Source organism: Volvox carteri (genome assembly GCF_000143455.1).
Source record: "Volvox carteri f. nagariensis unplaced genomic scaffold VOLCAscaffold_60, whole genome shotgun sequence".
Taxonomy (NCBI): Eukaryota; Viridiplantae; Chlorophyta; class Chlorophyceae; order Chlamydomonadales; family Volvocaceae; genus Volvox; species Volvox carteri.
Window position 1 is genome coordinate 482622 of NW_003307603.1, and position 65641 is coordinate 548262.

The following is a 65641-nucleotide window of genomic DNA, read 5'->3' on the forward strand; positions in this document are numbered from 1 at the left end:
TTCACCATGTAATATTGTAAGGGGAGTTCAGCCAGCTCCGCATACAACAGCCTGTGGGATGGCCGTGCCGTCCCCACTACCTGCCGCATGAATAAAATCTGCAGCTGGACTGCGCTATCCTTCAAACAGGCTTCGAACATGCCCTCCGCAAGGTTGGCTTTATCCCGCCGCCTTCCCACCCTGTCCACGACCTCTGCCAGCGCAAAAGGGCCCCACGCCTGGCAGTCATACAACAGAATTGCTCGGACTTGGGTTGCAAAGCACTGCATTCGCACGTCGGGGGCAAACAGCTTCATTTTGTCCAACTTTGCGCTTAAGGAAAACATAGCGGACCGACCTGTATCACATAACTGCCGACGACACGCACTAAACAAGAAGTGCTTGTGGCGCTGTGACCCCGCCTAAGGTACGCATGAACCCCACTGCTGCAGCTTAACCAATTTGTCCTTCACTGCTGCATCAAAATGGTTATACCCTAAGATCTACTCGCATCCTTGAGGGTTATCCCTTTTCCAAGACTGCCGGGGTGCAATCCGGGCCCCAAACCTGCGCTCCATAATTAAGGTTAGAGCGATCCTGTGGTGCATTTAAACACTTCAGAGCTACATCCGACCGCAGAGTTTAAACCCTTTTATGCAATTTAGTGCGAGGGGCATACATAACTCGCCTACCAGCCACAACCAGTTCATCCGTGCACGACATAGAAGGCGCGTCCGGCCCATAGTAAAGCCCCAAACAACGAGCACGGGTCTTACATGGCATCCGCATGGAGAAAAAACGTATGCGCATTGAGGGCATAAACCTGTTGCCGTATCTGCGAATTGGGCTCAATGAACAACAACAACAACTCACTTGATAATAACGGACATTGACGGTTAAGCCAAAAGCTTCTGACCACTCAAAGCAGTTAGTTAATTAGCACCAAAGTGATTTCGCGAGCAGACTGAGGTAGCCTGCATAAAGCTTCGGCAAGCGGCGGTGTCTATATCCCCAGTAGCCATATCGTCAGCAGGGCCACGTTTAGAGCGTCAAATAGTACCCAAAACCGAAGAGAACAGAACCGAAAAGCGTGTGCTCGTCGTTCAATCCTGCTTCACGCCCTCTGCTGTCGGAAAAAGGTCCACTATCACCAAGCGACGGCTGGGAGCACTGCATGTAGTTTCTAGCAGCTTATGAAACTTATTGCATATATTATCGCCTTTAATGTAAGAATTTATTGCAGTCCGTGCCGAAGTCCGTTTCCGGCTGACCTCGAAGCCTACTGAAGGTAAGCTCCGCATCTACCTCCTTTTGCTGCCGCTGCCTTGTCCAAACTGCGATCGAGTAGCAAAATATATATATTTGTTCCTGTTATATTAATTTACCAATTTTCAAGCCGGTGTTTCATCACCATGTTCCATGTCCGTCCCTGGCAGCTTGGGCTTCTGCACACTCAATGGGCTGCGCAGCCAGCTTTCCGGCGAGCGGGCCGTCGCATAAAATTGCCACGTCTTCGAAACAAAAGCGCCAAACGTTCTTTCTCTGCCGATGCTACGGTCCCGCAAGGACAATCGCGTCCTCGCGTTCACCCCGGAGCGCATCAGCCGGTGGCAGAAGCTTGACTGGCGGGGGCTCAGCAGCAGATGCAGCAGCTGATGTTGTTTCGTCGACGTCCGCGCCGCCTTCCCCGTCCCCCGACCCCTCTCGTGTCTGGCTGACTGACCTAGTGTATCGGATTGCCGAGTACCTACCCCACAACGAGATAGCCTGCACCCTCCGACTCGTTAACAAAGCCACGGCGATTCAGTTCCGCGGGCCTCAATACACCACAGTACGGCCACAAGAGCCCGTACCACACCATTTTTTCGTGCGTTGCTGGGGACAGAAGAGGGCAGTCGACATGGCAGCGGCCAGCGACAGCGCTGGGGCCGGCAATGCCGGTGCCGACGCCACCGATTTGCGGTGCAATGGCGATGTACGGCAGCTTACGTGGCTACAGCGCATGACTCTGCTCCTGCGTACGGCGTCCAGTGGCAGCATCCCCAACATGCAGGTCAGGTTTTCGGGGTCAATATGATATGGACGGATAAGCAGCAAGTGCACATGATGGATTGTAATGAGGGACGCGGTGCGGCGGTGAGGCGGTGCGGCGGCCTATTGGGCCTACAACAACAATGCATTGACCTTTCATCGGCCGACTGTAGCAGTTGCTGCTCCTCGTCCGCCTGACAAGTGGAAAAACCCCAAAACCCTAAAACCCTGGAAACCAACCACAGGTCCTGCTGTCCCAGAAGGCGCGCTTCCCTGCCCACTCCGCCACGCTCACCTTCGCAGCGGACGCGAGCCATTTGGAGATGTGCATGTGGCTGCGGCAGCAGGGGTTGCCCTGGCCGCACAACATTGCCTGCGCGGCCGCACAGCGAGGCGACTTGCGGCTGGTGCAGTGGGTGGTAGGCAGCGGCGGAAGCTGGGGACTGGGCACATTGTGCGGAGCGGCGGAAGCAGGGCACCTGGACCTGTACCGCTGGCTGCTAGAGGTGGGCGGATGAAATGGTGACCTGAGACATGAGGACGGAGATGGCGTGTGATGCAATATGTGGTGCATCATGTTTCATATGAAAGATGAGATACGCTGTACAGTGTGTATTTCCGATCCATACCAGCCGTCCGCATCCAATCTCTGATGAAATAGTGCCGTACCTTAATAACCATACCGTGCCGTACTCCTTTCCGTACTTCCTTGCCTGTGTACAGAAACTCCGCAAGCGGCGCGGGCCCAAGCCCAAGATCATCATGGGCGTTTTGGAGGCGGTTGCGGAGGGGTGCGACCTGGCCACCTTGCAGGTGGGTAAGGCGCGAGGAGAAGGGGTAGCTGGAGAAGTGAGGGGAAGGGGTAGCTGCCGCGAGCGGCGAATGGGTGCAACAAGAGGGGTTGGTGGGTAAGGCTTCATGGTTGAAGGGTGCACTGCAGTTGCGCAGCTGCGGTTGCGCAACTGCGGTGGGTATACAAGGAGCGATGTCGACAGGTAGCGGTAGCGAACTGCGAAATGGCCAGACCTGCCAAGATGTTGTTCAGGGTAATAAAGGCAGGAAGAGTAGCGGCTGGCGACTAAGCTCAAGTTATACGATTTCCCAAACTCGAGGAGGGGAAGCACCGCCATCTCCCCGTCCTGGGTGATGCAGTCGTGTTCAGAGGAGGTTCACCGCAGTCGCCCCGGAGTGCCCCGGAGTGCTAAACAACATCGATGGGAGGTAGAGAGAAGGCGACAGCACGGGGTGGACCGCCGTTGCAGCACGCCTGGCGTGGTATTCTGTGTGTGTGTATGTGTGTGTGTTACATGTTTGGGGTTGCGTGACCCCATACCTATAGAACTCTACCCATACGAGCCGAAGGCCCAAGGGCAAAATACCTAAACGCCTAAAAGCCACGGAGAAAAGGAAACACCGCACTATCAGCCCAGTCTAGCGCCCAACGGGGATAACTGATTTGCGGTGAACCCACATATGCTCCAACATCCTCACCAGACGTGCTGGCTCCCATTTCATGAACTCCAAAATGCTCTGTTGATAATCGAATCTTTCTTCTGCACGAATATCATTATAGGCTGGGCATTCCAATAACACGTGTTATCATCATCGACTTGGCAATTGGTGCCACAACAGCGGCAAAACCGCTGCGCCCTGGGGACATGGTACTTGTGCTCTATTTGCCTCAAATGCCCAACAACATAAACGAAACTGCATTAGCTTACGATGTGCTAAACGAGGAATGAAAACCGTAGCATGTGTTGGCCACATAACGGCTGCGGCTCCCGAAAAGGGCAGCCCCTCCATACTTCATCATCTGTACTCCCATCTGATGGGTATTCCTCTAGCAAGACAGTCAGATGCGCATGGTCCCAGCCGCTCATCAAACGCTGTCTTAGTGCCGTTATCATCGCTCCTTCGGGTAGAGGTCTACTCAACAACCAGTCAACACGCTCCTTTACCCCCACGACTTCTTGCGGTATTCCGCTCCAAATATTGCACTCCAAGAAGGAAAACAGCGATAGCATCGAGGTTCCCCAACCCTCTGGGTTGGTCAGAGCATCGGTCCCGTAAAACTGCATGAGCAATGGACCTTACTTGCTTTGGAAGGCGGTTCCAGAAACGGAGGATTTGTTTCGCCACGTAATACTGTAAGGGGAGCTCAGCCAGCTCCACATACAACAACCGGTGGGATGGCCGTGCCGCCCCCACTACCTGCCTCATGAACATAATCTGCAGCTGGACTGCGCTATCCTTTAAACAAGCTTTGAACATGCCCTCCGCAAGGTTGGCTTTATCCCGCCGCCTTCTCGCCCTGTCCACGGCCTCCCCACAGCCTCTGCCAGCCCATGCCCGGCAGCCATACAACAGAACTGCTCGGACTCGGGTTGAAGGACACCGCATTCGCACGTCAGGGCCAAACAGCTTCAACTTGTCCAGCTTTGCACTCAAGTAAAAACATAGCGGTCCGTCCTGTGTCACATAACTGCTGACGGCACCGCTAAAAGGCCGTCCTGGCCCGTATACCAAGCCCAGATAGCGAGCGCTATCTTTGGCAGGTATTACCTGGCCTGATAGCCGTAACTGTTGACACCTCTCGCTACGTTCCGACTGCTGGTGCCATCATATGCGAAAACAAACCTTGAGACATTTGGTCGTATCCCAAAGGCTTCGCAAAACAAGTCTACGAGATGTAGCAACTCAGACATTCGCTCTAGTGACGTCGCTAGCAGACCAACATCGTCTGCGTACAGCAGTATGGAGACGCGCATGCTGTCCACAAGGGGTGTGTCACGCTTACGTACTCCAGCTTCTACAAGGTCATGCGTATCAATCCGATCAGGTAGGAGTGTCCAAACAGCTCTGTAGATAGAGGACACCCTTGCTTCACTCCTTGCTTAGACTCACACTCTCCTCCCGCTTCCTCATTCACCTTTATCACCATGGGCACTATCCCAGAGCATCTGGCATGGAACCGCCAACCCCCCTCTCCTGCAACCAAAGTCACATATGCTTTCGGGACACCCTACCAAGAAGAGGCCTTCTCAAAGTTAATCTGTACTATTCAACAATGGCTGCCCCGCGCTCCGATGTCCTTGACCAGGTGTTGCGTGACAAAGAGGTGAGGAGCGGTACCGAAACCCCGCCCGAAACCCGCTTGGCATGGGTGCCGTAGGTCCAGTATTTCCCCGGCATGTACCAGATCGTGGAGAATCACTGCCACTGCCCCATAGCACCTTGCAAATGCTCCTCCCACTGCAATGCCCTGCCACCAACGGGTCACCCTTCTTCAAAATTGGCGATACCAACGTTTTGGTAAACTGGTGTGGAAAGTCACCAGTCACCATTATATATGTATCAGAGTTTTGGAAAATACTTCTAATCGCTCGATGACGGGATCGAACCGTCGACCTTACGGTTAACAGCCGTGCGCTCTACCGACTGAGCTAACCGAGCAGAATCCATATTTGGCTCACTTGTAGATCTAAATCCTATTATATACTTATCTTTGCCGCGGCAGAACCTGGTGGCCAACCTGCTCCCCGCGGGCGAGTGGCTATGGCAAGATGTAACCGCACATGCCGCCGCCAGCCCCACGCCCGACTGGCGCCGCAAGGTGATGTGGTTGGAGGCGCAGGGCCACAATCGCAGCAATAAGGCAGCGGAGCGGGTGGTGGAGAGGTGGGGCGGGGTGCTGGCCTGTGGGGTTTGGGGGTGAGGCCGGGGGAGGCTGGAGGGAGAGAAGTGGCGGGAGAAGGGGGCCAAGATCCATGGGCTGATTTAGAACAACCTTCACACGATCCATCATCAATTCGCATTTGAGAACATGCCACATCTGTTCCATGCAGCGCTCCGCCTAAGGATTTCTTGTCGTTCATGTCGTGTTCATTCATCTCACATTTGCGTGTCGTGCGCTCATCACCAATCCCCATAACGCGTAACCTGCAGGGTGATGGATGCTGCAGACGTACTGGAGCCGGGGGAAGGCGGCGGCGCGGCCGACGAAGCACACGCAGGTGGCGGCGCCGGTGGCGGCGGGTTCAACGATAGCAGCAACAACGGCATCCCCGGTGGCGGCGGAGTAGTCGCCATCGGTGACCGCCGACCTGCCGGGGAGGGCGATGACGACGGCGACGGCTCGGAGGACGGCAGTAGCAGTAGCAGCAACAACACCTGCCTGGGTCGGCTAATGTGGCTGCGGCGGCGAAGATATCCCATGACAGTTAAGGCTGTTCAGGCGGCGGCACGCGTCGGTAACCTGACTGCGTTACGGTACCTGCTCGGCCCCGGCGGCGGTGTACGACTGGACGTGCATGTACGGGAGGGCGAGCTCGTGGACCTGGCGTGTGCGGCGGCGCTGGGCGGCAGCTTGGTTGCCCTTGAGGTAGGTAGGGTGTGTGGGCGGGGGAGATCTGCAGGCTTCGGTGTATTGATTGACGGGTTAAAGCTGCCGGTAGTTGAACCTCGTTTCTTTTCCGGCGAGCGCTCAGCTGGAGCCGCACATTGCTCACTGTCCCAAGAGCGTTTCCCGCCCGGCCTGCATCGCATCGTTCCGCTTGCCTCACTCGGCACACGTACACACATACACAGATACGTACACCGTCCTTCAGCTGGCTTTATTCCGTCCATTATCGTTACATCGTCACTTTTCCCGTACGACGGAATGTCGTCTCCTTCCTAGCGCTAAACCTAGCTGCCCAGAACCGCTTTTACATTTACAGAAAAGTCCGCAAGAGAGAGAGAGAGAGAGAGAGAGAGAGAGAAAGAGAGAGAGAGAGAGAGAGAAAGAGAGAGAGCGCTGAAACGACCGTTTCGGCAGTTCAGAGCCTTCCGTTTGGCGAGCTTTTGTTTTCCTATGTAAATACGCCTGTATGCATCTGGACCTCGTAATTGATGTATGTACGTGTGTATGTATGTGGGGGCACGGGACGTTCTACAGCTGCTGCAGTCCCACGGCGTCCCCGTCACGAAAACCCGGGTGCTGAAGATGGCTGTGCTGGGGGTTAAGCTGCCGGTCATTAAGTGGCTGGTGGACAAAATCAAAGCGTTGGGGGCCCCAGCCGCCGCAGCCGCCGCCGCTCACGACGGCGGCCCAGCGGCAGCGGCCGCCGCGGCGGCTGCAGGCCCGGCGCCGGACCTTCCAACCCAGACCGGCGACGTCCCTGTCACCACCGCGGACGCAGTACGACAGCAGCGGCCGCAGCTATGTCCGGCACTGGCGGCAGCGTTCGTCAGCGGTGGCGTGGTGTTTCCGGAGCTGGCCAAGGAACTTGCCGTACTGGCCGTCATGGGCTGCTGCCCGCTGAACCTGCCGCGGCTACCGCCACTGGCGGGAAATCCGCTGCAACAGCCGCAGAGACCGCGGCAGTTGCCGCCAGCAGTTAATGACCCATGGGTCCCCCGGCTGGAGCTGCTGACGTGGCTGTACGAGCAGGGACTCTTGGAGCTGCACGCGGGGGTTTTCAAGCTAGCGGCGCAATACGGCGATTTGCGGGTGATGACGTGGCTGTACGAGCGATCATGCCCATGGGACGCCCGCACCTTTGCGGCGGCTGCGTACGCGGGCGGGGAGGTACAGCTGGAATGGCTGGCACGACACGGATGTCCCATGGGGGTGAGCCACGTCTGTCCGGTGTTGTGCCGTACATTGCCGTACCATTTACTGCGTCGTGCCAGAGGCCATCCATGTTGGTGCTCCGATGCATTGAATGGTGATAGATGGTGGCTCGTCCACTACTTGTTTGTGTGCCGTACCGTGCCGCCGTAACGTGTTGTGCCGCACCGCACCGTATTTTGTGTTCGGCACGTCCCCCTCCGCTTAACTCCTCTTTCCGTACCCCGTACCGCATCCCGCTCCTCTCCCTTGTCCGCTCTCCATGCAAACTTCCAGGAGGATGGTGAGCCGTACATCCGGGCAGCGGCCATGACCGACCTCGCCACCTTGCGCCACCTGCGCCGCCTGGGGTGCCCCTGGAGTCCTTGCGGCCGTACATTCACACAGGCTGCTCTGGCCAGCGGCCCCGGCAACGCGCACATGTGTGTCGCGTCGCTTCAAGTGCTACTGGCGGTGGGTTGCCCCGTAGACTGGGCGGCTCTGCGGGCGGCGGTTCAGGACAAGGCCGGCGTCAGCAAGCAGCGGCGGCGGGTGCTTCAGGAGCTGCTGGCGCAGGAGCAGCGGCGGCGGTGGCGAGGGGGCTTGTGGCCGTGGCGGCAGCGGCGGCAGGGGGGGGAGGGGGGACAGAATGGAGGAAGTGGAGCAGATGAGGGTGGCAATGTGGATGGGGGTGCGGATGGCGCCGCTGAATGGGGAGGAAGAGGAGGCTGTGGGGAGGACGTTGTGGTGGGGGCGGCTGTGATGGCGGGGCTGCGAGCCGCTGCTGCGCAATTTTAGCTAATAGAGACGTATGCGGTTATGTGGCGTCTGCGCGCGCGCGTGCGTGTGTGTGTATGTGTATATATATGTGCGTGCGTGCGTGCGTGCGTGTGTGTGTGTGTGCGTGCGTGCGTGTGTGTGTGTGTGCGTGTGTGTGTGTGTGTGTGTGTGTGTGTGTGTGTGAACGTTACAAGTATCTGATCGGGCCTGACACTGGCCAGGGACTGCTGCCCAGCTCCAACGGAGAGGCCGCCTAACTCTCTCCCGCGGACAGGAGAGGGGCCTCTGTCCCCTCCTTAGCAGCCGAGAGCCGCAGGTCCACTGGTTCCGCTCTCCTTCCCCGGGGTTGGGAGGCGTCGCACGCGCGCACGCTCCCACGAGTCAAGGCGAGCGAGTCACGCAAGTTTGCGCACTAAGTTTGCGCACTGAGCCTGAAACACGAAACAAGATTCCTCTCCCTCCCCGGCCTAATCTGTTTCTTGGGATGAGGGTTCACTAAGAGGAAACCCGGAAACCCTGTACATACCCTAAACCCCTCCCTATTAAAGCACGAGGCCGTAGTATAAAGCTCGGTCTCTCACCCAATTCTCCCTTGCAGGGAAGCGGGCTGGGTTCAAGATACTCGCGCTAACCACCTATCGAGTGCACACGACGGGGGCCAGACACGGACTAGGCTAGCATCCATCAGTTCACCGACGGGGCTAGGGATGCCTCGAGGCAGCACCAAACCACACCACTCGAGGCACAACTCACACAGCGTCACCCAGTCTGCTCTACAGCCACCCCTGCGCCTGCGACTTCTCCCAAGCCTTACAGCAACGACCCCTCAAAAAAAACCCCACTTTCCCTGCCTGGTGCAATCTGTGGCGAGGCGAGTCCTCTCCCTCGAAGAGCCCTCTACCCAGACCCAACAAAGAAGAACCCTGCGGGGCTATCCCCTCCCCGCCCAGCGGGATACCTCATCTACCGGGGTCCTCCCAGCACCCCTTCTATTCCCCCTCCCCTTCCTCTTCCAGCCCAACTGGCTGTACGCAACACAGCCGCCCGTCCACCACCGATAAAATCCGATGGTCGGGGCCCACGCTGTCCCAGCCGCGCTGGGGCACGCCTAGCTCTACAAAGCCCTGAACCCGCTGTGTTGTGTGTGCGTGTGTTTGTGTGTGTGTGTATGCAAAACCCGAAGTTACCGACCAGTAAGGTGTGGGTCATATCTAACCGGTCGGTTATCGACCCTTAGATGCCATAGGGAGAGATGTATGCAGGGAAATGGGGGGAGGGATGGGTGTATGGCGGGGTGTATGGCGGGCGGAATGTTGGGAGGGAGGGCCGTAATTCGCGACTTAGTCCAGAAGTGTCGAGTCGACCCAAGGAAGAAGCTGCATGGACCCAGCTGTGAGGATCCCGGGAGGCTCGCTGCCCTGTTGAAGCCGGTGGGTTGAAGAGTGCATTTTGAGCGGTTAGATACGATGGGTCAGGCCGGTCAAGCCGATCTAGTCGCTGCTTAGAGGATTCTTAGCTGCACATCAACGGCTGTGATGTGACTGGTGATGGTCACAGTCTACATTCAGATGTCAGAATCTGGAGGGCCAGGGAGGAGGAGCTTGCCGCTGAAGTGGTCAGTGCCCCTTTCACCCTGTACAAGGTTAGGCAGGCAGCGAAGAACCTCCCAAACGGGAAGAGGTCTTGAGATGTGTTCTTCTGGCAATTCTGGGCAATTACCGCAGCACAACGTAAGAGTAACACACACACACACACACACACACGCACACACACACACTGTGGCAATTTAGGTTTGGCCTTCATCGTGAAATCGGATGGTGGGTACGTCAAAATCCAATGAGGGCGTATGGGAGGTTTGAACGGGTAATGAAAAGAGAGACTCATAATTCTAAATTTCGTCGTCGCCACTGAAATCATGCCCGATATCCCACCAGCATGGCGTCGACGCCACCTACCCACTAAACCCCAGGGGTTAAAATTACAGGACTGCACGAATTATTCTCCGCTGCTCCTGCGTCCGGTAATGGCACCGCTCAGTAGAGCTTACAGCCCCTTCCCCCCACCCACACCCAAGATGGCGACATCCGTATGCATGTGCGTTACGCAACAACACTCCTTCTTCTCCTCCTCCCCTCCCGCCTCGCAACCATGCGAGTATTGCTACTCGCAGAGCCCTAGCACGGGAGCTGCTTGTTTTCTCTCTAAATATCTTCATCACGGTCGGTCATAATCAAAGGTCGTATCAGTCTCGTCGGAGCCTTCCCACGCCTCGACAATGCCTCCCTCAGCCTTGGACTGGGGTAAGACCTAAGCCCCGTACGCTATATGGATGTTTCCCACGAGGCGGGTCCCCTTCCGCTGCCCTTCTTTGTCTGGATGGGCCAGCAGATTGACCTCAGGTATCAGGCTTCCTAGCGACCTAGCAGTCGAAGCCCCCTTTCACAGCCTAAGATAGTTAAGTAACTAGCTATACATGACTGATGTCAGGGCGGACTGGTGGTTGTACTGCTCCAGGGAGCGCACCCCGAACTCAATAGCGCCTACAAGCACCTCTGCTACGCGCCGCTGCACGCCCCCCGCCTCGCGCGTGCATACGACGCTGCTGTCGTACTCGGCCAACGACGTGGCCGCGCCTACAGCCGCAGCCGCGCCACCTCCGTTGCCAGGGTGGTAGTGGATGTGGCTCCCCTGCTGCTGATAAGGGTACGGCTGCTGACGGAGGTTTCGGAGCGCTCCGACATCGACTACAGCATCCGCTACCAGCGCCAGCGGAATTACTGGCGGCAGCAAGTAGTCTGGGGAGAGCGGCCCCGCCGGAGGCGATGCCGCCGCCGCCGCTGCCGGTGTCGTCAGCCCCGCCTCCGTCCGCAGCGCGGCGCATTCTTCTGCCAAGCGCGTCAGATCGCTGAGTGCGGCCCAGCGGCGTGGCGCGTCCTCCTCCCTGGAGCTCCACAACAGGGCAGCACAGCTCCGAAGCCGCGCCTCACAGCGACCCACGTGACCCGCCATACGGTCGATCACCGCCAGCTGCGACCTCACTCGCTCCAGCTGGGCCGCCAGGCGGCGGCTGCGGCCTTCCGCCGCCTCAACAGTGGCAGCATGTGCGGCCGCCGCCGCAGCAGCAGACGCAGCTGCTGCAGCACCACCGTTATCGGCTTCAGAGCCCTCTTCTGATGCAATGCTAGGAGCGTACGGCGAGGGAGAAGGCGACGCCGCCGCTGCTCCGGCGCCAGTGGTCGTGGCGACGGTGCCGTACCAGCCGCTGCCGCCGCTGCCGAGCCATGAGGTCCAGAGGCTCCTGGCGGAGGACTGGTGACCGCCCCCGGCGACCGCGGAGGGTGCTGAGTTGGCCGGATGGAGGTTCAGAGATACACCTGTTGTGTTTTCGTGGTATTTTGGTTGGGGGAGTGTAGGGTTTGGAGCATCTATTCGCGCCTCAGAGTACTGTTATGTACACATGTACACATACATGTATACAGACATACTACGACCCTAATCTAACTTGTGGCTCAAAGGCTCTTGGGCCTCTGGCTTTTAAGGGCTCTGGTTGAGGTGTAATAAACGAATACTCATAAATCGTGCACGGTATCAGCTTGCGTTAGCCTTCAACTCCTCACCCGGGCTGTGACTGAGATCTCGACTGTTGCGCTCCGAAACCATAGAGCCCTGTCGTTGAGCTACCGCCGCCGGCCCTGAGGGAGCCGGTAGCCCGGGGTAACCCGTACCATCCCCCGCCGCCGCCACGGACTGTGCCAGCTGCGCCGCCTTCAGAAGCGCCTCCACTTTTTCCTGGGTGGCCTGGGCCAGCTTGATCTTGAAGTCGTGTGCCATAGTGCGGAGAACCTGAAGGGTTCCCGGGGCCGAGCGGGGCATGAAAAACGTGGCGTGGTGTGGCGCGTAGGGTAGGGTTAGGGAAAACCCACGCGGACCCTCAGCGGTCAGGACATTGGGATTCTGAGGAGGGAACAAAAAGAGAGAAAGAGAAAGGGGGGGCTGAAAAGTGTGGAGGTTGAGGCTACCAAGGCGTCTTCTCTCCTACCCAGCCCACAGACCTCGTGTGCCTCGTTCAGCGTCGCCTTCTTGATTGCAAGGTAACGAGAAGTTCCCGCTATGGATGCCGCTCTCCGACCCCATCTGCATTCCGAGACCATTTCCGGCCCGTCCCCCCCACTGACACAGCGTGGACCAGACGACTCCACGCACAAAACCGACCTGCAGTTGCTCGTGCTCGTCCTCGTGTACGGCACGTTCCCGCGTTAGATCCTCCCGGGCCTGAGCCAGCGCTGCCTCTAGCTCCTGAATCCGGGCTTGGGCATCCATGACGGACCCGTGGGTCGTTATCGGCGCCGCCGCCTCCGCCGCCGCCGGGCCCCCTGGCGGCAAAGCCTCAACCGCTTCTGGCGCGGGTGGCTCCGCTTCCGGTAACGATAGCGCCGGCTGCTGCTGCTCCTCCGCAGCTGCCTCCGCGGCAGAGACAGTGATGGCCGTTGCGCTGGAGACGCTGAGGATCCGGCGGCCGGCAAGCGGCGCAGGCGATCGCGGCGCCGCCGCAGCAGCGGCGGTGGCTCTCATAGCCCTGGATGCTGGCGGCGTAGGTGAACACGCCGGTGGGGAGGTGGGTGAGGAAGCCGAGGCAGAGGAGGGGGATTGCGGCAGGGTGCATAGCGTGGGGCCCGTTGGCCGCGCCCCAGGCGAACGACCGCCCGCCGCGGCGGCAGCGGTGTTGGTGGTGGACATTGACGAGCCGGGGTCGGCCTCGGCACCAGTGGCAGCTCCGCCGGCAGAAGCGGCCCGGCTTGGCCCCGTGGGGCTTACGGGGACGGCCTGGGGGGACTGTGAGAACAAAGCGGCAGGGCGGATGGGGAAAGACGAACCACACACGATTGAAGCTGCTGCCAGGGCAAGAGAGTAACAAACGTAGAACTGACCGAAAGGCGTCCGGATGGGGAACATACCGGTGAGACAAACCCCGTCCTGCTCGGAAACAAGGAGGGTAAGGAAGTGGATTTAAAGGGACCAAATAGAACCCAGTCCAACTTATACATCCCGGTAAGATTTTCAGGTAAGCCTCCTTCGAGTTCGATCCACTGAAAGTTTTAATCTTCAATCCCAGTCGACTTTTCTCCTAGGAAGGAAATGCGAACCCCGGTTGTTGGGAGAGAGTTACAGTGAGTGACCGTGTCAGTGGTGCAAGACAGCATATGCGGCCGGATGGGTGTGTGGTAAGGGCGGAGGGACAACGGCGACAGGGGCGGGGAAAGGGAGGGAGCGCGGTTGGAGAACTGGCTGGTTAGCTGTGGCTGACTCGATTGACATGACATTGCATAAGCATGACGAAAGTGGTGACGGGAAGAAAGAGCAAGCATCACGGCACGAGTTTACGGGACACTTTTCGCGTTGCGATTATATACGGCATCCCGCCGTACCTGGCTCCCGCTCGACCGCGGGCGCCTAGTTGCCGCAAGCTCCGCCTGCAGCCGGTCAACCCCGGGGGGGGGGGAAAAAGAAACTCCGCGTCAGACCGGCCTTGCATGCCTTACGTGCGCCGGGACAGGGACGGGCTATTATGACCACACAAACCCATAGGCACAAATACAGTCGCCCACATCTCCGGTTACCGCTGGACTACCGAGCTCGATCCTGTAAAGTTATTCGGTGTAGCATCGTCGGTATTTCCCTCGTGACGGTTCAGACCATTAAAACATACGTACATACAGACCTGCGGCCAGTCTTTCCAACACACACCTGCAGCTCCCGCACTTGGCATGTGAGCTGGTCTTCAATCTTATGCGCCTGCTTGAGTAGCTTGTGCGTGTGGGACGCCTCGCTCTGGACCTCCACCAATTGGGTCTGTGTGCAGTGCGGCACGGACCAAACGTGTAACATGGGACGGCACGGCAGTGCGGCAACGACACAGCGACGGGAGCAGCAATGCTTTAACTGGTGGCAATGCGACGATGGTGTTTTCCCGGTTAAACCACTTGCACGCAGAGAAATATAAATGGTGATGCGGCTGGGTGAGCAGCTCACACCCTTGCCCGCAGCCAGGCGCACTTCAAGCAATCTAGACACCGGCAGCAGTCTGCTGATCTTTTCCGCAGCCACCGAAGAGTCAGTGGTGTCCTTTTCCCCAAAACTTCGCTAGCCACAGGGCTGCGTGAAGCCGACACTATGCGTTCCTAGTATCGTCATCGCATGGCTCAGTTTCCGTACACGAAGGGAAGAGGAGCGGACGTGTAGGATGGAGGCGGGTAGGCTCCGAATTGAGTGAGGGGAGAATGGGAATGCCACGACATGCATGCGCGGATTGGAAGACGGGCAAAGGAAAAATGTAAATGGGAAAAGGACGTAAAAGCCTTGTGATAACGTTATGGGTCATGCGGCAAACTGCTCGAGTGGGCACACAATCCGAATGAAGGGGGCTTTACTCGCCTTGAGCTTTTGGGTACCGTCCTCTAGGTGTTGGACAGCGTCGCGCAATTGCCGAAGCTCCGCCTCCAGCTCCGCGCTAGCTGCTTGCTGTTTATAAGCAACCTGCTGCCGCAATTGCTCCACCTCAGCCTGCAGGCAGCTGAGTCGCTCCTCAAGCTGCTCGTTAGAAGTCTCTGCGAGTTGCAATGACTCCAACAGTTCGCCCAGCTCCGCGTGCGCCCGCAAAGCCTCCGCCCGCACATTTTCAATTTCCTGATCTCGTTCAGCCATGGCTTTGACCGCACGCTCCTTGTAGAAAGTGACGTCACGCTCCAGGGACTTACATCGTTCCGACAGCTCGGCTGCACACCGCTCAGTGGAGATTTTTGCAGCGCGTGCCTGCTGAAGCTCCTCAAGAATGCTTTCTCGGTCCACTTTAACGTCACACAGCTGCTGGCGAAGCTGCCTCCCTTCTGATATCGCACTGTCTAACCTTTCCTTCAAAAGGTAATTAGGATTAAACATACCCGACCCGCCTTGCGAACAGAGATTTGCGATATCGGCAAGCAGGTCATCGCATTGCTTTTCACTAGCACGCAATGCCGATTCAAGTTCGGCATTTCTTACTTCCAAACTTGCCATCCTAGGCCAACGTCGTCCTATGGTCCTCGATAGCGACTTATTTCAGGAGTGCCAAGCAGGTGTTGACATTTACGTTTGCTGCCCGACAGCATTACGTGGTCTTGCACAGCTGCCGTACATACTGCGTCTGGTTGGACTGGTGATGGGCGAATCTCCCATCATACTGTACCATTTACACATACAGCAGTCGCATGCATATCTGTGCTCCGGTTCCGCGCGCAGTACTTTCCACCCAGCAACTTGTATAAAACACAGGCCTTGAGACCATGTGTGTGCCAGATGAAAAAGGCACGACGGCACGCTTGTTCGGAGCAAGTAAACCATATTCAAACCGCGTTCTGGGCCACAGGAGGAATATCCCCTGTGCACTACGCCCTAGGCAGCAACCGTTGCGGGGTCGGTGCGCCAACATGCCCTGGTGGCGTCTTGCATGACAATCTAGGCCAAAACGAAGGCTAACAGCCAGGTCTACTGCCATGCCCATCGCCGGGGCTCGAACAACTCCCCGCCTCGATCCGCCGACATGCACTTTGCCGATTTGCCAGTGTCCATTCGCAGCTCGACTCTTAGCACCGGGCATTAACACCGACACGATGGCCCTTCTATTGACCGATCACATCCACGCGTGGACCGCTTTAGAGACCGTCGTCTCAGCGATTAGTGCGGGGAGGACCACTGGCCGAAACCAGGAAAACCCGAACCACGCATATCCACATGTCGCGTGCGCTGCACACGTCCATGCGTTAAGAGAGGGCCCTCACCAGCACCTATCTTCTACGCCTTAGTGGTTGCGCGCCGTGCATCCATCCACGCGACCTCAATGAGCGCCACTCAGAAAACTCCAACTGGGGTAACGCCGGCAAGTGGCAGAACGCCACTGTCCCATTAACCACAGGCCGCCGTCCCAGTTGACCTGTACTAGGCAAATTGGCCCGAAGGACTCGAGGCCAGGACGTAGCCCACCTTTTGCCTCCCGGCGGGTGTCGGGGCAAAGCCGCATGGAAGTCGCGTGCATCCTAACTCGTAGTGTATCCGCGCCACCAACCCTTAGGATGGCGTGTCTACGCACCCATCTCCTATCGTACTGTTGGCGGGCCATGCCTCCTTTATACTTCCCTTATCGCTCATGTCAGCTGCTGTGCGAAGCTCTCTGAGTGGCCCCCTCACATCATCAGGAGCCACTTCCTTCCATTTCACTCAAAGGCACGCGTGCCCAGGTGTTGCGAGCTTATACGACTCGGACCTGCCTTATCTCGCTGGGTAGTACAGCGTAGATATAACTAGGGGCGCCAGTAGAACAACCGCATTGCTTGCTTGCTGCCACATCATACCTTAAATCGAAAACCTCGTCGATCTCCCGCGTCGTCGCACATTCTCAAAGCCAATCGTGGATATTACGGCCAACACCCTACCGGCCTAAAGCTAGCCACTCCTGCTCGACATGCACCGATCCTCTGCAGTCTCAAGCACTGCATGTAATAGACAAATCCCTCTACGCTACCCGAAATAGCCATATCGGATATGCTGAGATTGTGGATGGTATCCTCTCGTGTATCCGTTGCCAAAACACCCTGACGGAGGATATACGAAGCTGAGGACCGAATGCCACCATTCATACTTTTTACGGCATAACGCAGGCGGTGACGAAGGTTCCTACCACTCGGATTTGGCAGCTCGAAGCTGCATCTCCGAAAACTTCGTCGTAAACGCACTATCCGAATTGCGCCGTATATAAGCCGTCAACTCCTGTCACCTTCAGGGCCCCCACCACCGCCATGACCTCCCTTACCGCCGCGCCCGGGGTGGGGCCCACCCCGCCCACCTCCCGGCGGGACGCCCTCTCCACGACCTCCTCGTCCACGTCCTCCACCGCCCCGGCCCCGCCCACCCCGCCCACCCTCTCCCCTGCCTGCTGCTCCTCCCTGATGCTGCACCGGTCCAACCCCGCTCGGTTGCCCTGGCCCCGACGCCTGGCCGGGCGGCCCCGTTGCTACTGCCGTGCCCACTCCGCCGGCGAGTTGAGAAACCGCTCCTTGAGCGTTGCCCGTCGACACCGCTGCCACGCCCGGTGTCGAGCTACCTCCCACGTCGCCATCGGACTTCGCGCCACCCCGGCCCCCGCGTCCTGCGAAGCCACGACCACGGGCCCCTTCTATAATCGTCGCGCGAGCGCCTCCGCGTCCTTCCCCGCGTCCACGCCCACCACTACGCCCACCGCCCATCGATCCAACCACAGGCGGTGGAGCTGCCTGCTGCGATGAAGGTACAGCGGGACCCTGCGCATGGACTGGCTTCACCGCGCTAACGGCCGAACCCGATGGACCGCCTGGAGCCACGCTTACTGTTGGACCCATGGGCATCGCCGAAACCGGCAGTCCTGCCGCAGCTCCATGGCCAAGGCGCGCCGGGCCAGATGCAGGCGGCACCGGGGGCGGCATCGATGCACTTGGAGGACGTCCCCCAGGCTGGTGGTGCTGGGGAAGCACCTGTTGCTGCTGCTGTTGCGGCGCCTGCAGTTGACCTGGCGGCTTGACGTCGAAGATGTCATCAGGCAAGTTCGGCTTCACAATTTCTTTGCTTCCCGCACCTACAGGTGGCTGCTGCGTCTGCTGAGCTGGTCCTTGCTGGACAGCACCATATCCACCCTGCACGGCAGGCTTCAGGGCAGGGTGGCTGAGAGTCTCTGACTGCTTGGTGCTGGAAGTGAAGCCCGAAGGTGACAGCGAGGGAAGACCAGCACCAAGCAAGGGATTCTGCAACGCGCCAAACGTGGCCGTTGCAGTAGCGTTACCGTCCGAGCCTCCAGTGGCATTGCTGCTAGCTGTTGAGCCCACCTGACCACCCGATCCCGAAGGCTGCACCACGAACGGTGGTGGCGGGATGCTCAGATCAACCGGACGAGGAAGCGCTGATGGTGTCAGGTTGGTGTTTTGTCCACCCAGCCCAATGGACCAGTCCGGCTGCTTGTTGGTCGGCACGAAGGGCGGCTGAATCAGGAAGTTTGTGCCAAGGCCACCGAACTGGCCACCGTGCGCCATTGGGGGAAATGGTCGCACTGGAGGGGTAAATGGGCCCCCAAAAGGACCTGGCGCAAAGGGGCCCTGTCCAATATTCAACACCAGCTGCGGCCCAGGCTGCCCAGCGCCCGTGCTGTTGCCATTATTTCCTGCTGCACTCGTGCTCATCGCGCCTGTGTTTGTAAACGACGGATTTCCAGCATTGTAGAATGGTAGTCCCGCGCTGAATGCCGCCGAGCCCGGCTGGTGCGGCTGCAGCGTGCTGTTGGCCTGACCAAAGCTCAAGGCGTTTGGCGGGCTCCAAACCGAAATGCCCGCTGGCGCCTGTCCCTGACCGGTGCTAGCTCCACCAGCTCCATGCTCAGCAGCTCCGGTGCCGAACGCACCATAGCCACCGCCGAGAGGCCCACGTCCATCCTGATTCTGTATGCCGCCAGTTGCACCAGCAGTGAAGGCCCCCAGCCCTGAGCCCATGCCCGCGGGCTTGGCAGGCAGGATCTCCAGGTTTAAATCCGCTGGCAACGCCGGCATGCCGCTATCCAGCATCTCGACACTCTTGCTTGTAATGTCTTGCTGATGCTGCACATGCGGCGAATGCTGCGCCTGCTGGTGCACATGTTGAGTGGCCGCTGCGGCAGCATACGGCTGTTGAGCCTGACTACCGTTTGATCCTGGCTTGCCCATGACGGAACGTGCCGTCTGCTGTTGCGTGGGTTGCGACGGCTTTGGGCCTATCGAGCGATCAAACACTTGGGAACCAAGACCAACAAGCGATCCGGGCGGCTTAATAGCCGGGGTTGGATCCAGGCTCACCGGCAGGTTCAGGTCAGGGACAACAGGGTCTTCCAGTGTCCGGACCGCCACGTCCGTGGCGATGTTGCTCCCCCAAGCTAGCGAGCTGTTGTTCGGGTCCGAGGCGTTTGATACTGCCGCTGCAGCAGCGGCTACAGCTGCTGCTGCTGCAGCAGCAGCCAGGCCTGTCGAGGCCCCTGTTAAAGGAACCTGTTGCTGGATATGGGGTGGCTGCTGCAGCTGCGGCGGCATTGTTGGTGCCGTTGCCCTTCCTACCTGTGACGCCGTTGCCTGAGATGCTGTCCGACCAACCGTCGGGGCAGCCCTATCCTGCACCGCAGTACGCGCGTCACCGGATGCAAAGACCCCAAGCATCTGCGTACTAGACGCAGGCGCGGGCTGCTGGCTGCCATCAGTAGCCGTTGCCCCTGCTGGGCCGCCTGAACCGCGGCCGCCACGGCCCTCTCGCCGTTGCCCCTGGCCCCGCCCTGATGCCCTCTCAGTACTGTTAGAATCCATTTGGCGACCTGAAAATGCTGAGCCGCTGCGCCTGCCATTCTGCTCGTTTTCCCCAGCTTCCACACCAAGACCGCCAAGGTCCTCCTCCGTGCCCGAGTCGTCACCACGGCCGCGACCGCGTCCTCCGCGGCCGCCACGACCACCGCGGCCCCGTTCGCCAGCGGGACCCCTGCCACGTCCTCTACCCCTGCCTCCGTCAATGGCCACATCCGATCCAGATGCTTCGCCACCCTCAGCAGGGCTATCATAACCGCTTCCGCCGCCGCGTCCTCTACCACGACCAGACTCCCCGCGGCCCCGGCCTCGGGTACTCGGTGGCAGCGCCCGCCGGTCATAGCTGCACGAGCGATCCCATAAGCAAAGTGTTAGACGAGTGATTACCACCCATTGACATCGCGTCTCTTGGGGCGCAAAAACATGTTCCAACGACGCCCATACGTCATCCTGAGTGCGCACCTGTTCGGGTCGTAGATAGGAGCTGATGCTGCGTCCTTGTGCGTGGGACCTCCGTGCTGTCCCCCAAGACTCTGGGCGTTTGCATGGGTTAGCAGCACCGGCGTGGTGCCTTCCACTGCAAACGGCACGAGCAAGAATTCAATTATTGACCAGTACGAAACCTTGACACAATCGGTCTCCACACCCAAGCGCACCTGGCCGCCAAGGCTTCGGGCGGGACAGCTCATCCGAAGGCGCCGGTTGTTGCTGCGTCGGAGGCAACGATGGTGACGGTTGCTGCCCAGTGCCATGTTGCTGAAGGTTGACATGCGTTGGGTGCTGGCTGTACGCGTGCTGTGCTTGCGTTGGAGGTGCTTGCGCTGCATAGAGCGGCGGGTATGGCTGGAACTGAGACTGGCTATGCAGTCCAGGATTTTGCTGCTGCTGCGATTGAGGAGGGCCAACGGCCGCTTGATGCTGCGTATGTGTCTGCGCACCCTGCGCAAGCTGTGGCTGTGGAGCGGGTGTCCGATGAAGCTCCTCTAGGAGATGGTCATCGAAAGAGCCAAACATGGCTGTTGTTGGATTCGGAACGGAACCCCAGGCACTTGGCCGTGGCGGTTCAGCAATATCGATTGCCTTGGTTGCTGGGCGCACAGCGTCTGATGGGAGCGGGGGAACGAAAAAGGCATGCTCGTGGTGACGGGACCCTAAGGCTTCCGTGTAGTTCGAAGTGCCTCTCCTAGCATGCCATGAGAAACTGCCCAGGTAGCGGCCCAACGCACCATAACGGCATTGCCCTATGAAACGTACCTGGAGGGGCATCTGTCCGAACCGGCGGCTTAACCTCTGCTTCGATCTGCAGCACATGAAAAAGGTCAATCTCCATGCGCTCATCGTGCCAGTTCAACCCCCCACCGCTGTATCCAACCCACCTCCACCGGCTTCGCAGCCGCCGCATTCCGAGCAGCTATGCTCTCCTCCAAAGCCCTCAGCTTTTCCGCTGCTGCCTGCTTGCGTCGCCTTTCCTCCTCCTCCGTATCCCGGGTAACCAGCTTTGTGGCAACAGTCGAAGCCTTCGACGTAACCGCGACCTGAACACAGAAGTGTTATACACAATTATAATCCCGCCCAAGTTTTGCTTTTGCTTAACTATCCGTCCCGAATTGATCGGCCCTTCCCAGACATTTTCCAAGACGAAGACTTCCCTGCTTACGTTTTCTGGCTGATTTGGAGACGCATCATCGGCGGTCCCGACTTGCTCCTGTGGCGGCTGCGGTGATTCCGGCGCAGGCTGCGATGCGCGAGAGGAACTGCCATCTTTCTGCTCCGTCTTTTTCTGAAGAAACGAGACACAAATTGCAAACATTATTAATATAGAATGTTTTGGAACAAAACGCATAAACGCGGCTTAATAGACTCGTCGCACCTTGCCGATCTCCGCCTGCAAGTTGCGTAGTTCAGCTTCAAACGCAGCCCGCTCTGGATCGTCTTCCTCCTCCTCCGGAGGGGGTGGCGGAGGCGATGGCTGCGGAACGTCCCGTGCTGGGGCCCGCGGAGGCGGTGGTGGCGGAATGAGGCCATCATCGTAATCTGCGAACCTGCTTGGGTAACTGGGCCGCTCGTACCGCTCCGCAGGCCGCTCATACCGCTCCGCAGGGCGGTCATACCGCTCAGCTGGCCGATCGTAACGTTCATACGTATCGCGCTCGTAAGCTGGGCGACGAGGAGGCGGAGGAGGAGGATAGTCGTACAAAGCGCGGCTAGGCGGCCCGTAAGCGTCATATGCCCGGCCACCCCGAGGATGCTCGTCGTAATCATCGAAGTGGCCAGGGCGCGGCGGGCCGTACGGCTCAAACCGTGCATCGCGACTGCTGCGGTCCCAGTCGCGACTCCGCTCGTCGTCCCTGCGAAACGTTCGAGGACAGTCAGACCGCTCCCAACACAACGCGCAGCTAAACCCCGTTCCCGAAAGCCTACCAATCGCCGTGGCGAAAACCTCCTGCAGGCGCACGTTCGTCGTCAGCCCAGCCCCTCGGGTCCTGCAGTGTTCGAGAGTGTTGCTCCCATTCGATTTCCGCTGCTTGTTTTGAAAAGCTAACAAGTGCATTATATACCTGTGGCAGCTCGTAAGGAACAGGCCGCTGCTTTTGAGGTTGTGAATTACTCCGCGCTGTGGCTGCAAGGCTGGGATACTCGTCGGGATTCAGATGACGGTCGACAGGGAACGATGAACCCCGCCCGTGCGCTGGCGAAGAAGTACCAGCCGATGCCCAAGCTCCAGAGCCAGCCCTTGGCTGCGAAGCCCAGTTACTTCCGGCTGTAAGCGCGGACCTGACTTCTTGAGGTTGTGCCGGAGGAGCCTGCTCCTCCGGCTTTGCCCAGCCAGCACCGGCACCAGCGGGAACTAGCTGAGTTGTGGGGTCGTTACCAGCATGTTCCTATGGAAAGAAGTTAGGCAAGCACCTTAAGAGTGCATTTTTTGTCAAACGGAAGGCCGCAGTTTGAAGCGGCTCCACACCTTCTTCAGCGACGGCAAGTTGACGGGCTTTGGCACCACGACTTTGGCTCCAGAGACCGCACGGGTTGTGCGCTGCACCAGCACCAATCACGACAAAAAAGAGGCGGCGTCAACGTGGCCAGGATGTGATCTGAACCCTGTTTGCTTCTATAAGCTGGCAGGGGAATCAGCCGTAATACTATGCATGTAAATGTTCTCATTCCTCGGCCCGGCTTAAGCTTACTCGGTTTCAGTAAGTACGCGGACTTACCTTTGAGAGCACAAGCATGCCATTCCTGTTAATAGTGCCACTGGTTGACGACTGGGCTGCAGCAGAAGCCGAGGGCTTTGCAAACACGGCATTGAGGTTGCTGTTGGCGTACTTGGCCTGTGCTTGGTTCTTGTTGCTAGAGGATGAAGACATTGTTCGCGAAAGTCATCGGTGGCTTATAATCAGTCTAGCGGAGGCCTATCAATTCTGTTCTAGCATAAGTCACTCCCTCTTTTGGGTCCTCAAGCCGGCCCTCGATTTTGCACAAATGTTTGAGTGTACGATACCGCCGGAAAAAGTACTGCGCACAAAAGCATTGTTCCACCCTGGAAACTTAACTAACCCTGTGTCTTTCACATAGCTGCCAGCCACGCCGTGCGTATTCGGTCAATGGGACGGTTATGTGGAGAAGCGATATAACACGCAGTTTTCAAGAAGCTTTTTGTTGCCTATCCTTACTCGTTAGCCTGTAAGGGGTTAGTTAGGGAGTCCGAAAACGCCACTGGTCATGCTCAGAACATGTAGTCGGCATGCCAGTACGCCTGTCTCCACACCTTGCCAGAGGGGAACGGCGCACAGGTCAGATAAGGGGAACTGCGCACAGGACAGGTTGCGTATTGACAGCCTGATATAGGCAACAAAATCTACGCTGGGGTTAGGGATGAGGCCGTGCATAATGACACGTCACACAGCAGGTATCGGGTTTCGCTCGGGTGTCCTAGCTAGGAGCCATCCAACTCGTGTGGTGAATCGCCCCCTGTACCTGGCAGCTCTTTTAAGGCATAGCGGATATAACTGCTAAAGTATTATATGAGGTTACATCAACTGGTGTCTTCTTAAGTGAACAGCCGTGAACGCTTTCACGAAAAATCATAAGTGGGCGTCGCTCCGCCCCTCGCTGGCGGCACGCCGCGACACAGGGTGTACAACAAAACTGAGACAAGACAGCATTCTCCATGTATTCAAATGCTCTTCAAAGCTGAGATATCACCAAACCTGAGCTTAGCGTAGGATATGCGCATAAACGGGACGTGACTGACGTAACATGAAAGGCTGTACGACCGCGGTCTCAGGAAGTTCAGGTTGATCATAACGCTTGAGCGGCTTTTCCTTAAGGCCGGGAAGGACTAATCTTGGCCCCACAACGGCAAGCACGTGATGGTGACATGCCTATGATTGAGGAACGTCGCTTTTACCTATGTTCCGTTTGTTCGGTACGATACAGGTGTGCGCTGCAACCATACATCTACAAGCATGGCGAGCATGGGAATAAAAGACATCTATTCAAGGCCTTAACATCCCCGGTACAGGTCCGCTGCGAAGTCAAACACACTGGATAACTGCCGTTGCTTCAGTTGACCAGCAAACTATCGAGATGGATGATTTGGCATTATTCCAGAGAAGTCAGCTTGCAATAGGTACTGCTTGACGCTATAATGGCATAAGAACCTGTATTGACTGGAGCAAGGATGGCGACAGGGAAAATGGAGCCGCCTGAGGACAAGGACAGCTCTTCAGAAGATGAAATTATGCAAATCAATGGCGGTAATGATAGCAGCAGTGACTCAAGTCGCAATCCTCTGAGGTCGTCGAGCTCGCCGAGCGGCATGTCCTCGGAGGCCTCGGGCTCAGCACCACAGCAAAGCGACGAAGCGTCTCAGCCCTCTGATACCGAGGATGACGAACCAGCGCAGCCGCAAACTGAGGAAGATGCAACGGAGGAGGTGCGGAGCTGCTGGCAGTTTGCGAGCGTTGTGCAGTTCGCACGGCTGTTCGCAAAGCAGCTACAGCTGAGGCCGTTATCCGCCGACCAAGTGGAGAAGTCAGTCCTGAAGCCCGCGGAGAATCAGGGCTTTCTAGCAGAGCTAGTTTACAAGGTAACGACGTAACCCTGGGACCGGTAGTCCCTTTCCAGCGCGTTCCAGGGCTGCCATCGAGCAGCACAGGAGAAGGGGGCACCGGTTAGAAACCCAATGTCCCAGTCAGTGCCAGCCAAGGCCCTGGCCGGCTCGGGCAGAACCACACCAGGACGTACCAAAGCTGCCCCGAAAACACCTAGAAATATACACAGACGCAGACGCACATAGTTGCACAACAGCCATCTTCGGCCCTACCGGTTTCAGTTCGGCGGTATTGGGCAAGTGTCCAACAGCGGCTCCCCCCGCGTGTCACAGCAGACTGTCGTCTAGCCCAACACCCACATCTCCCAGCCTGACCCAGATCGGCCCACATCGCCATTATCAGCTCGCAGATCTCAGCAAGTGGCACAGCTACCGCAGCCACCCACCTCTTGGGGCCACTTCCTCAGAGCAACACGAACAGGACCTTCGACGGCCATTGATTTTCCCTCGGGCTGTCGCGCACCACCCGCCGAGGCCCCATTTCTGAACCTTATGCCGGCGCCCCCGGAAGCCTTCAGGTCTCCCAGGATCGCTCCGGCTTAGCACGTACCTACATCAATAGTAAGCCCGACAACGGCGTTCTTCCCCTTCACCACCCCGAGCTACCGTTCCCTCGTCCCCTAAAGCCCGGGCTACCATCCTCGGTCTGTACCTTCCTGATTCCTAGCCTGGCCCGGGGCAGTGCCGGCGGCATCCATCGCTTGCTTGCTCCCGTTGGCCGTCTGACTCTCCTTCACAGCACCATTGCTTGTTGCCGCCCGTCTGCTATTCATGCGGTGGCCTCACCTGGCCTAGAACCCCGTGAGTGGGTCAAACTGATTTTCTCGTGCACCGTGCGCTCTGCAGCTCCTGCGCCCTGACCCCAGCGCGGCTTACCTGGAGGGCGAGGCGGAGGGCCGATGGGAGGCGCTGCTGCATGAAAAGCTGCACCGACAGTGGCGGGACGCCTTCCCCCGGAATCCGATGTCCAAAAAAGGCTTCCAGGAGCTGAGGGCGCTACAGCGGGTGGGTGGCACGTACATATATGCACGCGTGTTCTCCTTCTTTTGGGGGATTCATTTTCCGGTTTGCAAGAAGTGTGTACGTGTTTGTATAACGTCTCCATAGTGATCTGGCCCCAGGGGGGGAAATTGCCATCGATTTCCCATCCCGTGTCTCCTCTATTTCTCTCCATCCAGTCCCTTCTCGCCCGTCGGGGACTTTATTTCTTGCTTCGCCCTTCCCGCCCTTCCCTGTCTCCATCCATCCCTTGCCTACCTGCCTACCTACCCCTGCCCTTTCTACCTGCAGCATACCTACCTGCCTATCGCTGCTTACCTGCCTGCATCCACCCCACCTATCTACTGCACCCACCCTACCTGCCCAGGTGCAAGTGTTGTACGCGCTGTGCGAGTGGCGGGCGCACGAATGTCCGGTGATCAGAGAGGCCATACGTGACATGGTGCGGGGGTGGAAGCGGAGCTGGCGTGCGGGCAGGGCTTGCCAGAAGGGGAAATTGGAATGGGAACAGGGAACTGGAATGGGAGGGGAACAGGGAATGGGCCCCGGACTGAAGCGTCGGGTTAAGGGGGCAGCGATAGGGCAACGTATGCATGATGGGGAGGAGTCCCTGGTTGGGCGTGTTGCTGACGTAATGGCTGCAGGCGTATCCAACAAGGTGGGTAGAACTGGAAACATGTTGGTGGAAAGAGGTTTGTCCTGGGCAACATCCCAACGGATGCGCGCATGAAGGCCGGCTGGGGTTGAGAGCAGCGGGGCGTGAGCTGCCGCCGCCAGGGGGACTGCGCTTGGCTGGCAGGCGTGGTTGTTTGTGTGTGCCCCGTGAAACGTAGAGTTGCGCAGTGGCCGCATTCCCTGACGGCCTTGGATGCCTTATGCTCCTTATGGTGCTGCTGATGCTGATGCTTCCCGGGGCCCCAGGCAGACGATTCGGAGGAGGCGACGGCGCTGCGGCAGCAGCCCCTCGGCGAGGACGCCCGCGGCCGCCGATATTTCTTCTTCAGCGCCAACGGATTTGAGGACTGCTTCCTCTTCAGGTGGGAGGGACCTTTCCATCCAGGCGCCTACGGCATGGGGCCTAGGGCCTGGCATGATGGTGGGCTGGGGCATGAAACTCGGTGCAGTGACGGTGCCCTGCTTGGTGGCTTGGGTTCATGCCCAGGGTGGCTAGGAATCCAGGTAAGATGTCCTGGCAAAACGCAGATGTCGCAGCTGGAGAGGAAGGTAGAACTTGGTTAAGTTTGAACGAGGATGGCAGATCATTTGTGATAGGGGGGTATAGCTTCACCCGTAGCCACTAGCCTGGCAGCCCCTACGTTCCCCTGTGTAGCCTGGCAGCCCCTACGTTCCCCTGTGTAGCCTGGCAGCCCCTACGTTCCCCTGTGTAGCCTGGCAGCCCCTACGTTGCCGCTTTTAGAAGAGACGTAATGCCGTGCCTTAGCATACCTGTCGCGTCAGAGCTGTATATAGATGTCTGGGTATTCATTAAGCTCAGCCGTGAGAATTAAAGGATTGATGGAGTGAGGGTACATGTAGTGGGTAGAATACCTCTGTATGAGACCGCGGTGAGGTGAAAAGAGGTTGATAGGCAAAGTGACGATGAAAAACACCGGGGGCCCAGGTGTATGCGCAATGTTGTGTGTTAGCAGCAGCCGTAACATCACTGCGCTCTTACCCGGGGGATGTTTTATGTGCAGGGAGGGGCCGCCGAGGGGTGCTGTGGCGGTGGCTGCCACCGCCAAGGCCGGTCGCGCCGGCCGCGATACGTCAGCCTCCTCAGATGCGGATGCGGAGTGGTGTACGGAGTGTACGACTCTGGAAGAGGTTCAGGAACTGTCTCGCCGCATGGGTAACTCTCGTTACAGGAACGAGCGCGCTCTGCACCAGGTGCTGGAGGAAGAGGTAAGACCGGACTCTTGGAGGGTGTGCGTGTGTGTGTGTGTGTATTACGGCAAGGGGCAATATCTGTCTCCAGTCCGGGAACTCTGATGACAAGGCAGAGATGGAATTAAGGATGGGGCCAGAGTGCTCCAAGATCATAAAGATAGTAAAGCTGAACACTGCCGGGGTCAGACACGGCCCATCCCAGGCCCCACACACACACAACTCAACCCCCCTCCCTCCGCTTGGCACCGCCCACTGGATCGCGCTTTGCAAGCGCCAGGTGATGGATAATTCGTAGTGGAATAGCCTGCGCTGAGGCTTAGGTGCCGCCCGTGTTGCTGACAACGTAACCATGCGGCAGCCCATTACCTTACTAATTTGTTTCCATCGTATGTTCGTCTGTCTGCCTGTTGTTCGCATACACGCCCGTATAAGGCCTGTGTGGGCGCATTCATGGACCGAGTCGTGTACGTGTGTGTTTGCTCACCATTTCCTGTACCTCTCATCGTGTTGTGTTGTGTCGTGTCGTGTTGCATCCTCTTCCAGGTTTTGCCCAAGTTGGCCGCCAGCGTGGAGGCCAGGGAGCGGGCGGCGCTGTATGAGGCGATGCCCAAGAAGCGTTCCGACCGGCTGCACACATTACAGAAGAAGAAGGAGGAGGAGGACGCGGCGAGGAAGGTGCGAGCTAAAGGAGGGCCGGTGTCGTGTGTGGGCCATGCTGGAGTGGGAGTTGGCCAGTTGGCCAGTTGAACGAAGGAGAAATGAGCCACTCACACCGGTTTCGCGCTCCACAGTGGGCAGTTCCTTGGCATCGCCGGCTCCGTAACTCCCATACCGCGCCACCCCAGGGCGCAACTCGAACTGAGAAGGCCTAGACATCTCCGGAAGTCTCACATTCTCGCTGGGGCCTTCCGCCCTATTTATTGATATCTCACGTCCTCAAAAGACGCTCCTCTGCTAGTGTTAGTGCCTGTGTGTGCGACGGTGCCTGTGTGTTGGGCATCGTTATCGTCGTTTTTGTCCTATGTCTGGGCCAAACGCCTCCTCCCGGCAGTCATTCGCGTCTCTCTTGTCTGCCGCACACCTGTGTCTGCCTGCGTATCTGTCTGTCTGCCTCTCTGCCTTGCTCTGCTTCACCTTTTTAGGCACGTGCTGAAGAGGAGCGATGCAAGCGAGAGGAGGAGGCCAGGGAGCGGGAGCGCAAGCGCAAGGAGATGGAGAAGGAGCAGCGGGTAGGAACAGGAACAGGAGGGACGGGGTGCAGGCGTGTCGGCAGATGTCCAGGCGGTGTCAGTCGCTACTTCACCCCGATTGGGTACTGGGTCGAGTGCTGGTGATTAACCTCTAGAGAGGAAAAGGAAAAGATAGAAATGGTGATCGGTAGATCGGTGATAGAAATGGTGATTAAAGAGGCCTTTAAACTAAACCTCTTTACATCCCCTTCTTCCCCTTCTTCCTTCATCTTCTCTGCACATTTTTGGTCCTCTTTTGACGTTCCCACTTCCCTTCACTCGGGCTCCGCTGTGACTTCCCTCGCGTCCTTTCCTCTTTCCCCCGCTCCCCACATTTTTAAGACGTCCACGCCGGTCCTTTCCTCTCCCGCCCCGCCTTTTTAAGCACCCGGCGACCCACACATGAGAGCACCTTATTGAACCTAAGTCCTTTGATTTTTATTCGCGTTATGCCGTTGCTCAACTAGGCTACGCACTTCCTGGCCCGCGCAGCTTGCCCAATCACAAACGCGACCATTCCCCGCGGCCCCAGCTCCTGAATCGCGCACATCTGGGTATCCTAAAGGGCCGCGTTACCACATCCTGTCACAGCACTGTTAAAACTATCTACCCAACTACTTTTCTTTCTTTAAATTTTGACATTAATTACATCTTAAGTCCTTGTGTTGCCAAGAGGCAATTGCATCTGGGTCCCGTCCTGAACGCGCAGCACTGAGACCTCCTCACTTCCCATACCGCCGCCACCGCGACACCGTCGCACTGCCGGGCTCGCCTGTCGCTTTGGCTTTGCAGCTGAAGGAGATGGAGGCCGCGCGACGAAAGTTCCTCGGTCTGCCGGCGTCCTCGCCCCCTGGCCCCTCGCGGGAGGAGCGCATGCGGATGCGGGAGGAGCGGCGAGGATCGGAGGAGCCGCTAAGGGTGGGTGTGGGTGGGTTGCTTAGAGGATGCGGTCACTTCACCCGCCCTTGGCTTGCGTGTCCCTTCCCATCTTACCCTCATGGCTGATTGCCGTACTCCCCGTCCGGGGTTAACTCTCTCCCTTATTCCCTCGCGCCACTGCCTCGTGACGCCCAGGTCGCCTTCTTGCCCTCTAGGGCCCTCCCGCGCCCCGCATTGCGTTCCCCAACTCGCAACAACTGTCACAAATCCCTTGGCTGCTCGCGTTCCGATATTGCCCTAGTACCTGTCTGATCCGGTTGTATCCCGCCTCACCCTGCCTGCTGCTTACCATGTGCTGTCCATTGATGCTCCCAGTGCTCACTGCTTGCGTGCTGTTCGCAGTCAGCATCTAGGGAGCCCGGCGGCAGGGTAACAGGGCCGGCGGCGGCGGCCGCTGCAGCCACCGGCGAGACGCCGACCTGCCGGGAGCGGCAACTCGGTAGCCGGGAAACCAGCGCGGCTCCCGGCAGTGGGCCGCCGGGCAGCGGCGGTAGCGGCAGCGGCGGCGACGCGAGCCGGCGGCCGCAGCAGCGCAAGGACGGCAAGGAACATGAAGTGGGAAAGGAAACGACAGGGCCTGGCGGCAGCGGCGGCGGGGAAGCGCCACCCGACGCCGTACGGGTATCCCGCAGTGGACGGCCGCTGCGGAGGCCCCGCGGCATGGACTCAGACGACGACGATGGGGGTCCCCCTGGGCCCAGCCGCGCAACTACCTCTGCGCAGGAGCCGCGCAAGGCCCCACGCCGGTTGAAGGTGGAGGCAGAGGCAACGGCGGCGGCGACGGCGCCCGATCCAGAGGCGACGGTTCCCGCTTCCGTGACAACACAGTTCGCTTACGTTACAGCAGCGCCGGAGGTGCCTGCTGAGCCCCCGCCTCCGCCACCGCAGGACCCCACACAGCCGCAGCAGCCGTCGCCATCTCCGTCACCGCGGCCACGGAAACGGTGTCGGTACGAGCACGGGATGGATTGGTCGCCGCTGGGGGTACCTGTGGTGCGTGGCGAGCGGACGACGGAGCTGTACCGGCCTAGGGCGAGGGTGGACCTGCTGAACCAGGTGAGGCCTGAGCTGTCGTCCAGAGCCCCGACTCGTTACCACAGAACGCACGCACCGCAAGTCACACCCTTCGACAGGAATCTCGATAGGCCTAGGGCAGAATCCCCTTAGGCCGGTACGAAATGTAGAAGCCACTCCGACACTCGGGCTGACGAGACGAGGCACGCATGCGTATGCAGGTGGTCGTGGCTCGTGGCTTGAGCAACCTAGCACTTAGCATGCATGCGCGGATGGCCCGGATCCGTCTGTCCGCCTTACGAGGCTCCGGCGCTCTTTCGTTGCAGGTGGCGTGCGGTAACACATGTGACCTGCCGTACCACGTCGCGGGGGCGGCAAAAAAAATGGCGGAACAGGATCGTCGAGCTGCGGCGCGGATGCGGATGCGTGTGCAGCCGCAGGCGCAGGTGCTACTGTCGGGAGAGGAGCTGCCGCCGTCACCGACGTACGACTCGGTGCTGCCGCCAGCAGCGGCGCTGCTGCAGCAGCAAGAGCCGCAGCAGCAGCTGCAGCTGCCGCCGCCGCTGTCCCCGACGCGCTTGCACGAGCTCGCATTGGCAGCGGCCGGGGTCCGGCTGGTGCCGCCGACCTTGGACCCTGCTCTCGCCGCCACCACCGCCGACGGAGGCGACAGAAACGTCGTAAGCTTAGGGCCGCATGAGGAGGAGATCTCTGGAGGCGGGCAGCAGCAGGCGATTTCTGCGACACGGATGCGGCGGCCCCGCAAGCCGTCTCGAAGAGCCTTGTCAGCCGATGATGATGACGATGATGATGATTACGATGGTGGTGGCAGAAGCAGCAGTAGCCGCCGCCGCGGCGGCGGCAGCGGCGGCGGCCGGCCGGTCGGCCGGCGGTCGGCCGTTTCGACAGGGGGAGCACTGTCAGCGGCGCCACCGGCGGCAGACGCCGCAGCCGCCGATACCTTCCAGATGCGGCGGGATCATCTTGCACTTCAACAACAGCAACAAACACACTTTCATCCACAGCAGCAGCAGCAATTGTCATCAACATTGGTGTCTGCGGCTGGTGCGAGCGCCGCGAGCACAGCAACGGCTCCTTCAGCGGCCGCGGCGGCCCCGCCGCAGCCGCCTCCAGTTCCGCCACCTCCTGCAGCAGCACCAGCAGCCCAGAGCAACCTGCAGGCGACGGCTGCTGCGGCCACGGCGGTGCCGGGGGCCCCTCCACATTCCGCGCTGGCGGCCGCTCCAGTCCCTCAGCAAGCACCCACAGCAGCTGTGACACCATCCGCCGCGATGTTCCAACTGGTGCGTTGGGGGGATTGCGAGTGGGACACATGCAAGGTGTTCTCCTTGGGTTCCAAGGCCAAGAGAAAGAGGGAGAAAGGTGTGGGTCGGCAGGGAATTGGTGAGACAGGTGGGGATGTGGCTAGAGGGACGGTGTGGCAGGTTGTAAATGGTCACCTGATGGCGAGCGGGCGGGCGGGCGTGCTGCAGGTCGGCCGGTTCCGCGGGCAAGATGGAGTACACGTGGTGGAATATAATGAATAGTGGTGGGCCTTAACGAAAGGCGAAGTGGACCGAAGGGATCTGTTTTTTTCTGCAGCAATTTGAGCCCCGTCGCAGTCCAATGCTGCATCTGCGGTCTGAGAATCCCAGCCAGATGCTGAATGATGTGGATGGTGCTGCTTCCTGTTGCTGGTTTTCTTTCGGTTTTTCGGTTTTCGTTTGCAGATGCTTGAGCGGATGCCCGCGGCGCAGCGGCAGCAGGTCCTCAGCCTTCCGCCGCCGCAGCAGGTGCAGGTCTTGGTGGGGCTAATGCAGCATGCCCTGTGGCAACAGCAGCAACTCCTGCTGCTACAACAGCAACATGTACTACAGCAGCAGCAACAACAGCAGCAGCGACAAGAGCAGCCGGGGCAGCACCCGCAGCAGCAAGCGCTGGCCTCTTCACACGAAGCAGCAAACGAAGCCCCAGCCGCCCCAGCCAGCGACCCGCAGGCACTGGCCTCAGCCACAGCGCGCGCGACCTTGTTGCCGCCCCAACAGCTACTATCGCAGCAACAGCAGTTGTCCCAACAGCCGCAAGCAAGACAACAGCCGGGGGCGCCGGAGTGTCAATCCCTGCAGCAACGCCAGGCGACGGCTCCAGCAACGGACAACCAAGCCGTTGGACACCAAGATGCAGAGGAGCTTCAAATTCCGACAATGGAGGACGAGCTGCAGCCGCTGGCTCTTCCTCTTCCTCCGCAGACCCTGCAGCACGAGCAGCAGCAGGAGGTGGGCCAGGAGCTGGAAACGAAGGAAGAGGAGCCTTCAGAGCCAGGTGCTTCAATGCTGCCGGCGTCGGCACCGCTGCTGAAAGAAGCGCCAGCAGAAGCTGCGGCAGCAGCAGCGCTACAGTACCAGGAGTCTCAGCCGGTGTTGGTGGAGCTTGAGGAGCAAACGGCTGCGGCCACGGTCTCGGCAGCAGCAGCAGCAGTAGCAGTGCAGGTGCAGGCTGGCAGCGAGAAAACTGCGGCTGAACAGGTGCTAGTGGTGGTGGCGGCTGAAAGCGCGCATGCGGAAGAGCAGACGGGCACTGTACCCGGCAGCATCATACAGGAACGTGATGGCCACGATGTGGTGGTAGAAGCACATGCAACGCCGGCTGTGGAGGCTTCAATGCCCTCCGAGCTGCACACGCGTGCAGGAGCATTGCAGCCGCAACTCGTGCCGGCACCCGCGCCAGTGCCGGTGCCGGCGGGAGAGGAGCTGGACCAGATGGCATTGCCGGCGCCGCAGCCACAGCTGCAGCCTGTGCTGCCAACGGTGAAAGGCGATTGGGAGCCGACGCAGGATTTGGGGCCGGGGTTGGGGCCCCATACGGCCAATAAGGAGATCCCGGACATGGCGGACATGCCACGGGTTCCCACATCCCCATCAGAGACGCCGCAACCGGCAGTGCAGGAGGGCCCGGAGCCGGCACCACCGGAGGAGGCGCTACAGCCGCTAGTCATAAGCGATGCAGTAGAAACACGTCACGAATTGCAACAACAGCAGCAGCAGGAACACGAACAGCAGCAGGAACAGCAGCCGACAGCAGAGGCTGTGGCAGGGCCAGAGGAGGCCCTGCAGACAGCAGCTGCGCCAGGATCGGGAGGGTTTCTACAGCCGCAGGCGGTCGAGGGCCAGGCAGCGCAGCAGCTGCAGCAGCAGCAGCATGGGACGGAGATCGAGGCTCTGATGTCGACCTCCGGGCCGCAGGTCTCGCAGGTTTCGGAGTCGGTGCCGGTCCTGGCGATATGCACGCTGGCGCAGGCGCAAGAGCAGGTTGAGCCGCTGCTCATCCAAGTCGGGAGCGGCCAGGAACAAGTGCCTATGTCGGCTGTCGAGGCGCAGACGGAAGGGCAGGTGTCTGTGCCGGCGGCAGCGCCGGAGCTGGGCCAGGTGCTACCGACCCTGGTGGAGCAAGCGCCGATGCCAACGGACATGCCCACGCCTGGAAACGCGACGGCTCCAGTCCCGATGCCGGTGCAGGCGCAGGCCGCCGTGGTGGAGCAGGGGCAGGTGCCGGTATGGGCAAAGACAGCAGCTCAGGAACAACAGCCCGTGGCAGCTGTGGAGATGAAGGCAGCGGCAGCAACCCGACTACCGTTACAGGAAGCGCAAACTCTGGCTCAGTTGCAGGCGGCGCAGGCGCAGGCCGCGGCCCATGCCCAGGCAACAGCACAGGCGCAGGCGGCGGCCCAGCTGCAGGCGGCGCAAGCTGCAGCCCAGCTGCTGGCCGCGCAGGCGCAGGCAGCAGCGCAGGCGCATGCACAGGCGCAGGCGTCGGCACATTTGGCGGCGCACGCGCAGATGACTGCGCAGGCCCAGGTGGCTCAGATGCAGGCCGCGCAGTTGCAGGCAGCAGCCCAGGCACAAGCGGCGATGCAGGTGCAGCTGCTGGCGCAGTTCCAGGCCGCAGCGCAGGCGCAGATGGCGGCGGCGGCGGTGGCGGCGGCGCAGATGCAGGCGCAGGCCACGGGCGCGGTTGTCCCAGCTGTTATACCTGGCGTCATGCCGGTTCCTGGCGGCTTTGCGCCTGCTCCGGGCCTGGCGGCGGCGCAGCTCTGCGGCGGAGTACCTGGCGGGCAAGCAGCAGCAGTAACGCCTGCGGCAGCCCTTAGCACGATGTTTGCGCACCAGCAGCAGCAGCAGCAGCAGCAACAACAACAACAACAGCTGCTACTACAGCAGCAACAACAACAGATGCTGTTGCAGCAGCAGCTGCAGCAACAGCAGCTACAGCAGCAGTATGCACAGCCCCAGTTCGCGCTTCTACAGCAACAACACCTGCTCCTACAGCAGCAACAACAACAGCTGCAGCAGCAGCAGCAGCAGCAGCAGGCAGCAACTGCACCCACGATAACAGGTGGGACGCACTTAGTGACTGCTCAGCCAAACACTGCAATAGCAGCCCCAGCCCCAGGAGCCTCAGCCTCAGCATCCACAGCTGCTGCCACCGCTGCCGCCAACATGTTCGCAGCGCGATCGGCGGCTGTAGCCGTTGCCTCGGCAGCGGCGCCAGATGGCGCAGAGGACGGTGCAGCCTGGCCCGGGCTTGCAGGCTCGCACCTCCAAGCACAGTTTGACGCCACCACTCCCCAGTCTCACACGGCGATGGCGCCGAGCGCCGTGCCCGCGCCCCTGCTTGGATAGCGCGAATCTCTGTCTAGCCAGGCAGGTCACACGAAGTACAGACCGAAGGCCATCGGCCTGAGGAAGGAGGTGAAGATCGGACCCTGGCCGAACAAGAAACCTGGTTTCTGTAGGGACTGTTGTGTGCGGTTGGTTGGGGCCGGCCACGAGGCTCTGAAATCCGTGCGGAGCATCGGATTGCGCCGGGTGGTGCTCAGGTGTTCGGGAGGAATCCTCTCTGGCGCTCTGCCGTATAGAAACGTTTTGACAGTCCGCACTGCTGCGGCCAGCTGGACACACAGCTGCATAACATATAATAGGGCTTGGCCGCGAAGCTGATGTGGTATGTGGTATCGTGGTATGTGGTATCGTGCGGTGGGTGGCATGTTGGACATGGTAAGGGAAATTGAGCCTAGGCCCAGATGGGCGGGCCCGAGCTATAGCGGCATTTGGCTAAGGCGGAAACCTAAGGCGACCGTGTTGGCTACTTGCACCACTGCGGTAAGAGAGCGCCTACTCACACGGACGCGCCTCCGGCTTATGGAGCTTTGCACGAGTTCACTGGCAGAGGGACAGAGGGGAGAAATGGTGGATGGAGTGCGCGGATCGGGCGGGAAGGCGGAAAAAGCGGAGAAGGCGGCGGCAACGGAGCATTTAAGGGAAGAAAGCAGGGCATGCATGTCAATGGTTTTTCTTTCTCCACCTCTTCCTCCTTCTCCACCTCCTCCTCCTCCTTTTCCTCTTGATGTACGTGGCCGGGAGGCTTTCACGTTTCCAACAGGGACGGGAGAGAAAAGAGGGGTTACCCCGCTGCAAGGGTGTCCTGCAATGATGGAGGAGCTGGAGGGCTGGAGGCTTTCCTCTCTTCCGCCGTGAGAGGAGGTGTGGAGCTGAAGCAGTTGGAGAAAGGACTGAACGGGAAACGTCGCCGTCGCTGGTGGAGACCGGAAGCGGAAGCGTACGCACCGGGGACACCACGTGTGTCGTTTTATTGCGCTTTGGGGATGGATGTGTTCATGCACCGCGGAGAGTTAGGATGGTCAGGTCCTCATGCAGCTCCGGCCGGTTGGAAAACCGGAACAGTCCACTGAACAGAGTGATTAATTGATTCTGATGAGGGGATCATGGTGTGGGGCTCGACCTGGCGACCACATTTGTGATGTGTGTGGCGTGTGGCGTGTGGTGTTTGTTGGGGTTGATTGTGTCGTCGCGAGCTCGGCCAGGGACCCATGGATTGGTGACGCTGCCTTGACTTGTTGAGATGACATGATGCGTTTGTCCCTGCGCTGACATTTCATCGAAAGTGTTGACAATTTATACCTTGTACTGACCGAGGCATACGATACACGATAATCCCAAAACCTACGGCGAGTATGCCGGCGGGAACGTCCGTACAGCTACAACGACAAGGTGACGTACCTACCTGATGCGGTGTGTGTGTGTACGTATGCGCGTGTCTGTGGCGCATGAAAGGGGCTTAATTTAAGGGATCGGAATGGTGCATGCCAGGCCGTACCACGAGGACAAGGCCGGGTACTCCAGGCACGGCTTGTGGGCCTGCAGTGCTATCAAGAACATGACAGCTGAGAGCTGTGTGTGTGTGGCGGGGTACAACTCTGCAATACACTGAACAGCGCATGAAACTGTTCCCTCCTGGGGGGCGGACATCTTTGCCTTGCGCGGGGCATCAACACCTGAAAATTTGTTGGCAACGTCCAATTGGTTACAAAATTTAATGTCTATTTCAACTGTTTTCCCTTTCAACATTGTCCTTGCAAGGCGTTGGGATGGTTGCATGTAGGTGTGCCCTTACGGTATCCAGCTTGGTTGAGTTCGGCACCTTGGGTAGTCCAGACTCTGCGGAGTGCAGACTGCGAGGTTGTATGCCTGGTCCTGGCCATGGGAAACCCTCTGGCAAGTCGCAGTCAGCCATTATTTGCCAAGATACGCTGAGAAGAGGCAAACTGTTTCGTCGGTCGCATTGGTAATCCGTCAGTTAAGGCACTGTTGCTCAAGATGTCAGTGCCGCGCTGCTACTGTAAAGCACTTTTGGTGGAAACGACCAGAGCTACGTTTGCATGCTGGTCTGGACTGGGATTTCCGCACAGAACGTCCCTTGGGACACACGATGCCTGAAGCACAAAGAGGCCTCCCAACAAGCGCAAGCGCATATGCCGATTGTCCCGGAAATGATGTGCGTGCTTTCGAAAGGCATCTTGACAACGCGATATTGACATTAAACAATTGATCAGGCGATTCCTGCATGGTACAATCCAACACAAATAGATCCTCCAACATACCTGGTCCGATCTTCTGAGCGGTAGGTATGCCAAGCTTCTGAAGAAAGCTAGGAAGGAACATACGAAACACCTGCCGTACTGAGTGGCCTTCATCCGTGCTAAAGACTTTGTCACAGCTTGTCGCGACATCTACAAGTCGGATATTGTAATAACGTCCGTATCTTGTGATCTTATTCCCGAAAGAATGCCGGCCGTGTCTTATGCAGATATCGGGAAGAAGGTCAAGGTAAGTAGCTAGTAGCTAAATAGAGCATCCTGTCATCAGAAACGAAGTTTGTTCAATCATTGGATAACCTAGAACTTCGCGCGACAGGGCCTGCTCGGCGGCGACGCGGCGACAGGCACTTTTATTCTGAACCCCAAGCTCACAGTTTCGGGAACCACCCAGTCTGGCGTTGCACTGACTGCAACCGCTGTGCAAAAGGTAGGCTTGGTTTCTCTTGTGGTGCGGTTGCGGAGATTATCTCCGGAACGTGTTTATTAAGCGCGGCAGGCACAATAGTTGTGCAGTAGAGAGTGCTCTTTCATTTTTAAAAAGGGTCAACCATAATAACCAGGCCGGGGTGTCACAACTGGAATCCTGCCTTGCGTACCTCTTCACGGCTGTACCGGTCCCGTAAACGCGAAGACCTCCCGTTCCTGCGCATAGTGGCAAAATATGGCAGAGTATACACGGGCCTCTTGTTTCCCTGGAACCAACCTTGCGTGCAGCTTCTTGTCCGCGAAGTGTTGCTGTCCCGCTGCTTCCCACGCCAACCCCCCATAATTTGGCTTGCTTCTGGGTTCGGTAATGATTTCTGACCAATCCTGACCCTACTGCAGGGCGATAAGCTTGACGCCACCCTCAAAGCTGCGTACAGCACCAAGAAGTATTCCGTCGACGCCACCGCCGATCCCGCTGGCAAGGTTACAGTCAACGCTTCCGTTTCAGATGTCGCCCCGGGGCTCAAGGTACCCGGCGCCTGGTAACAAGCAGATGCAGCCCATGCTCAGCTGCGGGGCGGGTTAATGGCTGGGCAGAAGGGTGGCGCACCCGGTTTTGTAGCGCACTTCCTCTCTGTCCCTGATATCCCTCCCTCAGCCACCCAACCTCTCTCCGGCGTGAGAGGCGTGTCTCTCCCGAAACCACAACTTCACACAGGCCGATGCTGCTGCCCCTATCGTCGCTGCCGCCACCGCAGTTGACCTCCGCCGTCGTACTGCCGGATCCCGTGGCCTCCGCCAAGCTGACGGCGGAGTACGCCAATGCAACTGTAGCCGTTAAGAGCACCGTCAGCCTTTCGGCGGCGCCAGTGGTGGACCTGTCGGTGGCCACCGCTGTAAAGGGGGTCTTGGTGGGTGGCGAGACGGCCTACGACGCTGCCAAGTCGGACATCACCAAGTACAACTTCGTGCTGGGTGCGTGACAGGGATGGGGTGCCACCCACATGCATGATGCAGGCGTAACGGTAGTTTCGTCGGAAGGTTTACGCCCGCATTCCCCGCAGCTGCTGCCGGTCGCCGGACGCAGGTCATGTGGCGCAACAAGGAACGGCCGACTGGTGAAGGGCTAACTTCCTTGGGCTGATTGTGATCAGGATGCGAACCAGAACTACGATGCTTCTCACTTCACTTTACCTGCCGCCCCTTTGAACCCCTCTCGGGCCCTCTCCGGGAGGGCGAGCGGATGTCATGCCTACGGACTCGTACAGCGGGGACGACCTGCGTAAGCCGGCTACAGGATCCGGCCTCCCGTTGGCCCTATCCGCTCCGAGCCCCATGAGGGGCCTGAACACCTGCAGAGTCACATCCCTATGTAGGCAGCTCACCGCACATTCACTCCGGTCCTTGCAGCTGTTGCTGTCTCAGCCAGCTGGCTATCTGATCTTTCTTTCGAGCCGCCTGCGTATCCCTTCCTTCCATTTGCCTTCCTCCCTTTCCCCTCCCGTTTTCCGCCGCCTTCCAGGCTACCATGCCTCGGACTTCCAGGCCACGGCCACCCTGCTTGACCAGCTCTCGACCCTCAAGCTCGGCTACACCCACTCGTTGTCGCCCTCGGCCGTCGTCGGCGCGGAGCTCACCCGCCGGATCACAGGCGCCGATGCGGGCTCTTCAAGCTTTGCGCTGGCGTATGCTCGCACCCTGGCGGGCGGCGCTGTAGCCAAGGTCAAGCTGGACAGCGCGGGCACGCTGGCGGCGCTGTACTCGCGCAAGCTGTCGGGCGGCGAGAAGTTCACCGGCTCGTTGCAGCTGCAGCCGTCTGACCTGACCAAGGCGCCCAAGTACGGCTTTGCGCTGGATTTGGCTTAAAGTAGAGATTTCTTGAAGGAGGCACGGGGGCGGTTGGATAGGTGGAGCAGGATGCTCTGCTATTTATGGGGGTGGTGACGGGGGCGGATGTGGTGCGGGCTTTGAGGTGCATAGGGTCCTAGGGCGGGAGTGTGGAGGTGTGCGCTGCGAATTGTGGCTGGTTGCGGCTGGGCAGGTTCAGCGCTTCCTGCTTAGATTTTTGGGTGTTTCCATTTCCTAGCATGGTTCTGGTCTACCCTCCCCTCCCTTGTGTGGCCGGTCCGGCTTTGCCGTGTCGAAAGGACAGAGAGTATTGCGGCAAAAGCGTTGGACCAACGGCTGCGCATGTAAGTGTGAAGTTTTCATTGGGAAAAGGCCAGAAGTCTAGGGCGGGGCAGTGGTCAATCTCTTTGTGGAAGTACCGACGGATCGGTGCAAGGGACGAGTCAATAAGGTTGTAGGTGCAATGGTGGAAGAATAATTACTCGAAATTTGAACATTGCACAGCAACCAACAGGAGCAGACCTTTGTTGAAACTTGATTAAGATCGAGGGTACATTAATGCGGTTAAATCGGTTAACTATCTACAGTGAGAACCAGACAGTTTCTCTGTTAGACTGGGCCTGTCTTGCAACGATTAGGACATTGCATACCATTGACGGATGGCAAGGCAGTAACATGGCCATCTGTGTCGCACGTCAAGAGTGTGCGCAAGAACAACACATTAGCCAGGCTGAACAACCCCAATCCATTCAAGTCAGGAGCTACGGCTGTCCCCGTCTGCCCACAGGCAAGAGCTTTGCTTGCTCGCTACTGCGACGCGTAGCTGCGCCCAGGAGATAGTAGAGCGGTTTGAAAACCCAGGGCAGCTAGAACCCTCACGCAAATCACCGTAACGGCTGTGATTCGGGCGAGAACGATTTTATAGTCGGAAAGCAGCCAGATTGCATAACATAACGCAAATACTGGGGAATCCTTCTGCACAACTTCTGAAGCGGCGTGGTTCCAAAGGTGTGATATTAAGCGTTAATAATTCCTCCTCCGGGGTACGGCACTCAAAACGCCACCATGTCCTCAGTCAGCGCTCCCAGTGCCTCGTCCGCTTGCTCGTCCTCCAGGTACGGCGACAGCATCCACACAGACAGGTACGCCGTGCAAAGGTCAGGGAGGCGCTTGGCAGCGACCCCTCCCTGACGTGTCACCTCGGCAAGCACTGCCGCCCCGCATGGATCCCGCCGCGAACAACCGCCGCCGCGTACGTCGGTATCTGGCTCCGCTGCCTTGGCCTCTGCCGCCGTCAGCGGCCCCGCAACGAGCCCGGCCAGAGCTGCTGCAACTGCAGCCTTGCTGTCGTACTCCAGTTGATACATGTTGCACACTTTCGCCAGCAGCTGTCTTATACTTGGGAGCGGCATTGTGTGGAAGACGGCGGTGGTGCGCGCCCAGGGCTCCTCCTGTTGTTGGGGAAGTATAAAAGTCCAATCTAAAGAAGTCCTAATCCGAACGGTCTCTCAGCTCCTTACCCCCCAACACCAATAGTGCGTGTTGCGTAGGCCTTATTGATGTCACTTGGTTTACTGGCTTTGCCCTCCTGGGTAGTGGCCGCATAACGGCTGGCGGGCTCCACCATCCCTCACCTTTCCAGGTGCGCTGTACTATGTCACGCAATCCAATCCACACTACCCCGCCCCACCACAGCCGCACCTGGGGTACCTCGTCAAGGCAGGCCAGTGCCCCAGCCAGCATCTCTACACACGATCCCAACTGCCGTACACCCTCCTGCATTACCGTAAGCGGCCGTAAGCGGTCCAAGGGTGTTACGGGAAGCGATCAAGTGTAGAAAGAGGTGTGAAAGTGTCTGACTGTTTTTCTTGGGTTACACGGCATTCTCACGACATGCACGACCCTGTCTAGAAGATACACGTAACCTATACATAAACATTTGTTTGTTCACGCATTCATAAACGAAGATACGGACATGGCCTGGGCAGCGTGACAGAGCAAAGACCTGCCGTTGCTTCCCTCGCCCCACCATCCGCCGCTCGGTGCCGCTCAAGGTAGGGCACACCACGTCTGGGTAGGCAGTTTAAGTCTAGAATAGACCCGCAGCCCCCAACCCGCCTCGCCCGCCAGTCCGCACCCCACAAACACTCCAAACACGACCCACCATCAGTCCGGTCACCAGCACCGCCAGCTGCCGTACCAGCTTGGCCGCCGCCGCCGCCCGCACGTCGGGCCGCAGATCCGCCACGGAATCCGGCAGGCGCAGCGCCGGGAGGTGGCTAAGCTGTAACGTGATGTTGGCGAGGTCGGAAACCGCCGTGTCGCCACCGTCACTCAAAGCCTGTCCGGGTGCGTGTGTATGTGTATGGCGGTTGAAGGGGGACTTTGCACAGCTGGAGTTCGCCCGCGGGGTGAGAGAATGGATCAAGGAAGAAGACTAGGCGCACGAGCCTCTCCTAGCCATCTTGACTCGGCGCTGATACTTTTCCCTTGCTCGCGTATTACCCATCGGCCCCTGCCCCAAACCCCCAAGCGCATGCTTGCACTATAATGTCGCTGTGTGTATTTACATATGCATATATGTTTGCCCCATTTCACCTTAACTGCTGTACATTCTTTTGTCACCTCTTTCTCCTGTCGCCGTACAAGGCGCACCTGAAAGCGGCTCCGCGCCTCCTTAGCTGTCGTCACTGCCCGCCGCACCGCCGTCTGAGCCCGCTGTCGCCACTGCCGCTGAATGAGAGTCGCCATGTCAAAGGCGCTCCTCTCTCTCTCTCTTCCTTTGGTGGTGTCTCCTAACTCCTACCTCCCAAACCCCACTTCCCCCGGTGCGTGGCTGCGTTGTGTCGCCGCGGGGTTTCCCCTACCTCGTGTCTTCCTAAAAAGGTTTAAGGAAAGACCCCTCCGCCTCTTCCCTTGACGTCCGCCCTCTTGGCCCCTGTGGCCCTAAACTCCTTGGCCTTGCCTAAGCTGCTGTTGCGCCGCGCTGACCTTTTCAGCTTCGTTCTGCGCTCTGAACTGCTACGCTCTGGGGCTCCAACCGGGCCCTCAGCCCCCCACTGATGTGGCGATGCGGGAAGCAGGCCAGATTTGGTGGTGGATGTACACGATAAGACCGGAAGAAGCGATGATTTCCTGATCGCTGATTTCGATCCTCCAAGGGAGATCCTGGTTAGGAGTTGGTTTTTAAGTTCAGCGCGTTGCTCAGGCGGCGGCGCAACGGACGCGAATGGCGGCGGCGCAACGTTCGGTGGCGGTGACGGCGGCGGGGAGCTGCAACGAGCGGTCAAAGGTCACCACCGCCACTCCCTGGCGTTCGGAGTGGGGTTGGGGAATTGGAGGGTTTGGGGATTGGAGGGAGCGGACTCCTTAAACAGGCGAATTGAGTGAGCTCAACTTTAGTTGTGGACCGAAAGGGGCCGGATACAGGTGGAGATGCCGAAGCATGGGGGTGAGGCAGACGGGAGGCTTGGTGGGGCTGTGCATGCCGAAACACCCTTCGGCGGCCGCGTGTGTAGCTGTGTGAACCTAGAGTTGGCAGTGGCGACGACGGCGCGGAGTACGAGACTTACAGAGGGCGGAGGTGGTCCAGTGGTGGAACAGTGCGCACAGAAGTGATATGGAAAGGCAACAACAATTGCACGCCAGTATGTTCATAATAAAATAAAATTTTATTTCGTCGTTTAAACAAACGCGATCATATTACAACTGCTGTAACCTGCTGCAGGGCACCGGGGCCCGTGTGTTACAGCCGCATTTCATCCACCCCCCCAGACCATAGAGGCGTTACCTGCGGCACCAGACACACCCCCAGCCCCACACGCCTTCGAGGCCCTAGAGCGAACAGGGAGCCCTCCGCCAGGTGCACCACCTGCAGCTTAGTGCCTGGGGGAGGGGGAAAGGAGGGTGTGTGCGCCGGTGCGTGTGTGTGTACATATGTATATATGTGTATATGTGTATGTATATATGTGTATATGTGTATGTGTATATGTGTGTAAAGCTTGTGGAGGTATACTTAAGTATATGGAGCAAGGAAGGGACGGAAGATATAAAGCGGGCCAAGAAAAGTTGAAGATGTAAAGGCGTGTGTGTGCGTGTGTGGGATACCGGAATAGGCAGACAAACAGACAGACAGATTGGTAAAGCCGACAGATAAGCAGGCAGACAGACAGACATACCAAGGGCGTTGAAGCTGGCGGTGGGCTGTAAGGAGTTGAAGGGCCGGAGGAACTGGGACACGGCAGCGAGGGGCTGTGGGGGAGTGGAGGCGGATCCACACACGCTGGAGACGTCCTGGGTTCCGGAGCGGACAGGGAGTAAGCCGCCAGGTGACGAGATGCGCAGATATGCAGGCGGGAGGCCGGGGAGAGTTATGGGTAGGGGCCCTGGAGGGCAGGCGAGTTTGGCAGCCCGGGTTACACGGGCTTCTGCGGTGAGGGGAAGGTGCTACTAAGGTGATTGCGCTCAAAAAGCGTGTCTTTCGAGTGCACTGCCTGCCTTTGCGCGTACGAGGAGGCGTTTTTTTATGGGGCTCAGACGAATTTTCAGAGATAAACTAACCAGCATCAAGGCGAGTTAAAGTGGTGCGGGAACCTGCACAAGGGCAAATGTCACAGGAATTCTCTGTCGCAGCCGCAACCCAGAGCACAAGACCTTACCCCGCTTGCGCCAAGCTCCTCAGCTAGCGGACCTCTTGCGGGAGTGCACACGTGACCGTTGGTCTGCACCACCGTAAGGGATGCGCAAAAGTTCGACAAACGGCGCCGCAATAGCCCATTTCCAGCAAGAGCTGCCTTGTATGCTAGGTTGCATGCCTGACACAGGCACTTACAGTAATTAGGCAGTAACCTGTTACACCAGGTGTGCGCGACAGTTCCTCTAGCTGCTCAATTGCCACCGTCACAAAACCCGGGAATGTCCTACCAGAACCCATGACGTTTACAATTTTAGATAGACATTTTTACGGGGAAGCAAGGATTGCAAAACAGTGTTGCGCGAGTCCTCGATCCAGTACGGCTGTGCATAACCAAACGGTCTCACTTCTGTCTCAAGCGTACTTGGTCAAGCAGCTTGCAACTGTACATAGTGTGTTATCTTTTTATTAAAATGTCTCTGCTCCCTTGATGTCGTAGGTCATTAATATTGACGCTCTTGTCTAATCTTTTCAAGGAAAAGAGGCCCAGCGATGGGTGCCGACAGCGATAGCGACGGTCATCCCATGGACGAGTACCTAGCTCGTGCTGCAAAGCGGCCCCGCATGCATACGGCGGCCGGACGGGGGTCTGCTGACGGAGGCGACGGGGCTGGTCATGAGGACGGGAAGGGCAAGTTGCAGGTCCACGCAAGCCCGAGTGGCGATGACAGCTATGATGATCTCTCCTCTGGCGAGTATGCGGACGACAGTCACGACGGCAGCATGACATCTGATGATGCTGACGGGAACGAGCTCCATGTCAACGACAAGGAAGAAGATCCTGGTGACGATACCCGGGAACTATTGCAACCAGCCGTTGAGGATAGCAAGGCAGCGACGCCTGTCGGTGCAGGCGCAGAGCACGCAGGAGCGAACACCCGCATCCCCGGCAGTAGCAACGGCGGCGGTGATGGTCAGCCAAAGTCAGCAACCCCAACCGACACCAAGCCTGTGGGCGTCGTCCTCGTGGATGACACCTCAGAAATAGTCCGCGACTATGAGGTCGCCAAACTTTTGCGCAATCCCCGCTACTTCGATGATTACGCCGACGTCCAGACTCGCCGCTGCTTCAACTGCGGCCAGATAGGCCACGCCGCACGAGACTGCACCAACCAGGCACGCGTCAAGCCCTGCTACCTTTGCGCGCAATTGGGACACGACGGCCGCGAGTGCCCGAACCGTGAGCCAAGGGGACTGGGGTGAGGGAGGGGCCAACGAGATAGGTCGCCGCAAACGCAAGCAGCATCGAAACGGACCAAGGAGAGGAGGTGGAATACCGTTGTCAGAAAGGCTTTGCCATCACCAACGGGGGGGTAACTTTAACGCAGGGCCCTTCCCACGTCTGCCACGCTTTCCGCACCGATCTGGGTCGGAGGCCGTTGTGCGCTGACCCGAAGTAGCCCCACTGGGTTTCTATTGGATGCGGTGAATGGTTTTGTGGATGGGGCAGCTGCACTGGTGGGGTGCCCCGCATGGCAGCTGCACTTGGGGCCCGCATTAGGCCTCCAGAGCCGCCAGGCAAATTGCATGGCGTGGGCATCGTGTGCGTATGTTTGTGGGATGGGGAATGAAGGTGCTTTTGGCCTTCGTTTGGCTCTTGACAGCGAAGGCCCCTTCGCCCCCCCTTCGCCGCATGCCGCCTTCGTGAAGGCCTGTGCTTTCGCTGCGGCCGCCCCGGTCACAAGCTGCGAGAATGCCGGGAGCAGGCTGGCGCTGCGGCGGAGGGACGGCCCTGTATGCGCTGCGGCCGGGGGGACTGTGACGCGGCCGGCAAGGGCGACTATTTCCGGTGGGTGCGTCGAGGCTGTGCTTTCAAATGGGGTTCGTCCTTTCCTTGATTGTAGCTTAGATGCGGCAGGAGCAAAGCGAGTATAGCCTCTAAGCTAGGTTATGTACGGCGGCCGTATGGCTTGCTGAGATTTCGAATTTACTATTTCAGCTGACAGCTCCATAGTTCCGGCATTCTGCCTACACTATTGGAGCTTATTATTGTTGCTCTCAACTTCTGCAGTAGTGTAAGGCCCTTGGCAGCCCCGGTTTCGCCTCGCCCTGTCCTATCCGGCACCCCGAACGCAACCGTACAGCAAGCCATGAAGGCTATAGGACATAATTCAAGGTTCAGCGGGTTCAGCGGGAATATGAATCAACGTGTTCAGCTCCCCCTCTCTCTTTTCCTCGCTACGTAAAATTACTGCGTCGCCGCGTTGCCAGATCGGCTTTTTCCGGTCCTCTCTCCCACCCGTCCCCAAGCCATGCATGCAACCGGCCCGTCCTGCCCTGCGGACCCCTCCCCAGGTACGAGGGCGGCTGCAACAAGGCCTACACCCCCGCGGACCTGAGTCACGTGCGCTGCATGAGCTGCGGGGACCGGGGCCATCTGATGTGCAAACCGGCGCCCAAGGTGGGGGAAGAGCCTTGGGTGGGAGGAGAGCGGCGGCATGCAGCCGTGTGGGCTTGGGGGACTTCTCGTCCCTCCCTGGGGCAGTAGCCACTGCCTGGAAAGTAGCGGTTTCCTGGGCGCCTCAAGTGAAGGCTCTTACGGCCTAAGCTTCCCAGCCTGCGGGCCATGTAGCACGTGGGGGCTTGCCCACTTCCAACACATGGTTCTCCTACCACCCATGCCCCCTTGTCATAGCCCCCTTGGTACTTTGGACGCCGGCTGTCGTATCCTTCACTTTTTCGGATATGTATGTATTTCCCTCCCCCCCCCCTTGGTCATCACCTGCCTCATGGAACGTGTGCGTGCGCATGTGTGTGTACGTGTGTGTACCGGTCTGCAGGAGACCTCTGTGCCCAGCTGCTACAACTGCGGGCGGCTGGGTCACTACGGCGAGTGCTGTCCCTCCGGCACCAGGCCGCACCTGCTGGCGGAGCGGCGGGGCGACGAGGAGCGGGCTGCGGCTGAGTTGCTGGAGTATGAGATGCAGATGGAGAGGTGCGTGGAGGGCGTGGTGGGGTAGGTCGCATGCAGCGAGAAGCAAAGGATCAAGTAAACTGCATTCCTCCTTGTGGAAACGGAAACTTCTAGAACTTTATGCCGCTCCTTCCTGGTGCGCAGAGAGTTTGAGGAGAGGCGGAAGCGCGAGCAGCAAAGGGGTTACGGCGGCGGTGGGGGAGGGTACGGCGATGACAGGTACCGCGGCGGCGGTGGACACGGCGGGGGAGTGTACGACAGATACCGTAATGATGGCGGGGGGGGCTACGGCCAGGATCAGCGACGGGGCGGCGGCGGGGGCCTTGATGTTGTTGGCGGCGTGTACGGCGGAGGGTACGACGGCGGAGCCCAGGCCGGCGGGTACGGAGCCGCGGGAGGCCGCAATGTGCAGATCCCTTGGAACTACGAGTCACGCCGAGATGATTGGTAGGCGCGGTGTGTCTGTGTGTATACATCCATATCTGCTTACCCTAACGTTCATGCCGTATTAGACAACACGAAACTGCACTCGGCGTGGCGCGCGGTCCTGTGCTATGTATCGGAGTGCCCATATATTCCTGTACGTGGTCGCAGTCGCAAGGCGGGTCTGGTTGCAGCATAAGCAGCCGTGCTGTTGTAGCCCTGCTCTTTGTTCACTGTACAAGCAGTATGGCATGGGCTTGCGTTTGTGGCTCGGCCCTTTTTGTAACAACATATGAAGGCCGCCCAGCCCCTTCGGAGCGCTCGTTGAGCTGCTGCTGGTTGGGTTCTTTCCCGCTACCACAGGAAGCGCACCAAGCAGGAACTCAAGGAGTTGAGGTTGAGGTTTTTCTTCTGCGCATTTTCACTTCAAGTAAAGTAAACTCATAATGCATACCGCCACCCGTTGTTTTTCTTGTTGCTGCGTTGCAGGAGAGGGGGCGTGGGTGGAGACGGTGGTGGTGCGCCGCGGCGCTACTCACCTGAGCCGTATCCCCGGGCCGGCGGGGGCGGGGGCGGCAACCAGCACTACGAGGACCGCCGCGGTCCCCGGACATCTAGGTGGTAGTACGACTAGGTGGTAGTACGAGCAACTGCTGGAAGGGGAGGTTGGCGGCAAGCAGCCGGTTGATGTCACGCTGTGGGAATCGGATACTGCATTACCCGTCTCTTGAGGAGGAGGAGGAGGAGGAGGGGGTCGGCTGGTTCGCCTTTCACCGCGGGAGTGTGACATGGACAGTGCCAGCCCCTGCCACCCCTGGCGATGGGCGGGGTGGGGGAAGGGTTGGGCTAAAGGCCGTGGGGGGAGGTGCCCCGCTGGGAGCTGTGTGCCCGATCCTGTGTGCCATCAGGTAAAGACCCTGAAGCAACGAATAGTGACTGATTATCTTGCGTGGGGCCACATGCGTTGTGGTGTGTGGGCTGGATTGGGTCAGGGATGGGAATATGGTGGTGATTGTTTTGGTGACTCTTACGGGTATTAGTATATGGGGGAGGACGTATGCAGGAGGACGATGTGTCGTGGCGCAAGGAGCTGCATGCCGCCTTTTGCGGCTTGCGGGTTTACTGCTGCTTCGGACAAAGATGAACGGCGTAATATTAGGACTGTGTAGTCAATCGGTGTTCATTATTGCGTGACAATGCTCGCTTTGCGGGTAATCTTGCGGGGCGCCGCGAAGGCGTTTCTGTCGTGCACTTCCAACGGAAAACGGTAGCCCAGGACGTCCCAAGACGACAGTTCACTGGCCGTTCACAGACCGTGTTAAGGTTTTTTGAAGTGTTTGGTTCATGGATGTCATACATCGTTCCCTCACGACCCGAGGAGACAAGTTGTCTTGTCCATGAAGCTGCTGATTTAACCTCGACTTTTGCGAATTTTGCTTAAAAAGCTGGTGTAACCCGAACTTGATGTACATATTGTTTTGATTATAATAATGCATGCATTACGGCCTCTGCGCGCTGGGCGTCCGTCGGGGTCTTGCCGAACGCCAGCGAGGACTCTTCGGGGTCGGTACTTACCGGTTACGTGCTCTGTAACTACACCCCACAGTGGATATCACTTTGATGGGACACCACGGCGCTTTTTCGAGGGTTGGTATTGGAAGGTGCGTCATCGACGACGAGTGCCGAACACAGCTCCTTGGCGGAATCGTTTCAGGTGGCAAATCGACACCCAACAGCCTTAAGTATGTCGGTTCTACAATTTATTATTCCACTTAATAACGGTCTGTCCGCGGTTGACTCCGATGCTGACGTGAACAGGTGATGATGCCGGAGTCTGGCCAGAGTTTTGCGCTTATTTACTCTATCGAAGATCCGCTCGGCAATACGCCCCAAACAGGAATCGGATTGCAGGTGAAACTGGGTTTCACGGATTGAAGTCCAGCTCCTGGACACAGCCTGGTGCTTGTGTACACCCCTTCCCACTTTGACTCTGACCGCCCTTCAATCCCTGACCCGCGGCAGCGCCCCAACCCCGATCCTCCCCAGCTTCCCAGCCCCTCTCACAGCGCCACGGGTCACAGCACCGGCGACAAAACATCTTCTCACAAATGCAAACCACTCTTGCCGGCCATCACATCCCTACTGGTCCTTGTATAGCCGCTGGTCACAAAAATTAGAACAACGCACGACGCACAAACACCCCAACCCCAACTGAGCCAAAAGCTGTAAAGAGGCACTACCCAAATCACCACGATCTAAGAGCTCCATTAGGCGCATATATCCGGTGTCGCGCTACCGCTGCTGCTGCTGCTGCTGCTGCTCCACGTGTCCGGCGCTCCCTCGACCCCCCCCTCGGGGGCTCGCAGCTGGCTGCTAAACCCCGATGCCCCCTGGCTCCCCCTCCTCCGATCAGGTGATGGGCCCCAACGACGGCTACATCTGCCAGTTCACTTCCGACGTGTCGTCCTTCTGGGCAGATCCGCACCATCCCGCGCTCGGGGCCACATTCAAGACCTCGAACACGGCACGCGTCGCCCCGAAAGACATACTGCCGCAGGTAACGCAACCAAGTACGACAATGTCTGCAATGTACGACACAGAAAACGGCGTCACGTTGTGTGCTATGGTGATGGTGTGTGCTATGATACAGTGCAAGCTGTGTCATCCTTTCCATTTCCCACATCCCTCCTCTGCCGGCCCTCATTTTCCTGGAGGTTCCAACCAGGTGGGACTCACTCCGTATCATCTCACCTCCACCACTACTGCCTGCCACCACCCCGTCCCAAACCCCTCCTCTTCTCCCCCTGTCCACCCCCTCCTTTCTTATCGCTTTGGAATTCAGCAGTTCAGTAATATATTTCGGTGTCGGCAGTTTACTACTCGATGCTTTTGTTGCGGCATCTGATTCCCCTTCCCTCACCCCCTCACCCCCTCACCCCTCCCTCACCCCCTCACTCCCACCCGTCCGCTCCCCAGGACCAGTTTCTGCGGGATGTGGAGCACGGCTTCCAAGCCACCGATGTGATGCACGTGGGCCGCATGGTGGCCCTGGAAACCGGGGCGGCCGGACCGCCCATGTCAACCGTACCCACCGCCTCATGGGCACTGACGATCAAGCCCAAGGTATGGCAGGGAATTTGGGAGGGGAAACTGGCGAAGTGTACGACGCGAAACGAAATGAAAGAAATGAGACAGAATGTCCACCTGCCCCTCGTCCTCCTGCTACTGCTGCTGCTGCTGCTGCTGCTCTCCCTTCTCCCCCTCTCTCCCGCTTCCGTTCTTCCCCCTCCAGGCCGGGTGGGGCCCCACACAAGCGGCCACGCAGAAGGCCACCGCGGGCTGGTTGTCCGTACTGCCCATATTTGAGCCCCACTGGCAGGTAGGAGGGCTATGTGTGTCTGTATGTCTGTATGCCTGTGCGTTAGTGTGTGTTTATGATCTGAGTCGCCGCCGGCAGGAACTGGCGAGGGGTTGTCATTACCAGGAACAGTAACTCCACCGGTGCACATCTGGTGTGCCTTTGCCACCACAGCACATCTCCCACCCACACAACTTATGTCAAATGCACACATCACGAACCCCCAGATAATCCCCTGGGGCTCACATCCTCCCTCGCCTCCCTCGAACCCGGCCCTCCCCCTCCCCCGCCCGCTCTCCCCCCCTCTCGGAGTGGCGAAGGTGTTGATGGCGCATGGTGAGGCCTCTGGCTGGCTGCAGTGGGGGGGTCAGCGGTACCAATTCTCCGGAGCACCCGCCTACGCGGAGAAGAACTGGGGCGGGGGCTTCCCGTCCAAGTGGCACTGGATCCAGTGCAATTCCTTCGACGGGTGAGCCGGCTGGCTGGGGCGGGGGCGGGGGCGGGGGCGGGGGCGGGGGCGGGGGCGGGGGCGTGCGCGCACACTCGGTCTCCTCCTCTCAAAACACAAGACTACTGAACGCCCGTTCCCGACCACATCCATTTCCCCCCGACGCGCACATACACACATACATACACACATACACATACGGGCGAGCGCACCCACGGCTTAGATTATTAGAACACGCACACGCAGATGCACACACACACACACACGCTCCCCCCCGGCACCCCCTCTTTCCCCCAGGCAGCCCGGTCTGAGCGTGACGGCAGTGGGGGCCCGCCGTGCCCTCCTGCTGGGGCTCCAGGGCGTGGAGGAGGACGTGGGCCTTATCGGGGTTCACCTGCCGGGGGGGGAGTTTGTGGAGATGGTGCCGTGGAACAGGTGTGTGTGTGTGGGGGGGGGGGGGGAGGGTTAGGGTGGAGGGCCTTATGGCGGCGGCGGATGTTGGAATGGTTTTTTTTCCGGGATTTGTTTTGGCGATCGATCGTGTGTGCCGGGAGGTGATGTGTGCTTTTGTGTATGTGTATTTGTGTGAGTATGTGTGAGTATGTATGCGTGTATGTATTTGAAGGTTACAAATATCTGACCGGGCCTGACACTGATGCCCAGCCCCAACGGAAAGACCGCCTAAGTTCTTTCCCGCCGATGGGAGAGGGGCGCGAGGCCCCCTCTCAGGTCCGTTGGCTCCGCTATCCCACCCCCCCCCGGGGAGGGGGAAGGCATCGCACACGCGCACGCTCCCACGAGTCAAGGCTCCGCCACACATGTGTGTGTGTACGTATGTGTGTCCCTCAACGCTGTCCAGGTGTCCGGGGGCCCAGGGGGAATGGTCCCCCTCCGCAACTTCCTGTGTCTTCCGCACCCTTTAACCCCGAACGCACCGGCCCCATTCTCTGCCCCCGCCTCTGCCGTCTGTCTATCCGTCTATTTCCGGTATCTGTTTCATACGCCAATGGTTCGTCTCACCCCCCCGAACTGACCCCCACCCGGCTCTTCCCGGCCTGTCAGTGAGTTGGAGTGGGATGTGGACCCGTGGGGTCGCTGGTGGCTGAGGGCAGTGAATGAGCGCTTCGAGGCGCTCGTGGAGGCCACGTGCGCGCCGGGGGCGGGTGCCGTATTGAGGTGGGCTCGTGTGGGGGTGTGGGGGTGTGGGGGTGTGGGCTGTGTTAGTGTTCGTGTTTTGAACTCCAAACTCAGCCCAACGCTGGCAGTATTGATCCTTTGCTTGTTACATTGCATGTAATCGGCCCTCCTTCCCATTTCCCCCCCCCCCTAAACACACACACGCACACGCAGGGCCCCCACCGCGTCCATGGGTTTGGCTCCCTTCTGCAAGGACACGTTCGCTGGCCGGTGCCGCCTGCGGTTGTGGCGGCGAGTGGGCGGTGCCAAGCAAGGGGGCCCTGCGCTGGTGGACGCTACCAGCACAACAGCGGCGCTGGAGGTAGAGGGCGGAAGGCTGTGCGGGGGAGGGAGGCTATCGGGGCTGTTTAACCCTTAGTTGCTCCGGTTTTGCATAACGATGTCATTTGATTCATTCCCCCCCACCCGCCATTTCTCCCACCCTCTCCCGTTCTTGACTGGAAATGTATCTGCCACGCCCTCCCACACGCCCTCCCACACGCCCTCCCACACGCCCTCCCACACGCCCTCCCACACGCCCCCCCACACGCCCTCCCACACGCCCTCCCCAGACGCCCTCCCACACGCCCTCCCACACGCCCTCCCACACGCCCTCCCACACGCCCTCCCACACGCCCTCCCACACGCCCTCCCACACGCCCTCCCACACGCCCTCCCACACGCCCTCCCAGACGCCCTCCCACACGCCCTCCCACACGCCCTCCCACACGCCCTCCCACACGCCCTCCCAACCCTGACCTTTTCTTCCCTTTTTCCTCTCATCCCCCTTCCTTGCACGGCCACCCACTCCCTCCCCCCTTCCCCCCTTCCTCCCTCCCGCCCCCCAGGTGGGCGGGGGCCCATGGTGGAGCTCGTGGAGGGCGCGGGCGGAAATGAAGGAGCCGTTCAGGTCCCTGATACGACTGCCGCTGGACGTAGCGGGACTGGGGAAGCTGGTTCCGGAGCCGCTGCGGCCACCCGGGCTGTAGCACAGCTGCGCAGGGGCCCGGCGGTTTTGATTAGTTCCTCACTTAGGATGGAGGATGGAAGGGATGGTTGAGGCGGGTGGAGGGGAAATCAGCTGTATTCCTGTGCACCTGTGCATCACTACCCGGTAATGGTAATTTCTTGGAGGGCAGGACGGGGCAGGGCAGGGCGTATTCTGGGGCGCGCGGCGCTGCTGAAGAGTATGTGTTGGTGGGGGGGGAGGGGGAGGGGAGTGGTGGCAGGGGAGTGGTGGTGGGGGAGTGGGGGAGGGGAGTGGTGGCAGGGGAAGGGGAAGGAGCGCTGTGCCGCGTAGTGTCGTGTCGTGTCGTGTCGTGTCGTGTACGATTTTTGGTAAAGTTTTTGGTGAAAATTTTGGTGTAATTTTTGTATTTTTGCAGTGCGGGGTGACGTCTTTTTGTTGGTGGATCATAAGTACAGCATCCGTAATGTGCGGTGCTGTCTGGGTCGGACTCTTGCCAGGGTGTAATCCCGCACGTCCGTGACTCTGTTGTGAGTGCAGGCGAAAACCGTTGTGTGTGATGAGACGTTGCGCGTGAGTGTACGACTATGTGTTGTAATGTCGTGCGGTTATCGTACTTGATTTGTTGTTTGCACAAAAGCGTATTTGGAGCGGTGTCACCCGTCGTACATATTTGGCGTCATTGCATTCCTTCATACAACACATCCCATTCTTGTGCGCCATGCCGGGTAGGTGTGTTTTATGCTCGCTGCTGTCTAACCCAGCAACCGGGGGGTTTATGTACGACAGTCCGCCTCAGTGCCTCTTATTCCTCGGTGTCTCTATCTACTAAGCACCCGCGTGTGTGTATATGTACGTATGTATGTTTGTTTGTGTGTGCGTGATGTGGGTTGTAGCGGTATGGGGGCTCTCCTTACGGTAGCGGAAGTCCGTGGAGGGAGGGATTGGGCCTCAGCCTTTTGATTGGACCCGTGGGCTCCCAGCAGGCCGTCAAGCCGCGAGGGCGGGGTGCCCCCTCAGCACCGAGCTGCCAGCTGGGGTTGAGCTGCGTCGGATAGGTTGCGGCTCCTTGCGGCTGGGCTGGTGGGGAGGGGCCGGAGGATGCGTGCGGTCCCGTACTGTCGGCCTGTTGTCCCCTTACGGACCCCTCTGGAGGGTAACGGCCAGGTAGCGCAACCGCAGCAGCAGCAGCAGCAGCAGTACGCACGCACGTCATCCTCAACATCGGGATCATCTCGGCGATGACGAAGCAGCGAAAGTCAGGACAACAATTCAATTCAGTGACTTACTCGGGGGGGCGATATGGCAATGACTTCGAACACCGCGCCGTGATCGCCGTTGCCAGTGGGTATATGGCAGTACGGTGCCTATAATACTGACAGGCGGCGCCGCCGGCCCCGGCCACCCCGGGAGACAAAGGGTCGCCCAAGGGGAAACAGTAACAGTAGTTCCCTTGCCGACTGGCCTACAATTGGAAAGGTAACTCAAAAGAGGTAACTTTGCACAGAGGACATTGGCAGTCCGACCCGGCCTTGATCTGCAACATGGCGGGCTGTTGCGGCCTTCTGAAGCTACCCGAAGGTACCCAGATGTGTCGTACCGGCGTCGGTCACCATCCGCGTAAAGCACTGCGGTAGACGGCCTTGGCGGCGACGACACTCGCGAGAGGCGGCGACAGTCTGGAAGACATACTCCGTATTGAAACACACGAACCCTAATGAAGCTTAACGGACGGAACAGGGGAGCACGAGCCGGTAATAAACCCGCTCCGCGAACAGCGGAAATCCAAATGACTCGACGTCGATTTTCAGTATGTCAATTTTATGCTCGCCTAACACCGAAATAAACTGGCTGTACGTCACAAATGCAGGGTCTCGCTGCGCTGCGGCAGCTGAACCCACGCACAGTTTGTGGAAGGAGTGGCGGTCTGAGAGCTTCTTGCCCTCCACCGTGCAATCTAGGGTGGCGACCTTGCAGCGCGTCTCATTCAAGATGGCCTCCTCGAACCTGTCGTACATTTGACAAATTAGCAGGTACGAAGGCATGCAGATAGACACACAGGTGGGTAGACAGGCAATTAGGTTGGTAGGCAGTAGATAGGTAGGCAGGTCACATGTGGCTATGAGGGTCTTTCCATTGGCCAGCGGCTGGGAAGTTCCTTAAGTTCTATGGAGAAGTTAAGAAATTTCCTTCATTTCACTTTCCATTCGGCCCACTTTACACAACTTTTATCAGACGTACGGATTGTAAGAAATTGCTCACTTTTAAGCTACGTTAGCCCTCGAGCACATTACTACTGTTGCCCAGCTATGTGTGTGACTAATTACATTGATCGATACTCGTTTCAAATGTCTCTTTCATTTTCTTCGACGTTTCTTGCTTTCTCAGGTGGCATATATGAGCTCATGGCACTGTACCTCAGCCACTGTACCACACTGTACACTGTACCACAGTCCTATTTGCCTACAAAACCATGTGAACAGATTCCTTTATCCTTCACCATCAAGGAAATCATCAATGAAATCGCGTCCTGCTAGCAAAATGCAAACGTGGCTGGTCATTCGTGAACAGTACCTCATGAGGTTCTGGCTCGTGTTCAACGAGCAAAGTCGACCAGCACATGGTAACAGTTTTTGAACCACATTTCGTTTAGTGATGAGTCCTGTCGCAACGCAAAGTTGGCTTCCCTCTGTGCAGTTTTGTCGCGTTCGCGGCACCTCTTTGGAAACATCTTTTAAGGGGGCTCGCTAATACATGCACAACATAAGCTACCAAAGGCTTGTCCGTTACTTTTCTTGAAAAGTTTCTTATTCACGCCACCGATACCGGTACCAGTACTGACTGTAATCCCGTTTGCCTGACGGAAAGAATACACTCTGATTTACTTGGTAAGCCATTAGTTCCTACGCATCCATATAATAGTCCCAAAAACGCATTCTGTGTTGCTGGTCCCCGTACCTGAAGGCCCCTTGCGCTATCTTAAACAAAGCGCGTGAATCATTTAGAGTATCTGATTAGCTTGTATTTCCCGGGCTGCAATACAATACCTCGTGCTTTATGACGTTTCCGTACGCCCTGCATACGGCTTATGGTCGCCGAGTAACATAACGCTATGACACTACCGTTACGCTGATACAGAAGTTACTACGAACATAGTGCAGGTGGTGCGAATGGGCGACATGAGAGTTAACTTCGCTTCAAGACTGATCCGTTTATTATGGGGAGGGCTTTACGTGGCGACTGTGTCCGCTTCTTTCTCAAGTACTCACAGCTTTGAAGCGCAAAAATCCCTACGTTTTGCTGCTTATGACGACGAATGGGGGCTCCTTGCCGCCCGAAACTTGTCTGCTTGGCGCTCGCACCTCTTTGTGGCGACAGAAAAGGTTAGCTGTCCAAGTTATATATTCTGGATCCATAAATGTTTAAATATATGTGTCAGCAGCCGCAAAGAAGTTGACACGGAATGGTTACGATACAACGAGCGGAGTTGTTGGTGCAGAGCCCAGCCAACGCTTACAGGCAGATGGCTGATTAAGTACGCTCAACCACATAATCTTGGCGACTAGCAGTTGGAAGTTCGCCGAAAAACACCGGCTGGCCTTCCCACCAGCACAGGCGACCTAACCGTCATGGCCCTGTGACGCTCCGGGGGCCGCCTTTCCCCCACTATCAATCCCACACGCGACATCATCATGCCTTACTAGATGTGTGTTGGCAAGAAGAGCGTCTGTGCCGGTAGGGTATCTCCGCCGCTGTCTACCTATGGATGCTTATGTAACATGTCGAGGGAAGCTTGAATATCGGATGTGTGAGGCCCCAATTGCATCACAGGACACGACTCACCGTCATATTCTTGCAAACGATGGCAACCGGGCCCGGCAGCACTTCACATCCCTCCTCTCTGATCCCCCCTTCTTCCGCGCCCAGTACATCGTCTCTAAGGGCAACACCGACAAGCCGAAGGACTGGGACCGCTTCCAATTGTTCCAGCCCTTCATCAGCTGCCCGCCAGGGCGGCCGCTGCGGCGTGTGGGTCCCGAGGGTGATGGCGGCAAATGGCTCTGTGAGCCCGCTGCCCTAAAGGAACCGTGCACCGTCGTTTCCATGGGCAGCAACATGGATTTCAGGTAGGCGTGGTATCTAATGGAAAGATCTCCGCTAATAGCTAGTTTACTTTGGGCCAAGCCCAATCGCTTAAAATAAAGACCACATATTTTGACAATTTGTGCGTGCATTGAACTCCGACCGCATTCCGTCGCACCGCTGCCGTTTATCTTAGAAAACAAACAAGGACAACGCCGCTCGTGTTGCTCGCCCGCTAGCAACCACAAATATTACAAACAGGCAACCAAACGTAATATCAGGGCTGAAGCCGCTGGGGAAACAGCAAGTCGGCCGCATGGGCAGCGCCGCATCGGCCCGCACGCCCCAGCATCAAGCAAAACGAATTTATTCCAATCCATATGGGAATATGCTGAAGTTTTGGCCATGGAAAGGCATAGAATGGAGATGGTTTACACAGCTCGCGCCAACGAACAATGTAATGTCCCATGTAAACTGGGTGACTTTCTCAGGGCCACTTTTACCTAAGCGTTTTCGCAACGTAACGTAGCATGTAAATCCAGTATAAGGCGCACTGGGTGCTGGAGGCCATGGACTATGTACATCTTAAAAGTTAATTCCACCGTACAACCGATGGTGGTTTTGGGTCCTGGTACCTGCTACTAGATCCCTCCTCATCCAGTCACCCGACATCCAAGAGAGCCGTCGCCACCAATTCAGCATGCGAAACTTAGTCCATCAACTAGACCTCATCTCCACAGCCTCAGCAACAATCCACTTAATACTCCACCTAACTGTCTGGGGTCTGCACAGGAAGCAGATGAAGGTCTCGGGGACTCAGTTTGATATGTGCCGCGGCCGACATCTGAAACCCGACATGTGTGCCCTTGTAGTACCCAGCTGCAGGCGGGGGCGGGGCCTGCAAAGAGTTGGAAGTTGGAAATTCGTTATACTGATGATATGCGCTAACGCTGCGGTTACTATGCTTTTGCTGCTACTCCTGCTGCTGGTGCTGTTGCCGCTAATATGCCAAATGTACAAATGTACGACAGGTTCGAGGAGGCCATCCTGAATGAGACGCGCTGCAAGGTCGCCACCCTAGATTGCACGGTGGAGGGCAAGAAGCTCTCAGACCGCCACTCCTTCCACAAACTGTGCGTGGGTTCAGCTGCCGCAGCGCAGCGAGACCCTGCATTTGTGACGTACAGCCAGTTTATTTCGGCGTTAGGCGAGCATAAAATTGACATACTGAAAATCGACGTCGAGTCATTTGAGTTTCCGCTGTTCGGGGAGTGGCGTGAGCACTCGCGATCCCTGCCCGAGCAGATTGCCGTAGAAGTGCACTGGCATGAGGCTTACCTCAGGAATTTTGAGGCAGACCTTCAATCGCACTGGGGTCGCGGTGAATTTGGCGTGACGGATCTGGCGTTGTTCTTCCTCCACCTAGCAAACCTGGGCTATGGCATTGTCAGCCAGGAGATAAACGAATTTTGTCCGTCGTGCTCCGAATTTACATTGGTACGGGTTGAGGCATCAGTGCCGTACGGCGGCAATGGTGCCGTGCATACGGGATGGCACGGTGCCTAAAAGAATTTGCCTTAGTTAGCCTTGGACTGTTTGTCGTGTGAGATGCAGGGGCTGGGCAAGGATATGGTGCGCCAGAATGTTCATCGCCCACATGGGTTCGCGCGTTTGCGTCTGCGTGGTATGATCGTGGTTCCTTCAAGCTGTGCCCATTGCGGTCGATCACCAAAAGTTTGCGTTCCAGGCTCCACGCGTACTACTCTGTCTTCTGCGGGAAACTGATTCTACCCATAATTTAAAATTTAACCATTAATTATAATTCTAAGTTATAATTTAACTGTTAATGAAGGTGAGAGCCTTCTTTTTGTAATCTTGCCTATGAATGGTGCCACTGTCTCAGTAATCATACAAGTCTATTATTACGAATTACGAAATACGAAATACGAATAAAGGTTTTCGTGGATTTTTATGCCGTTTCTGTACTCAGCTACCGAATTAGATTGACTATCGGTTCTTTCATTACATGTTTTTGAGCATTAGTTTTTGTGAACAGTCAGATATCTAGGAACAAGTTCGAACAAGTTCGACCCACTAAAAGTTAATTTAGTTTCATGTCAGTGTTTCATTCTCATCGTTAATATTGTACGCCGAAGAGGAGCTGCGCCCCAATAGCAACACATATTCATATGTAGTGGTGGAGACGCCATATAGCTTTTTTATATTTGCAGTGTAGTTATAAATCTCATGCTACGCGTATGTCGGCTTGCTCACCTGAAGAATTGTTGCTATGTAGTGGGTGTGCAGCCTATGTTGTGACGATACTTATGAGAAATGACGAGCACGGTGAGGAATGAGGTGCGATAAGCTTACAATGAGCAAAGCTACCTGATGAGTTGTGCAAACTCCACACTACTACAACATTCTTCGTCTTGTGCCTGATTGTGCCTTGGTAGCTGAAAGGCCGATTCTTCGCCTGGTTTGCCTGGGATGTGTTCGGGCAATCCTGCGATGCATTTGGAAAAGCCTGAGCCTTGTCCGAAAACACAAACACGGCAATACAAGCAGCATAAACGTGCTCCTCTCCCTCGTCTCCCTCTCTCCCTGAACGCGTCTCCTCTCCCTCGTAGGAACGGGGTTGACCACGGGGGAGATGGGGATGGGGTGTGTAAACGGAGACGCGTGGACGTTTTCCGGGAGTTCCGCGGACCGCGAACGGGAGCGGTTGCGGTTGGAGTCCGTGGGAACGAGAGCCATCGGAGGATGAGGGAGACGAGACGAAGACGAAGACGAAGATGACCAGCGAAGCGTGAAGGCAGGATCGCCTAACAGGGTGTTTCCACTTGGCCGAACACTAACACTAAGTTTGAATGTTCTTCGTCCTGGACTCGTTTCTCGCCGTTCTAAATGCATATATTGATACTACTAATGATAATAGAAAATATTCATCAAACAAATTGGAGGTTGGGGCACTCCTGGCGGAGAACCGTAAGGCCTAGTGGAAACACCCCGTACACTAAGTCCACACTAGCGCACACTAAAGTTCCGTCAGACGGCAAGCAACCAGGAATCCACATGGCGAAGTATAAGCATTGGATGGGGTTGGCGGCCGAGCAAGCGGGCAGGAAGGAGGCGCTCCCGCACATCACAATGTTTATCCCACGTTCGGCGAATCGCAAGCTTACAGGGTGTTTCCACTTGGCCGGACACTATCTTCGGTACACTATGTGCTAGTGTGGACTTAGTATAGTGCTAGTGTGACGGTGTTTCCACTAGCGGCACTAAGGAGCGCCGAAACCAAAATTGTTTTCGTATTATGAATGTTTTAGCGCCAGGGATTAATTGCTGATAATTAAGCATTCGCGTAGTTAAGATCCGCTGCGGCGCAACCTGCGTCATGATGTCCGCCATGAAGTCCGCATGGTGCATTGGCAACGGCCGGCCAGCGAAGGAAGGCAAACGAGCAGTATATGTTTGCTGAACGTTATTGAAGGAGGGCTCCATTGCAAAATGGCGGTGTTCTGAGGCTGTCGGTGTTGGGCGTGCGCAAGTCAACGCGGCGTTTGCAGGAAGGAAAAAAGATAGCTGCTTACGTCTAAAGTCTATGGTCAGAAGGGAAATCCAGCTCATAAAAGTTGCCCGCCAAATAGTTAGTGCTAGGTACTAAAGTTAATGGCAGGTCTGAGGTCCAATTAACTTTAGTGTGCGCTAGTGTGGACTTAGTGTACGGGGTGTTTCCACTAGGCCTTACGGTTCTCCGCCAGGAGTGCCCCAACCTCCAATTTGTTTGATGAATATTTTCTACTATCATTAGTAGTATCAACATATGCATTTAGAACGGCGAGAGACGAGTCCAGGACGAAGAACATTCAAACTTAGTGTTAGTGTTCGGCCAAGTGGAAACACCCTGTTATGCAGTTTAGGCTTTGCTGTTGGGCACTGGCGGCTAACAGAGCGCGTAAGGGACGGCATTATATACCTAGGGAGGAGCGAGTATGCCCTTGCTGCGGCACTGATAGCCACATCGAGGATGAGAAACACATTTTGCTGGATTGTCCGGTTTACGACGAAATCAGATCTGATATGGGCCTTCCACGCTTCGAGCATATGAAGGACGCTACGAAGTGGGAACCTGAACGCCTGGCAAGGATGCTGGAACGTATATGGTCTCACCGCAACTCTATCGTTCCCTTTGGTCGTTAGTATACTTCATCACTTGTCTCGTTGGAAGTGCGAGGTAGGATGGTGCTTATTGGCGATTTGGTAGCCCTTGAGCCCTCGGCTCGTACTAGGGTAGTTTGCAGGTACGGGGAACGCACCCACGACCATGTAACAACAACAACAACAACAACAACAACAACAACAACAGGACCTTTCGTCCAGCATGGACACGTGGATCCGCAGCCAATGCATGGAGGCACCATCGGCCGAAGACAACCCAGCTGGCCTGATCGCCTGGTGGCCAGGCTTCAAGCGCCGCCTTGCCACCCTGGCCCATCGACTCAACAAGGCAGCACAACAACGCCGACGACGGCCTGGCACCCGTGCCCGGGAAGCAATTGCTGCGGTCCAGCGGGCTCAGCAAGCAGTCGATGCGGCGCCCACAGCACCCCAGCCACTGCAGCAGCTAGTGGACGCACAAGCAGCACTGGCTAGGGCGCACCAGGAGGATGGCAGCATGGCAGCCAAGGAAGCACGGGCCCACTGGCTCCGGGCAGGGGAACGGACCGGCCCTGCCCTGACAGCCTTCCTTAAAGCCCAGGCGGCCGAACAGCAGCCTGCCCCAGTCGCACTCCAGGCGCACAGCGGCCGCCTAGTGACCAACCCAGCACAACTGCCGCAGGTCGTGGCAGACTACTGGGCTGAGATCAGCCGAGCTCCTGACTTCATCAGCCCCAGTGCCCAACAGGAGGTACTTGCCCAGCTGTCTGCGGCCAACATCAGCCTCCCTGCAAACGCAGATGAACAGCTTGGCTCCAAAACCATCACAGCAGCGGAGCTACGGGTCGCACTGGTCAAGAGCCAGCCCGGCAAGGCACCAGGATGGGACGGCATCCCAGCCGACCTATACCGCAAATTCTGGTCCACCATTGGCAACACCATGGCGGGCCTCTTCACCGCCATAGGCGCAACGGGGCAGGTGCCGACCGGGTTCCTGGAAGGCATTATCACGGTGCTCTACAAGAAGGGCGACCCCAAGCAACCCGGTAACTACCGCCCTATCACGCTACTATGCGCCGACTACCGCCTGCTCGCCAAGGTACTGGCCAACCGCCTGGGGCCGGCCCTGGGGCGCATCATCACCCCCGAGCAGTCGGCCTTCCTCCCCAAACGGCTCATCGGGGCCAGTGTGATGTTCCTGCGCCACCTATCCCACCTCCTCCGCAAGCAGAACCGCCGGGGTCTCCTGGCGTTCCTGGACTTCGCGAAGGCATATGACACGGTGGACCGCGACTTCTTGCTAGCTGCGATGGAGGCGATGAGGGCGGGCCCGCAGCTGTGCAGCTGGGTTCGGCTACTGCTCAGCAACACGCAGGCACGAGCCATGGTCAATGGCTTTAAATCAAGGCTGGTTGGGATGGAGGCAGGCGTACGACAGGGGTGCCCCCTCGCGCCTCTGCTGTACCTCTTCATCGCCCAGGCCCTGCTCTGCTGGCTCCGGAGCCGAGATGTGGGGGTCAAACTACGGCCGAATGACCAGGACCGCGTCACAGCCTGCCAGTTCGCGGACGATACTGAAGTGGCGCTGGAGGGCGAGGAGTCAGTACCGTCGTTCCTAGAAGCCATGGAGACCTTCGCAAGGGCGTCAGGCCAGCGCCTCAATGTGGAAAAGGTGGAGCTGTTGAGGGTCGGTGCTGAGAACCAGCAACAACAGCAGCAGCCACAACCGGCGGGTAGGCAGCAGCTGCAGCAGCCACTACACCAACAGCCGCAGCAGGAGACAATTGGTGGACTCAAAGTAGTCACCACCGCCACAGCCCTGAACTTGCCGGTAGACAACCGGCCCACACCCCCGCAACCCGAATGGCCCAAGATGCTGGCAGGCGCCTACAAGCGGATGCAGCGGCTCGCCCGCTTCCCACTGTCAGCCTTCGGCAGGGCCACCGCCACGTCCGCCTACGGCCTGCAGACGGTCACCTGGCACATGGAACATGGCGGACCCCCTCCAGACAGCACTCTGGACCACATCGAGCGGCTGACGGCCCGCCTGGTCGACCGGCAACAGGGCCCAGAAGACCCAGGCCAGCGTCTCACAGGTGTACCCGGCAGCCTTTTAGTAGGCCATCCGTCAACCGGGGGTTTCGGCCTGCTGCCGCTCCGACAGCACATCCACGCTCGCCACGCAGTCTGGGCCGTGCGATTCATTGCACAGGCACTACCGGCGGCAGGTTGTGAAGGTAGGGGTGCGGGAGGGGAAGTAACTGGGGGAGCAGGCGGGGACGAGGAGGTGGCAGCGGCAACCAACAGTGAGGCCCGGGGCCTACACCCCTGGGTACGCACGCTGTCCGCCTACCTGGAGCTCACCCACCCTGCACTCCAGCCTTGGGCTCTGACAACCGCCCGGGCCACGGGACCGTGGCTCGGCAGCAGCGACCTTCCCGCAGACATCAGCCGGATCGTGGGGGCACTGGGTCACTTACCGCCTCTGGAGGACATTGGCAGAACCCCTCTGGAACCCGGTGATTGGTGCTGGGCGGTGGCGCTGTGGGGCAACCCACTGCTGCCCAACGCGACCAATGCTGCAAGCACCGAGGGCCCCAGCCGTCGACCAGGCCTGGAAGCATACCACGCAGCACTGACGCCATGCAGGAAACTACGCACGGTGGGGGACCTGGTACGGGTGTGGGAAGCGGTAAACACTAGCCAAGCCACCACCCTCCAGGGAGCAGCCTGGCATTCGTGGGCCCGTGAGCACCTCGACCCAGCCACAGACCCCGCCCAGCTGCAGGACAAGGATGCCGCCCTTGCAGCTCTTGGAGCCCTGCACAGCGACATCAGCCCGGCCTGGCTGGCGGCAGCACACGCGGTGGAGATCAGGCTGCGACAGCAACAACCAGTGGAGGAGGAGGGGCCCCAGCAGCAGCCACCAGCACCAGCAGTGACACTGCCAGACTGCGCACAAGTGATGGCTATGATCATCGGGCGCCTGGGGTGGCGCCTCCCTGGGGCGACGGACGCTGTGCCGCTCCGCCGCCTAACGGTCAGTCTAGCGACACAGCTACAGAACGGGCATGTGGACGAGCGGCGAATACGCCTGATGACCGACTTCGTGCATGAGGCCCTGAACACGCCCGAGGCCCAGGCCCAGCCTGACAATTCTGCCGAGGTTAGCCGCTTTCAGGCAACCCTGACACGTTTGTGGCATGGGGTGCGCTGGGAGAATGAGAACAAGGAGACCATGTGGCGTCTCGCC

General features: G+C 58.3%; 8 protein-coding genes across 8 annotated transcripts; 6 read left to right on the forward strand and 2 right to left on the reverse strand.

The window, feature by feature from the left end:
- Positions 1-1879: 1879 nt before the first annotated feature.
- Positions 1880-8398, forward strand: VOLCADRAFT_97388 (uncharacterized protein; the record flags this gene model as incomplete). The annotated part of the gene is made up of 7 exons (XM_002956327.1): positions 1880-2032; positions 2256-2516; positions 2734-2823; positions 5624-5688; positions 6217-6391; positions 6947-7621; positions 7898-8398. The coding sequence occupies 7 exons, from the start codon at positions 1880-1882 to the stop codon at positions 8396-8398; spliced, it is 1920 nt and encodes a 639-aa protein (XP_002956373.1).
- A 14132-nt stretch (positions 8399-22530) lies between these two features.
- VOLCADRAFT_119389 (uncharacterized protein) lies at positions 22531-23120 on the reverse strand (the record flags this gene model as incomplete). Its single annotated transcript, XM_002956387.1, has 3 exons — positions 22531-22637; positions 22718-22789; positions 22968-23120. Coding segments are annotated over 3 exons (332 nt in total), but the record flags the coding sequence as incomplete, so codon positions are not given.
- Positions 23121-24496: 1376 nt separating this feature from the next.
- On the forward strand, positions 24497-35615 carry VOLCADRAFT_119390 (uncharacterized protein; the record flags this gene model as incomplete). Its single annotated transcript, XM_002956328.1, has 12 exons — positions 24497-24844; positions 25608-25669; positions 25735-25873; positions 26235-26309; positions 26789-26904; positions 27565-27769; positions 28298-28429; positions 28897-28983; positions 29776-29901; positions 30265-30978; positions 31263-32429; positions 32667-35615. 12 exons carry the CDS (start codon positions 24497-24499, stop codon positions 35613-35615), a joined length of 6120 nt encoding a protein of 2039 aa, XP_002956374.1.
- A 2421-nt stretch (positions 35616-38036) lies between these two features.
- VOLCADRAFT_77106 (uncharacterized protein) lies at positions 38037-40744 on the forward strand. The gene is made up of 5 exons (XM_002956329.1): positions 38037-38120; positions 38208-38318; positions 38717-38845; positions 39076-39292; positions 39840-40744. The coding sequence occupies exons 1-5, from the start codon at positions 38079-38081 to the stop codon at positions 40181-40183; spliced, it is 843 nt and encodes a 280-aa protein (XP_002956375.1). The 5' UTR covers positions 38037-38078; the 3' UTR covers positions 40184-40744.
- VOLCADRAFT_107213 (uncharacterized protein) lies at positions 40719-42931 on the reverse strand. Its single transcript, XM_002956388.1, has 4 exons — positions 42821-42931; positions 42330-42506; positions 41867-41941; positions 40719-41616 (listed from the first exon to the last, which is right to left on the reverse strand). Exons 1-4 carry the CDS (start codon positions 42914-42916, stop codon positions 41218-41220), a joined length of 747 nt encoding a protein of 248 aa, XP_002956434.1. The 5' UTR covers positions 42917-42931; the 3' UTR covers positions 40719-41217.
- A 2992-nt stretch (positions 42932-45923) lies between these two features.
- Positions 45924-47704, forward strand: VOLCADRAFT_34294 (uncharacterized protein; the record flags this gene model as incomplete). Its single annotated transcript, XM_002956330.1, has 3 exons — positions 45924-46038; positions 46583-46616; positions 47656-47704. Coding segments are annotated over 3 exons (198 nt in total), but the record flags the coding sequence as incomplete, so codon positions are not given.
- Positions 47705-49781: 2077 nt separating this feature from the next.
- VOLCADRAFT_42287 (uncharacterized protein) lies at positions 49782-54166 on the forward strand (the record flags this gene model as incomplete). Its single annotated transcript, XM_002956331.2, has 10 exons — positions 49782-49856; positions 50014-50106; positions 50609-50752; positions 51172-51318; positions 51488-51574; positions 51874-52022; positions 52299-52436; positions 53064-53177; positions 53352-53499; positions 54026-54166. Coding segments are annotated over 10 exons (1236 nt in total), but the record flags the coding sequence as incomplete, so codon positions are not given.
- A 5066-nt stretch (positions 54167-59232) lies between these two features.
- Positions 59233-59793, forward strand: VOLCADRAFT_97395 (uncharacterized protein; the record flags this gene model as incomplete). Its single annotated transcript, XM_002956332.1, has 1 exon — positions 59233-59793. The coding sequence occupies one exon, from the start codon at positions 59233-59235 to the stop codon at positions 59791-59793; it is 561 nt and encodes a 186-aa protein (XP_002956378.1).
- Between the last annotated feature and the right edge of the window lie 5848 nt (positions 59794-65641).

Excerpts from the sequence above, each read along its gene's own strand:
- VOLCADRAFT_77106 (XM_002956329.1), top strand. The coding sequence starts at position 38,079 with ATGCCGGCCGTGTCTTATGCAGATATCGGGAAGAAGGTCAAG. Across the intron at positions 38,846-39,075 it reads ATGTCGCCCCGGGGCTCAAG|TTGACCTCCGCCGTCGTACT; the intron begins GTACCCGGCGCC and ends CCGCCACCGCAG. Across the intron at positions 39,293-39,839 it reads CAAGTACAACTTCGTGCTGG|GCTACCATGCCTCGGACTTC; the intron begins GTGCGTGACAGG and ends GCCGCCTTCCAG.
- VOLCADRAFT_107213 (XM_002956388.1), bottom strand. The coding sequence starts at position 42,916 with ATGGCGACTCTCATTCAGCGGCAGTGGCGACAGCGGGCTCAGACGGCG. Across the intron at positions 42,507-42,820 it reads AGGCGCGGAGCCGCTTTCAG|GCTTTGAGTGACGGTGGCGA; the intron begins GTGCGCCTTGTA and ends GCACCCGGACAG. Across the intron at positions 41,942-42,329 it reads TGCTGGTGACCGGACTGATG|GAGGGTGTACGGCAGTTGGG; the intron begins GTGGGTCGTGTT and ends ACGGTAATGCAG.